General features: G+C 34.0%; 4 protein-coding genes across 5 annotated transcripts; 1 reads left to right on the forward strand and 3 right to left on the reverse strand.

Moving 5' to 3' along the window:
• Positions 1-17,292: 17,292 nt before the first annotated feature.
• On the forward strand, positions 17,293-19,625 carry LOC131609810 (small ribosomal subunit protein uS3x-like). The gene is made up of 6 exons (XM_058881616.1): positions 17,293-17,452; positions 17,539-17,686; positions 17,797-17,968; positions 18,919-18,973; positions 19,058-19,189; positions 19,283-19,625. The coding sequence occupies exons 1-6, from the start codon at positions 17,423-17,425 to the stop codon at positions 19,457-19,459; spliced, it is 714 nt and encodes a 237-aa protein (XP_058737599.1). The 5' UTR covers positions 17,293-17,422; the 3' UTR covers positions 19,460-19,625.
• Positions 19,626-23,299: 3,674 nt separating this feature from the next.
• On the reverse strand, positions 23,300-27,986 carry LOC131642480 (glycine-rich RNA-binding protein RZ1B-like). 2 transcript variants are annotated; one of them, XM_058912726.1, is made up of 4 exons: positions 27,841-27,986; positions 27,611-27,757; positions 24,254-24,750; positions 23,300-23,790 (listed from the first exon to the last, which is right to left on the reverse strand). In XM_058912726.1, exons 2-4 carry the CDS (start codon positions 27,719-27,721, stop codon positions 23,550-23,552), a joined length of 849 nt encoding a protein of 282 aa, XP_058768709.1. In that variant the 5' UTR covers positions 27,722-27,757; positions 27,841-27,986; the 3' UTR covers positions 23,300-23,549. The 2 variants fall into 2 exon arrangements, with proteins under 2 accessions (XP_058768709.1, XP_058768714.1); XM_058912731.1 differs by lacking the exon at positions 27,841-27,986 and adding an exon at positions 25,530-27,373 and having other exon boundaries at positions 27,611-27,634.
• An 8,021-nt stretch (positions 27,987-36,007) lies between these two features.
• Positions 36,008-39,941, reverse strand: LOC131642495 (protein SEEDLING PLASTID DEVELOPMENT 1). Its single transcript, XM_058912740.1, has 9 exons — positions 39,252-39,941; positions 38,636-38,850; positions 38,355-38,505; positions 38,051-38,242; positions 37,488-37,650; positions 37,128-37,399; positions 36,852-37,028; positions 36,598-36,762; positions 36,008-36,485 (listed from the first exon to the last, which is right to left on the reverse strand). The coding sequence occupies exons 1-9, from the start codon at positions 39,702-39,704 to the stop codon at positions 36,177-36,179; spliced, it is 2,097 nt and encodes a 698-aa protein (XP_058768723.1). The 5' UTR covers positions 39,705-39,941; the 3' UTR covers positions 36,008-36,176.
• Positions 39,942-47,155: 7,214 nt separating this feature from the next.
• Positions 47,156-51,079, reverse strand: LOC131642502 (GDT1-like protein 4). Its single transcript, XM_058912746.1, has 12 exons — positions 50,816-51,079; positions 50,659-50,727; positions 49,921-49,980; positions 49,759-49,806; positions 49,435-49,523; positions 49,285-49,321; positions 49,155-49,202; positions 48,584-48,652; positions 48,453-48,497; positions 48,290-48,351; positions 47,979-48,051; positions 47,156-47,662 (listed from the first exon to the last, which is right to left on the reverse strand). Exons 1-12 carry the CDS (start codon positions 50,831-50,833, stop codon positions 47,591-47,593), a joined length of 690 nt encoding a protein of 229 aa, XP_058768729.1. The 5' UTR covers positions 50,834-51,079; the 3' UTR covers positions 47,156-47,590.
• Positions 51,080-72,089: the final 21,010 nt, after the last annotated feature.

Below are 72,089 nucleotides of genomic sequence, written 5' to 3' on the forward strand. Positions count from 1 at the left end.
GAAGCAAAAGAAGCTGCTTCTACCCATTTAGTGAAGTAATCAATAGCGACCATGATAAAGCGATGTCCGTTGGAGGCAGTAGGCTTGATTTCTCCAATCATATCAATACCCCACATTGCAAAAGGCCAAGGAGCCGTCAGGACGTTTAGCGGGACTGGAGATATATGTACCTTGTCGGCATATATCTGGCATTTGTGACAGGTTCTGGAGTGATGATGGCAGTCTGTCTCCATGGTAGACCAGTAATAACCTGCTCTGAGGATCTTTTTAGCCATTCTATGTCCACTTGAATGAGTACCAAAGGCACCATCGTGTATGTCTTCCATAATCTGTTCTGCTTCCTTCTTGTTTACACAACGAAGTAAAGAAGAGTCATGGTTGCGTTTGTATAGGGTTCCATTACTTAGAAAGAATTTGGCAGCAAACCTCCTTAGACACTTTCTGTCGTTAATGGACGCCCCTTCAGGGTACTCCTAAGCTTCGAGATATCTTTTTACTTCATGGAACCATGGTTTTTCTCCCGTTCCTTCGGCATTGATCTCATTGCAATAGGATGGTTCATCTTGCCTGTAAATGGTGATCGTCGGCGCCTCATTGTCCCACCTGACTTTGAACATGGATGACATGGTAGCTAGGGCATCAGCTAGTTGATTTTCCTCGCGTGGGATGTGTTCAAAAGTGATTTCCTCGAAATAAGGAATCAAACTCAGCACATTTTCTTTATAAGGAATTAGATTCGGGTGCTTCGTGTCCCATTCCTCTTTGACTTGGTAAATTACCAAGGCCGAGTCTCCGTAGACCTCCAGGAACTTGATTCTTAGATCGATTGCAGCTTTGAGACCCAGAATACATGCTTCGTACTCGGCTATATTGTTAGTGCAGTTGAAGCATAATCTGGCAGTGAATGGTGTATAACCTCCTGCAGGGGAAATGATCACAGCTCTGATGCCATTGCCAAGTGCATTAGAAGCTCCATCAAAAACCATAGTCCATTGGGATCCTGGCTCGGGTCCTTCTTCCGGTCCTGGTTGTTTGTAGTCATTAACTAGCATAATGTCTTCATCTGGGAAGTCAAAGTTCAATGCTTGATAATCATCCACTGCTTGATGAGCCAGATGATCAGCTACAACACTTCCTTTGATTGCTTTTTGTGAAGTGTATTGAATGTCATATTCTGTTAGGATCATTTGCCATCTTACTATTCTTCTAGAGAGAGCAGGTTTTTCGAACACGTACTTGATAGGATCCATTTTGGAGATTAGGAAAGTGGTGTGATTTAGCATGTACTGTCTTAGTCGGCGAGCCGCCCATGCTAAGGCACAGCAAGTTTTTTCGAGTAGTGAGTATCTTGTTTCACAATCGGTAAAATTTTTGCTAAGATAGTAGATTGCATGCTCCTTTCGGCCGGACTCGTCATGTTGCCCCAGTACACACCCCATTGAATCTTCTAACACAGTTAGGTACATTATCAGAGGTCTTCCTTCCACAGGTGGTAGCAAGATTGGTGGTTTTTGGAGATACTCTTTGATCTTATCAAAGGCTAGTTGGCATTTGTTATTCCACCTTTCCACTTGATGTTTCTTCAACAGTTTGAAGATCGGCACACAAGTAGTAGTCATGTGGGCAATAAATTGGGCGATGTAATTCAGACGTCCCAAGAATCCTCTGACTTGTTTCTCGGTACGGGGTATAGGCATTTCTTGAATGGCTTTGACCTTGGCAGGATCAACCTCAATACCTTTGCTGCTGACGATGAAACCTAAGAGTTTGCCGGATCTTACTCCAAAGGTACACTTATTTGGATTTAGTCGCAACCTGTATTTCTTGAGTCTGTCAAACAGCTTGTGTAAATGACACAGATGTTCTTCCTCAGTGTTGGATTTTGCAATCATATCATCGACATACACCTCTATCTCCTGATGAATCATATCATGAAATAAAGCTACCATTGCGTGTTGATAGGTTGCTCCCGCGTTCTTTAAACCAAAGGGCATTACTTTGTAACAAAAGGTTCCCCAGGGTGTTGTGAAGGTTGTTTTTTCCATGTCTTCGGGTGCCATCTTGATTTGATTGTACCCTGAGAATCCATCCATAAATGAGAATACCTTGCATTGTGCGGTATTATCAACCAGTACATCGATGTATGGTAAAGGGAAATCATCTTTGGGGCTTGCCCGGTTCAGATCTCTGTAGTCTACGCACATTCTGACTTTCCCGTCTTTTTTAGATACAGGCACGATGTTAGCTATCCAAGGAGGATAATTTACAACTTTCAGGGATCCGGCATTGAATTGCTTTTCAACCTCGTCTTTGATCATTTTTGACATATCAGGCCTACTTCTCTGTAGTTTCTGTTTGACTGGAGTGCTACCTTCTTTGATTGGCAGGCGATGAACCACAATGTTCGTGTCAAGGCCTGGCATATCTTCATAGGACCAGGCGAATATCTCGACGTAGTCTTGCAACATTTGAATTAGTCTTTGCTTGACACTGTGTTCTAAATCAGCCCCTATTTTGACTTCTTTCTTTTCTTCGTTGCTGCCCAAGTTGATAACCTCAATTGGTTCCTCATAAGGCTGTATAGCCTTCTCTTCTTGTTCTAGCAGCCTTGCAAGTTCTCTTGGTACTTCACAATCTTCTTCACTTTCGTCCTCAGTTTGGTAGATTGGATTTTCAAAGTCATGACGGGCAATAGCAGAATTGTTATTGACTGGATCCAAAGTGAATGTGAATATGCATTTTATTTATGTGAGTGTGTGTGAGAAAACATAGCTATTTGAAAAGCAAAGAAAGAAATAAAAAGGATCACAAAATTTGAATATGCAAACGTCCCATGATTTTATTGAATGAACATGATCATGATATGACAAGCCCTTATAAAAGGACCAGTGTGCTTCGGGCAAGGCACACAGCTTTCAAGCTCATGGTTCGATAGTACAGGAACCATTTTTATCTTTGCACAATATACACAAAGAAAACAGGAAATTGCATTTACTCCTGATTAAAGGAGATCACATCCTCAACTTTCCAGTTGTTCAATCCATTGTTGTGAGCAGGGAGTATCCAGCTGTTCCAGTTGCAGTTGTTTTCTTCATCCTCCACAGCATTGATTTCATTAGTGGGGAAATGAGCCGGTGATCTTTCGGGATAAGTGATATACTCTGCTGGATACGAGAGCCCAGGCTGAGATATCTCTGTTGGCTGAGCGAGATGCTCGATAAGGCCGTCCCATCCAGTCGGGATGATGTTTTGGATAGAGACTTGTGTATCCTGGTGAGGGGTGTATTCTGACAGAAAGTAACCCTCGTTATTTGGTGTTTCCCTGGCTTCTTCAAGAGTAAAATTGTCGTCGTAATGTTCATCCCATCCAGTTGGGACAATGTCTTCCATGGCGATTTGTGAGCTCGGAGGAGCGGAATATTTCACCATAAAGTCATATTTGCCACTTGGCTCTCCTAGCGTGTCCCATACTTCTTTAGGTGGATTTTGATATTGCTGAGTGCTGGGACTTGTGAGACTTTTGTCATTCTCAAATTGATCACCCCATCCAGTTGGGGTAATATCTTCCATAGCAATAAAAGAACTCTGAGGTGCGGTATATTGATAATTATATCCGCCGCTTGGATCTCCCAAAGTATCCCACATTCCCATGGGAATGGGTGGAATTTCATCTGGATAGGGCTGAATGATATGGTTCAAGAACACTCCATCGTCTTCAATAGCGTTTACTCCTTGGCTGATGAAATGTGACGTTAATCCTCCAGGGCGAGGACTTTGATCTTTCTTTTGATTTCCACTATCATAGCCCAGGCCTAGCTTGTCGGACTTGTAAGGTATATCGAGAAGCTGTCCCCATACTGTGCAATCACCTTTTTCGATCACAACTTTGGCATCTTTGAGAGAAGCCATAGTTGTAGTTGGAGTAGCAGAAATATGCTTGGTGGTAGAGACATCTAGAGAGACCACCTCAAAAGATTGGCAGGGAGTTTCGATGAATTTGTCATCCAACTCAACATATTTGGAATTGCTCAGGTGACTAACCACATATTCCTCTTCGCCATAAACTGTGACAATCTTTCCTTTTACTGGATATTTCAACTTCTGATGCAGGGTAGAAGTTACAGCGTTTGCCCCATGTATCCAAGGGCGTCCAAGTAAACAGGAATATGCTGGGTGAATTTCCATTACGTAAAAGATAAAATCAAAGATCTGAGAGCCTACTCTGATTGGGAGATTCACCTTTCCGTACACTGTTCTTGTTGACCCGTCAAAGGCTTTTACCACAACATCGCTTGGTTGTAACACAATTCCTTCGAAGTCAAGCTTTTCTAGTACTGTTTTTGGTAACACGTTCAAAGAAGAACCGTTATCTACCAGCACATGAGATAGAGTGGTGCCATTATATTCAATGGAGATATGTAGGGCTTTGTTGTGATTTTTTCCAGCAGGGATTAGATCAACATCAGAGAAACCGAGGCCATTGTTCACGGTTAGATTGGCAACACAATTTTCAAATTGATCGACTGAAATCTCTTGAGGCACATGCGCAGCTTTCAGGAACTTCATCAGAGCTTTGGCATGAGCTTCTGAATACTTTAGCAGAGACAACATTGAGATTTTTGAAGCAGTGTGCCCCAGTTGCTCGACAATATTGTAATCACTCTTGCAGATGATTTTCAATATTTCCTCCATTTCTTGCTTCGATGGATCCTCAACAATGATCTCCACCGGTATTTGAACTGGTTCAACTTGTGGCTCTTTGCCTCGAGCGTTGTCATCTTGATTAGGAACTGGGATCTGGACCGGACCAGCAGCAATATTTGGAGAAATTTCTGGTGAAAAGACCCTTCCACTTCTCGTAATCTTGCTGGTACCCACAATATTATCCACAGTTGGAGCAGTAAAATTCGTGGCCTCTTCAGTCGAGGTACCCTGTTTAACTCCATGGACATAAACATTAGTGTCGTAACCCCACAGGACAGCTTTGTCTGAGGAGTATGGAAATGGAGTTGGACTAGCAATGATTACTGATGCCACTTTGAGTGTAGCAGAAATTTTGAACGGAGCCTTGGCAGAGATTTTGAATGGTAAGCTGGAGATCACTGAGACATCCTCTATTCTCATCCCGTTTGCAAAGACTTCGCATAACACGTCCATAGAAGGGAGCCTCTCAAACATAATGATACGGCGATCTATCCACTTTTGAATTCCCATTCTCAGATTTTCACAACCATTGGGCAGGTATGAGCAATAAAAGCAATCAGGGTCACAACCTGGAAAGTAACCAACTTGGATTAGCTTTCCTTTGACTTCGAGGAGCGGAGTTGACAATTCGTTCACATCATAGATGTAAACAGTGTCCAGGATAGCATTAACAGTTTTATCATGCTTCGGCATAGGTGCCGTGATGACATTTGGAGTTTCTGGAGGATCGAACTCAATTTCCCCAGCATCTATCATGTCTTGTATTTTATTTTTCAGGGCCCAACAGTGATCTGCATCATGTCCTGGACAGTTTGAGTGATACGCACATGTTGCATCGGGGCGATAACTCGGAGAGGAAGTATTGACATTCTTTGGAGGGTCTTTCAATGTGATCAGATCGGCTTTTAGCAAATGCTGCAATGCTTGAGAGATTGGCATATTGATTCTGGTGAAATTTCTTCTTGGCGCATCTGGTCGACGCGTATATTTTGGCTGTTGGTCTTTTTGAGGTACAGATGCGGAGATCAGAACTGCCCCTACAGATTGGTGCTGCTCACTTTTGCGACCTTTCTGAATTTGCATTGTATTGACCTCATTTCTCCCACTAATGGGCCTTTTTGTAGTACCAGAAGAAGAGCCTATTTGAATTTTTCCATTTTGAATGCCACTTTCGACACGTTCTCCAGTCAATATCAGGTCAGTGAAACCTGATGATGAGCTTCCTAGCAAATGACTATAGAAAGGGCCAGTTAAAGTGCCCATGAACATGTCGACCAGCTCGCGATCAGATAAGGGTGGTTGAACCCTTCCAGCCATATCTCTCCACTTTTGTGCATATCCTTTGAAACTTTCTTTTGGTGCCATGGGCATGCCCCTTAGTTGAGTACGGGTTGGTGCAAGATCAGCATTGTATTGATACTGTTTGTAAAAAGCAGCAGCTAAATCTTCCCAGGTATGAACTTTTGTACTTTCCAGCTGGTAGTACCACTCGAGTTGTGTACCCGACAGACTTTCTTGAAAGAAGTGAATCCACAATTTGTTATCTGTTGTATGAGGTTGTATCTTCCTTATATAGGACCTCAGATGTAGTTTTGGGCAAGAAACTCCATCATATTTTGCAAAGATAGGAACTTTGAACTTTGGAGGGATAACAACATCTGAGATGAGTCCCAGATCATTGAAATCTAACCCAAGTATTTTTTGTATCTCCATAGCTTTCATGCGTTCTTCCAACTGCTGGTACTTGTCGTCATCCGGTTCGTCTCCAGAATGATCATCTTCTTCATTAGAAGAGGGAGAGGGTTTGGCAGAACCCTGGTTGCTGTGATTGTCTCCTTGTTCACCATCACCGACTATTTCAGGGATTGGTGGCTTTTTGAACTTTTTGGCTGGGATTTTGATCTTTCTTTTCAGTTGGCTCAAGCCTACAGATCCTTTGGGCCTCTTTTTCTTTTTGATCATCAGGGCTTTCAGTTCTTGTTGCCCCTTTGCCAGTTCTAGGATTGCCACTTGAACTTGGGCGTTCTGTGCTTCGAGATTCTTGATGCTTGTTTCAGATTCCTGTGCTTCGAGATTCTTGATGCTTGTTTCAGATTCCATCTCTTCTAACTGAAATAAACAGCGAGGAGATGAGAAATCCGTCATGTGAACCTGTTATGCAATGTGTATGAATGAATAAAATGCATATGCAATGATGAATGAAATGTATATGCAATGTTTTCAAGGATCTTAGAGTTTAGATTTGTTAAAACAAAGAAGAAACAAACATTAGTTAAACAATTTATTTTTTCTTTTTTTCTTTTTCTTTTCTTTTTTCTTTGCCTCATTCGGGCTTACAAAACAGAAATAAATAAAGAAAATGAAATGATCCCTCAGGTCTCCCACGGACGCTTTCTCTTTGCACCCAGGAATATGTTGATCTGCTGCTCTTCTTGGAGTTGTCCGGTGAGCTCCAATAATCTTCTCTCATAGTCTTGACAGTGTGTTTTGAAGGTGTCTCTTTCCTCTTTTAGTTGTACCCAAGATTTCTGCAACTCTTCCAAGTCGGTTGGCATATCCGGATGTAGAATAATTTGAGGTCCGTCTCCTTCGACTTCTGGTTCAATAGTCACAGGTAGAATAGCGGGATATGGCATGATGAGTTTCTGAGCATGAGCCCGCACCCATCTGAGGTAAGGTTCCATAGGAATAGAATTCCATTGCCCCAAAGTTTTGCTTTCTATTTTGTAGACACTGCCCCATGCATGTATGAACCTTCGTCGATGTCTATGGGAATCATCCTCGTAATCAAACACAATGCCACGGATAATCATGTCATGAGGACCGTTTCCCCGTGCATATCCGAATTGGCGTAAAGCTAAAGAGGGATTGTAAGTGATGCCCCCTTTGATGCCAAGTAGTGGCACATTAGGGTACTCCCCACAATGATCAATGATAGTAATGTCTCTTTGAAAGAAGTTGTTCCACCGGATATCTGAATGAGACAAAGACATAATCCTGCGAGACCATTGCATTCTTTGTTCATTTCTCAACACTGATCGGGGAAGATGAAATGTAAACCACCTAGCCAGTAGTGGTATACAGCACATAAGAGTTCCTCGTTTCTTCATGGTACGAGTGTGTAGAGAATGTAGAATATCTCCCAGCAATGTTGGTACCCGGGTTACGGTTTAGGAAAAGGTTGATGATGTGTACACTTATGAACTGGTCGGGATTAGGGAATAAAACCAAACCATAGATCAAAAGAGCCACAACCTCCTCAAAAGTTGGACAACTTTTATTCTCTAGCAGTAATCGAGCCTTTTCCATTAAGAACTTAGCAAGTAAACCCTTAACTCCGCTCTTTGTTTCCCAATTGGACTCGATTTCTGGCTTTCGCAAATGTAAAGCAGCAGCAATGATTTCAGGTTTTGGAATCCTTTCTAAACCAGTGAAAGGTAATTGATCTCGAACAGGTAATCCAATTAGTTCAGAAAACTCTTCCAAAGTGGGTACTAACTGGTAATCTGGAAAGGTAAAGCAATGATGTTCGGGATCAAAGAACTGGAACAGGACCCGTATCATGTCTTCTTCAAATTTTGAGGTAACCAAATGGAGTAGGTGACCGTGCTTTTCGGTGAATTGAACATTCCTGGGGAATTCTGATACTAAGTTTTTCAGTTCAGATGGCACCGTTGAGATGTTGATTCGGATGTAATCTCTGGTGGCGGGAGCCATTACCTGCAATAACAAAACAAAGGTAAACTCTTTGATCCTTGAAATGATTAGTGAGAAAATGATATGCTTATGATGCTTATGATGTTAAACATGTCAAACATGTGGCACACACAAACAAATCAAACAATAGCCTTAGGTTTAAAGGCTTGCACGAAGCTGATAGGTGATACCCTCCCCACTGAAGTTGAGTTGGTTAAAACCTGTCCTAGAATAGTATTTGGGTTCTATGATCCTTGGAGGTAACATCTCAATACGGCGCTCAGACGGCCGATCAAAATATTCCTCGAGGATAACTAACTTCGATCAATTTCAAAGCTAGCCACTTATTAGGCCACAAGTCAAGTTCAACTAAAAGGTTCTAAGACAAATTAGTGTTTAATGATATTTCGGAAGCCTAATATACTCCTTGATCATTTTCAAGGGACATCAGTATAAACCAAAGTATCGCACTAATGGTGACTACCAGATCAACCGTATCGGTACATGCCGTACAGTTTCCTTGGTCTATTGTCACATACTTAAGGTATCTCGAGATTCGGGTTAGAATCTTTCACACAAGCAAAATACCCAAACAAACCTTTGAAAAATAGAGCAATCAAGTCAAACAATTGAAAACATCGAAGTGATCTATTCTCTAAAGGTAACCCCTTTTGAAAACATTTTGTTTTTAGAAAGTATGTCCCCAGCAAAGTCGCCAGTTCTGTCGCCCTCGGTTTTTTACCATACCTCTTGCGGAGAGATACGCGAAGTGACTCTTTTTTGTTTCTGCTTTTGTATTTGAAAATCAGAGAGTCGCCACCGACCTTTTATTTTATCCAATTAAGGAAAGGTTTATAAAAGAAACAGAAAAAAGACCTTTAAGAAATTCTGGGTAAGGGGGTAGGTTATACAAAGGGAAGGTGTTAGCACCCTTTGTATCCATGGTTATCCATGGGCTCTTTAATTTGCTTAGCTCACTTGTTTTCAATCACTTTTCTATTGCCTTGAAATGCTCGTATGTGGTTTCAAATACCTTTGTAAATTGACTTTGTAATGATCCTTGTGCGGATGTATACAAAGTGTTTTTATCTTTCAAAAGATGTTTTTGAAAAAAAGAACGTTAACTTCGTAATGATCCTTGTTTGGATATATACAAAGTATTGTCTTTTTTGAAAGTTTTATTTTGAAAAACAACGATATATAAGAGATTTGTTTGTTTTGATTTGAGCAAGCAAATTAGGAGGTCTACCCTGAGTTATAAGGTCTTTATCCTATTTCCTTTAAAAATCTATCCTTTCACCGGATATAAACAAAAGTTCGATTTCGTATTTGAAATTGATTTTGATTTTGAAAAGAGTAGAAGAGGGATTACCTTAAGAGGTGCAAGTGTGATTGTGTTTGGATTCAGATATTTTATCTTTGAAGTTAGTGATCTAACGGTTCAATTTTATCTTTAGCATACACGCAGTTTATATGTGCTGGAATTTAAAATACGGAAATATAAAATGCGGAAAGTAAATCTACGCTATTACATCGATTGTGCAGGAAATGTAAACTACGCTATTTATATGGATTTGACCACCTATACATTTATCTAGGAATTTAAATTGCAAAAAAATAAAAGAAATGTTTTTGGATTTTTGATGATTTATTTTAATTATAATTAATGCATGATTAATTAAATTAAAATGAGGAAAAAAGATGAAAATAAATTTAAACCTAAAAATTAAGTTTAAAATATGTTCAAAATGCTTGTTAATTAATTTTAAAACAAAACTAATTTTTTTGGAATTTTTGAAATTGATTTGAAATTGATTAAGTTAATTAATACATAATTATACAAATAATTACACAAATAATTAAAACTTAAAAAGAAAATTATTCTAAATATGTACAAAATTAGCCTATAATATATAAACAATATTTAATATAAAGAACAATTTTTTTTATGATTTTTGATTGGTTGAAAATAATTAAAAGATAAATATATGCATATTATCTAATTAATTATACAAAATATTTAAATTATGAAGAAAAATAAAATATTTTTATATAAAAAATAAAATATTATTTTAGAAACTTAAAAATATTTTTTATGTATTTTTTGGATTTTTAAAACTATTTTTAATTAATTTTACAAAGAAATTAAAATAGAAATAGAAAATAAAATAAGGCATGATCCTGTGTGATTGATCTGAGAGTCCATGATATGGGGAGTGTTTTGATGCGTTGGATTGAGAGTTAATGAGATCAGATGGCTCAGATATTGAGGGCACATGGAAAGATGATGGAAAGCGCACATGGGAACCCAGGATTCAAAAATACTGGCGCGCGCGTTCTGTCCAATGAGGTGAGGACACCTCATCGTCTTCAACCTCCAGCCAACACATTTAACAGCGTTTTTATGAAAAAAGCGCTGCAATAGATGAGTTCTAAACCTGTGGTGCTTGATTCAGTGAGTCTCAAGGCTAGCAATTGATCTGGTTACGTTTAGTGAGGGTCAGGGAATGTGTTTGAGTACTTAGTTTGTGTTAAAACAAGCTGGAAATTAAAATTCGAATTTTAAATTTCCTTGAAAATTTCAAGTTGATACAAGTATGTTTACAAGCATAAAATGGCTCTGAATTCGTGTGTCCTTTTTTACTGAAGTGTTATAGCTCTTATATAGGCATTGAAGTGCTTAAGAACTAAGCTAAAAAGCATTAAGTGCTTTTGTTGCATTCTTGACTTTTTCAACACATATGGCTTTGCATTTAAGCTACCATGGTTTGACTTTCCACCCTCCTTCTGCTGTACATTGGCTTGGGGCAGAGCTTTGATTGATTCCTTGATGAGTCATGCTTAGAAATTAAGCCATCCATTATCCTTCCATTTTCCATTTTCAATTTAATCTTAAATGGGATAAAATTAAACCAAGAATGAAATAAAAATGATGTGGGCTTTGTCTTGGTCGTGGGAGGCCCATTATATCATGGTAAACATGTTTGAACTATGAAAACTTGGCCCCATTTGGAAAAAATACATTTTTGATCAATGTTGATTTTATGCATTTTCCCAAAATTTAGCCAACTTCAACAAGGTGTAAATCCCTCAATTTTTGTCATATGAAAGAGATCTTGCACTTTTTTGGAAACCTCAAAGAGTCTTATAACCAATGTCTTTGGTCTCATGTCAAAATGATTTTTGATGCTCCTTGTGTGTCCTTTTGAAAAAAGTGTCTTTTTGTTGACTTTGAAAATGACCTGTAATGTCTTGGTTCATATTTTTCAAATGGTGAACCTAATGACCATGGGACCAATTTCATTTGAAAGATAATTGAATTTCCTTCAAAATGAGCTTTGGTTTTAATTTTTTGGATGAAGGATGACAGAGTTATGTCCAGTCAAAGTTCAGTTGACTTTTTAGGAGAAAACCCTAATTTTGAATCTTAGGGTTTTGTTGATTTTTGATCTTTCCTTGATGAATTATGATCATCCAATGATCAAATAATGAATCCTTTGACAAAATATGGATGTTGACAAAAAATTTCATTTTTGACTGTCTGTTGACTTTTTGGTCAAACGGGTCGTCTGTTGACTGTTTGAGCTGCTGACGGTGCGTCTGAGTGAATTGAAGTTTGAAAATTTGTATGATGGTACTTTGAGATATATGGAGGTCCAGGAAATCCATTTGAAGTCTCAAAAAATTGTTTCTCCTGAAAAACCAATAAACCCTAATTAGGGACTGTTTGTGTAGGAGACAGTTAAGCGTACTTGATTTTTGTGCAGTGCTGAGTCTCTGCTAATCATGTGATATTTAGAAGACTTCTAGAACAAAAATCTTGGAATTTTTGAAATGCAAAAAGTTTGATTTGATTGATGGTACAAAACACGGAGAATTGCACTGTCAGCGGTTTGACTGCCAACTGACTGTTCAGGCATGTAACAGTTAGAGTGAAAATTCAACAGTCAAAGTTAATTTTCTTTTTGTTGTTTTTGTTTTATGTGAAAGATGAAAGTTTATTTACATGACTTGTTAAAAAACACAGACATAATAAATAACTAATATATACTGTATGCGAGCAAAATTACCGATAATAACCCTGAAAATCGTTTAATGCACAGAAAAATAAATATTTGACTGGCAGAAAACACACAAAATATTATTTGGATAATTAAGCAACAGTATGACAAATAGTACAACATTTAATACTGACGGTACAAATATTACATACTTATAATGAACAGTACGACGAGTAAACGGTACATTTAAGAAAATAAGAGATACAGCAAACTTTAAGAATGACGATATATAACCCATGCTACAAATAATAACATGTAGATGATTGGGAGTGTAAGCATCCCAGGTCCACATTTTTCAGGGCTATGTAGACAGAAGAAAGACATGATTACCACCACGACGGTGATGATCATTAGAAAACACGTTTCTATCCGCTTCGCCATTTCTGCCGAGGGATGCAGAGAGAATGAATATGAAGTAGAAATTTGAGAGATGAGTTAGAATATTATGTGAGATTTTATGAAAAAAATGAGAGGTATTTATAGAATGGAAAGAAGGATAGAGACGTTGAGGAATGGAGTGATTCCGTACAAAAGGAAAATTTGAGTGGAAGTAAGATTTGAAAGAAAGTGTATGATAGTGTTGGAAAAAAGAGAGATGTATAGAATAAAGTTAGGATTTGATTTTTGAAAAAGAGATTTGAAAAGAGATTTTGAAAATAATGGAATATAGTACAAAAGTTAGTGGGAAACAAAAAATTAGTAATAATTTACTTGTTTACCAGTACAGTCTGAATCCCGGACTCTGCGCCTGCAAAAGATTTAGTTCTGTACCAATTGCGTCAGTACTATTTATCTGTAAACAAATATCAAATAAATAGCGTGTGTGAAGTAATAAACAGTACTTGGCGTTTGCGTAAGAATAAATTCAATAGCGAGCCAAAATACAGTATAAGAAAAATTCTAAAAACTGAGTATTTCATATGTCAGGATATTTATAAAATAAAAATCCATGATTATATGAAAATCCTAATTTTTAGATTGGAGTTTTCTTGAAAAAAGATGCGGGCAAATTTTGGGGTATAACAAAGTGGTATCATAATTTTTCGATTTAAAAGCCACTCGTGTTTGCTTTTCCACAACCATGAGTCCTCCCTTCGGGAGACTACACTTGTTACCAATATTTGATACATCCTTTAGATTTAGCATATAAATGTTATCAATCCCAAAACCCTTAAACATCCTTTCCCTGTCACTTTTATATTCAATTGTGTAATTAAGAGTGTCAAATGTTATAAAATATCCCTTATCACACAACCGATTAATGCTAAAAAGATTTTGTTTAAGCTATTTCATAGACAAAACACCATTTATGATGATTGTGAAGGAATTTCTCAAAACACCTTATCTTAATATTTTATCATTGTTGTTGTATTCATACATAATAAATCCACACTCTTTCTTGACAAAGTCAATGAACAACGACGTGTCTCCTGTAATATACCTTGAACAAACACTATCTAGGAACCACATCTTATTTGCACATGTAAAACTTTTCTACAAGACAATTAATGGGGAAATTTAGGTCACCAACTAATGTTGGGTCCTTAGCGGTTAGTGTTAGGACTCCCAGGTTTCCATGCCACGAGATCATTTGGCACTTTTACATCTCAAATGTGACATTTAGGCCTAATGTATCCTTTTTCACCATAATACTCATACATAACTCTAGGATAAATGTTATTTTTGTTCTTAGTAACATGAGCATTTATTTTGATTTTCAAAACTTTCCTCACCGTCCGTCACTTGAACTAATACAAGTAATAAAAGATATTTTAGTAAGTTGTGTTATTTGTACCTTTAAATTTTCTATTTTAAATTTTAAAATAAGGAAAGTAATACAATCAACTAATTTTACTCTTTCTTCTAAACTACCAAAAGTACACAAATTCTCATTTACTAGAGATGCATTTTCCTCTTTCAAAGAGTCTAGAGTGCTATTAAGGCATACAACTTCTCTCTTAAATTTTGAAATCATTTTCTTTCGTAATGATATTTTCTTAAAAGAGTTTAAAGCATCAACATATATTTCTTTAAATGCTTTAGACAATTGTTTATATGAAGGCTTAAAATCACAATCTAGACCCGAATCGTTTACCTAAATGTCCTTTTTCCTTGTGACATGACATTAAGCATAGATGAACAATTTTGTTATCATTTGAACTCGAGATTGATGAGGAGGAGTCTTAATCCTCTTATTCTTCCCAAGCTATATAAGTTGTATGACTTTTGATTCTTATTCCCTTCATCTTGTAGAACACTTGCTTATTCATTTACTTTATTAAACTTGGATAACTGATTTTATAATGATTGAGTTTTCCACAATCGTAACAAATTAAGTGCTTGTTATCCTTCATTTTATCTCCTATCTTTTTTTATGGATGAGAACTCCTAAAGTTGATCAAATTTTTGTTTCAATGCTTGAGACAAATTCTTTTAATGTACTTATTGCAACGTTTAACGAACAAATCCATTTCCTATTTTAAAGGATTCATCATTAACTCTCTCATCATTTTCCTTTATATTGGCATTGGAAGTGGAGGCCTTCGAGGAGATAGTTCTGTTTTCTTCTCTTTATTTTTTGCTTCACTTGCTTTTAATCTTTTTAATTCATGTCTGTGCTCGGTAAATTTTCCAAACAACGTTGTTATATCAAAAGTAATAAAATCACGTGACTCTTTTATGTGTGTTACTTTTTGCTACCATTCTCTTCATACAAACCTAAAAAACTTGTCAGCTTTATCAGAAGTGGTTTTTCCCAAATTTTATAGTTTGTTGACTATATGAGAAGACCTCATCTTCATGGAGGCCACAATTTCACCGAGTTTTATGCAAAAGAGTTCTTATTCTTCCGTCAAGGTATTGATCTTAAATTGTTTAACGTCTTCAGTTCCCACATACAGAACTTGAGCGTCCCACATTTCCTTATTGACATTACAATGTGATAGTGAAAATATACATATACACTTAATGAAGACATGAATATGTTTCTTGCTTTCAAATCATAAAACGCCTTTATAATCTCACATTCATCCTATTCTTCTGGTTGTTTCTTAACGAATACTCCATCAACGGTATTTTAAGGAACAGAAGGTCCTTATTTGATGGCTACCCATAATTGTAAATTCATAGACATAAGGTGTATGTACATGCAATCCTTCCAATATGTCCAATTTTCACCTATGAAAATTAAGGCTTTATTGTATGCTTCATTCGAATAAATTTGCACCATATTCAAAAACTTTTGAGATTGTTAAACCTTATCTAAAGGACTGCCTCTTGATGCCAATTGGTAGTTTGAATAGCCAACTGCAAATTATTTTCTTCCGTTGTAGAAAAAATAGATTAAAGCGAGTTTAGTGAAAATTTGATTCTAAAATATTTTAGCAATTGAAAGATAACTGTAGTAATACGTGCACACACACATGAGATATAGAATAAGGTGATAAATAATATGATAGATAATCCTTACTAATTCTAACAATATATTTAACACTTAATGATTAATCAATTTGAAATAATCTTCAATTATTCTCTTTATAGAATGATGAACAATGAGATTATTTGGAAAACAAATTCCAATTAATCATACGCTTATATAATTTAATTCGATAAGATCAATAAACCTATGAAGCATGAAAATATATATTAACACATGATTTATATTAATTCAGTGTTGTCGTCCGCATAGGCACCCAATATGGTCTTAATTGGTAAACCATCAAATATTTTTTCCTCCACTATATTCTTTGATTTAGGTTTTGGTTACAACAATTCAACGAAACACAAGATAAAGTATAATAATCCAGTATATCTTCTGCCTTGCTTCTTGATTAACCTTGTCTGCAACTAACTCTTCAACTACTGAGATACTCACTCGACCACCATCTCCAACCTTTGACAGAATTCAAGCTTGAATGCTCGCTATTATTCACTCAATCCCGAGCTTCAAACCTTAGGAAAATACAATGATATTAATGACCTTGCTCACGTGTGTGGCCGCAAGAGGGTTTGTATGCTAGTTGTGTAAAATTAGGGATTGATATTCCTAAATCTAAGTTGGTAAATTAATAGCCAATACTATAAGCCGAATCATGATAAGAAAACAATATTCCATCAACTTCATAAAGAGTTCGTGGGAGTAGGGATAACAATTTCCTTCTTAATCAAGGGAATGATTTCCTCAACAACCTTGATCAGAATGGCCTCTTTCAAGGATACTTCACCGACACATATTAAGGCAATTGACTTATGATAGACATTTGCTTGGGTCGGGTGACCTGAGCTCCAATTAGACGACTATGACTCACCTTATCGTGCTCGTATGTGCCTTCTTATAGCCCTTTCATAACACCTTTGGGCTTATTAAGTTATTAGTCACTCCCTTTTAAGGTCAAATCAAAATCTCCCTAGTACAGAACCAAATTGAAAAGAATGTCATAGTTTAATGCACACTTAATTTAACAATAAGTTACTAAACATATGCCCTGTTACCAATTTTTAACAAAATAAATGTGTTAATTGTGGATGCAATTATTTTGAGTCGTACGAAAATGATGAAGTGCAACTAAAAATATATGAGTAACATTTTTAAATGTTTAAAATGTAAGAAAAATAATGTAGAAATCATCCTAAGGACTAAATTATTAAAAAAACTTAAAAGATCAATATGTTATAAAAAAAATAATTTAAAAAACTACTGGTATAATTTTGGCTAATAGAATTTAAATAAAATAATTTATATTTAAATATATTTATTTATAAATGAGTTAATAAATTTTATTGTAAAAATGATAGATAAAACCCTAAAGTAATGTTACCCGTTGGATTGATTATCCCTTATCCTTATATAAATTGAATCTTTCATCTTCAACACTCTCTCTACTCTCTGCTCCAAATCTAGGGTTTGCTGTTTCCAGATCTCGCGCCACCGTCGTCCTCAACAACAATCCAATCCCGCAAACATGGCGACCCAGATGAGCAAGAAGAGAAAGGTAACCGCCTCGATTCTCATTCCAATGATGTAAATTTTGTTTATTATTGTTAAGATTCATGGGTTTTTTGTTTTTGTATGTTGTAGTTTGTTGCCGATGGTGTTTTCTTTGCTGAATTGAACGAGGTTCTGACCCGTGAACTCGCTGAAGATGGTTACTCTGGTGTCGAGGTTAGGGTTACACCGATGAGGACTGAAATCATCATCAGGGCTACTCGTACCCAAGCTGTTCTTGGTGTGTTTTGCATTCATGTTTGGAAATTTGATTGCTTTGTGGAATTTGAATTGATGTGAATTGTTGTTTATTTTGGGTTTTGTTGTTGTTTTTGTTGTTGGGATTTCTAGGTGAGAAGGGAAGGAGGATCAGAGAACTTACCTCTGTGGTTCAGAAGAGGTTTAAGTTTCCAGAGAACAGTGTTGAGCTTTATGCCGAAAAGGTTAATAACAGAGGACTTTGCGCTATTGCTCAAGCTGAATCGCTTCGTTACAAGCTTCTTGGTGGTCTTGCTGTGCGCAGGTATAGTTTTTAGAATTATGTAAATGAATCTTGCAATGCTTCATGTTGCACCTAACTAATGTTTTATTTTGCTGATTTATTTTTACACTTGTATTCGTATCGATGCTTGACATATATTATTTGCTTCCGTAAATTACATACTAAGGGAATTTTATATCATTACATAACAGTATATCAGTCCATGTATGAATATGCATTGTAATTTGTGATAAATAGATTTATTGCCTTCTTTTTTCTACTTCCTGTAAATTAGCATGCCCTTGATCCTTCCTACTTATTATCGGGCACATTATCCAATGAACATTTGGCACTTATTTTACTACTCCACTGGTTTTCATGAAATTGTTTGGATAAAGATAAAGATATCCATTATGGCATTGTTTGATCCATGTAGCTGATCCCAGTTGAATTGGTTAGGCTTGGTTGTTTTTTCCTAGCTTTCTGGCGGTCGTAGTTTTATAACTTTGTATCATATTTGTTAATGTTTTTTCTTTTGATTTGAATTTTGGAAGAGTGGTTGATTTAATTTTATCATTGGTTGATTGACTTAACCTAAACTAGCTTTATATCCTGTGTGGTGTCCTAACTTGGTGCACTGTCTAATATCCCTGGTTTAAAAGGAAAATAATATGGTTATGTAGCAAGTGTTTCAGGTTTAATGTGTGCGCTAGCTCTGAAATCAAATTCCTCTGCTTATTCCTTTATTGTTTGTCTACTCATTGTAATACACCCTGTTGTCAAAAAGTTGTAATATACCCAAGAATCTGATCCAGTTGTGTACCTTAAAACCTTTAAAGTTTTAAATAGCTAGCTTCTTTACCATCATATAGATTTCTTTCTTGGATGACAGAATTTTGGCGCTTCTATTTTTGTTTAAACCTTCCCATTTTATTTCCTTGGATACAATTCTGTGTTTGTGACTGATCTGTATCTCAAACAATTTGTTGCAGGGCATGCTATGGTGTTTTGAGATTTGTTATGGAAAGTGGTGCCAAGGGATGTGAGGTTTGTTCTGCCAAACAGCTTGAATCCATTTGTTATATTGCTTTTTGTACAAATTTGGTTGTAATTGCTGTTTGATTTGATTAGGTCATTGTCAGTGGAAAATTGAGGGCTCAAAGAGCTAAATCCATGAAGTTCAAGGATGGATACATGATTTCCTCTGGTCAACCCGTCAAAGATTACATTGATTCTGCAGTTAGACACGTGCTCCTCAGACAGGTTTGCTTATGCTCTTCATAGTTAGTTACTTGCTAAAATTAATCTGTCCCCAGAGTTCTCTAGTTTATTCATTTTTCTCTGCTGTCTTTGTAGGGTGTTCTTGGAATCAAAGTTAAGATTATGCTTGATTGGGATCCTAAGGGGAAGCAGGGTCCCAAGACTCCCCTCCCTGATATTGTCACTATCCACACTCCAAAGGAGGAAGAGGAATACAGACCAGCCCCTGCCGCCGTTTTGCCCACTGCTGATATTGAAGTTCCAGTTGCTTAAAGATATTTTTGATGTTTTTGGAGTATATTTTGCTGTAGAAGAGGTTTTATGCAATGTTTACTTTCAGACACAGTTCAAAATTTTGTAGTTTTTTGAGTTAAGAGAGTTGCTATACTTGGTTACTAGTGTTTAAGCATCAATTATTACTATTTATTTTCATATTAAATTCCCTCGTTAGCACTATAACTATGCATACTATCTTGTGTTTCTTTATCATCTCTTGAATGGTTGAACCTATACTCTACATTCATTAAAAAAAAGCCTTTTTTGTTTTTATAAACAGATTTCAATTTAACTGACTTCCGTTTTATTTACTTCCATTAATAGAACTCTATGTTTTCTTTTTTTACTATCTCCTTAATGGTTGAAATATGATCGCTATCTGGAATACCTTTTTAGTAAATATTGTTTCTTTATCATTTAAAAATGTTAAAACTGTTATCTTGTTCTAGTTAATGAAAATATTAAATTTTTGGCTTGCAACTTTGATCCCTTATTTGTCTTTTATTTGATTTTGGTCCCTTATTTTTAAAATCACTATTTTGATCTCCTTTTGAGCTATAGAGAGATGAAAATTGCTGATCAAAATAAACAAAAAAGACAAAATGAAAATTGCTGATCAAAATAAACAAAAAAGACAAAATAGAAAGACTAATGTTGCAATTAAGTCTAAATTTTTTTTAAGGGTTTATATGTATGGTATAAGTACATATTTCTATAATGTTATCATTATTTTATGCTTTTATTAACCGAACTCTGCTCTTCGTCTTGTTCTTCTTATTTTTTTTTATGTGAAACATAAGCTTCATTACCGTCACAAGAGACATAACTATAAATAAATGTATGAATACGTATTTTTATACCGTCAATAGGGGACTAAATACACTCGAGTCAATTTTGTTTGCCTATTTACTTGATAAAAATTGGATTAGTTCAAATTTTGTATTGAGTCTGATATAATCTTTTTAATAAATTTGACTATGTTTGGTTTTTGACTTAGAAATTAGAATAGTTTAAAACTTGATCAGTTTACAAAATTGGATCAGTGTAGGGGTTGTAATGAAATCTATTAAGACAATGTTCATCCTATATTTATGCAGGTTATGTAAGGAATCTTACATATTACATCTCAGCATCTTAAATACACAAATTATGCAGAAGTAGAAAGAACAAAAAATAAAAAAGATGCATCTTAAATACACAATCCATGCTAACTTTAACTTATGCCTCAAATTTTTGTCTAGTTTGCTTTTGATAATGTATCTCCGTAAACATTATAAGGATGTATTTCTGGATCATGCAGAAGCATAAAAAATAGAAAATCAAAAAGATGCATAAAGAAATAGAAAATAAAAAAAATGCAGCTTGACAAAATAATATTAGATATAAAAAATAAAATATGACATAGGTAATTAATATAAACTAAACACTACATTTTAATATTCAGGTGGACGTTCCAACATCTTCGACCGGTCTCGAAATTGTAGCATCCACCTCGATTGAAATTTTAATTTTAAAACAGAAAAAAATTTCACACAGTCCTTAAATCTGCACTCGTCTTCAACTCAAATTTGTTGAACTCAATCTTCTATTCGTTGTTATTCGTTGTCAATCGACGGTGAACGGTATTCAAACTTCACCAATTTTCGTTTGTCAGAATATGATACAGGATTCTACAAGGAGAGTGTACTCATTGATCTTAACTCCTTTAATGTTCAATTGATGTTCATTAAAAAAAATCCTAGTGTATGCAATTTTATTGAAAGAACTTCGAACATTTTCAAATAGTGATATAATGAACTTGTCAAAAGCAGGGCCGACCCAATTAAATCGGAGTTCTATTTTAATTTATAAAATAGGCCTAAAAATATATGAATTTATACCATATTTTAAAAAAAATCGATATATAATTATAGATTTTGAAAACAAATTATGATTATACATTTATTTAAAATATAAGTGTAAAATAGATTTTAAAAACAAATTCTAAGAAAGAGGCAAAAATTATATTAAAGTGATAATTAAAAAAATTATTGGACCCATCAAGATTTGAGGTCCAGTGTGGTAGCACAAGCTCCACCTGCACTGGACCGGCCCTGGTCAGAAAGGTGCAATGCGATCATCAGACGAAAACCTCCACCAAAACAACTAGATCCAGGGAGTTCTAATATAGCTTCCATTATAGGGCAACTTAGCATTCTTGAATCATTATGAGATTTGGGGGAAAGAATTAGTTTGATGCCACTCTCTATGATGAGAAGACTAGGAGGAAAGGAAAGATAGACAACATGACATTGATATTAGCAAATGAATCCTCTATAATTCCTCATGGAATAATGGGAAGATGTACTAGTGAAATTTGGAACATTTGTATATCATGTTAGCTTTGTGATTGTTGACATTGAAGAAGCTTATCATCTTGGGGAGACCATTCTTACGTACAACCGGGGGGAAATGCCGATTTGAAAACTGGTAAGCTTAGAATCAAATTTTGAAAAATAGAAGATGATAATTAAGGTGTATTATTATGACTCGCCACTTTGGGAGTATAATCCGGAAGATAACCAGGATGCAACAAGTGCAATAAGACGAAGAGGAGATGCATTTGCCAAAGAAGACAAAAATAATACATAAATAGGTTGAAAATCTTTAACCTTTGATTGAAGAAAAGAATGATAGAGTAATCCATGTAGAGGCTAGGGAAAGAGTATATACTCAGATTTTAAACGACATGGTAATCAAGAATAAATAAACAAAAGATATAGCTAAATCAAACCTTTCCACATTGGTTAAATAAATAAGATTGATTGCATAAATAACATGAAGTACCCCCCTAACTTGGGAGGTTAGACGTTAAGCGGACGCTAATTGGGAGACAACCCATTGAAATCAGACTATATAGTTTTACTCTAATGGATGCTAATTAGAGTTCTATTTTTTTTCACTTATATCTGATCTAGAAATAACAATAGTAAATTCTAACTTGTCATATTCACCTCTAACACAATGTCAACAACTCATCACGTGAAGTAAAGTTCCTTTCGGCCGTTAACTGTAGGCGGTAATCAATATTATACACACATATAGGTACAATGTCAATTTTCACATCGAAGACTTTCACATGGACAACTTGAAGTACAATGTCAATTTTCACAACAACAACATGGACGCATAAGGGAATTCATCAACTAGAGGGATGTTTGCCTCTGAAACAATGCATATCAATTTAGTTTAACAATTAAAACACTAGATTTAAATTCTAGAATCTGGATGTAAGTGCATTATGGAGTTTGTCACTTGTTCGAATTGTACAATCCAAACTCGCATAAGATGTTTGTTCAGATTTAATAATCTGAAATGAACCAACATAGTCTAAATGACGCAAATGGAATCATTTGAAATAAAATTTCATATTTTTGAGAGGGATTTGGTAGAATTAAAAAAAGGGGAAATAAGGTGACAAACAAGCTTTAAGCCATAAAAAAACTCCCTAAACTCAACATGGACGACATTGGATTGGAGGTTCTAATATTGTAATCGAAACCTCTAATTAACTAACCTGGATTATCTCTAATAAGTCCACCACAAGCTCAAGAACAACAAAGTGCAACTTTTTTTTTTCACTAATGTTAATAATAATTTATTAAATATGTAATTTTCTTTATTTTTTCTACTTTTGTTAATAAAAATTTACTAAATATATTTATCTAGATATAATAATTTTCTTTAATTTTTTCACTTATGTTTCTACAGAATGTGGGTAACCGGACTCACCGTCCTTTTTCCTTGTTTCAGTAATATCTAAGGTGCTGAGACAGTACCAGCTGCAACACCAGCAAGTTTAAAATGCCAAAAAAAGTAACCACCGTGTTCAATTGCATTTAAAAAGAGAGTGGTGTCTTTGCGTCGAACAAATGAGGGGAAGTAACTCCGTTACAATTCACATAATCTGAATAAAGAAACAAACTATCAAACTACTATCCAGCAGCTGTCTGAAACTAGGAGTTCCTACATAATCAAGAACTATGTCCCTAATTCTGCCTCCTCATTTGGATATCTAACTGAAAAGATCAACGTGAACTATTAAAAATCAGTAACGGTCAAATGATGATGGCCGAGCAGCCCTGCTGGGGCGGTCATAAGGAGCAGGCCTGCCCCTATAACTTCTTCCTTCATCACGAGCTGGTATTCCATTTCCATTTCTATCAGCACCTCCGCGAGCGCCGCCATAGCGGTCATAGCCTCTTTCTTTCCCATAACCATTTTGCGGGTAGTCTGAGCCACTGCCATATCGATCACTTGCAAATCGATCTCCTCCACTTGTTGCATACCTGTACAATTTTCAGCAAATCAATGAAGTATAACAAACACATAGAACAAAAGGAATGACAAAAGGAGATCGGAGATGTAACAGATCATTTTCATTCATGATGAATGAATAAATATTGCTAAAATGGGAAATGAGACCAATGTACAATCAAATCTTTATTCAACCACAGTCTTCCTAATTGCCCACATTACCAATTAAGCAAAATAAGAAAAGTAACATCATAAGTGGCAAGTCCAATAACTTTAATAACTTTGCACTCACAATTTAAATTTTTACATAAACACTTGTTCATTTGTTATCATCTTGTCACAAAGTAAACAAGTTTTAAGACAATAAATATAATTATTTATTTGTGTAAAACTTACTTATACTCTAAATGTAATTATTAAATTGAATTATTGTTTTAAATCCATGGTAAAGTCACCAAGAGTAGTATTAATTCAGTAACAATTAACTGTTTATACCTGTCACTAGCATAGCGATCACGGCCACTATATTTGTAGTCTCGGTTGTCTAAACGGTCCCTATCCCCATAACGTCCTCCATCATAACGGTCATCGATGTACCGCTCACGCTCACCAAGGCGATCCCCGTGTCCACCAGTACCTCCAAATCTAGGACGTGAAGAAAATGAACCACTGCCCCGACCACGACCACCGTCTCCTCCTGCCAAAGGACAATCTCGGGCCCAGTGCCCTGGACGCCCACATTTGAAACAGTCATCCTGTCCTACCCTATCTCCAGCCCCATAGCTTCCCCTGCCACCTGAAGAGTAGCCACCTCTGTACCCTTGGTCTGCATCATCACCCCCAGCCCTAGGCTGTGCCTTGTTGACTGAGATGATTCGATCACCAATTTCCCGTCCATTCATTTCTTTAATTGCATCCTCCATTCCCCGACGGTCAGAAAATGTAATAAACCCAAATCCACGAGGACGTCCTGTATCCCTTTCCATCATGATCTACAGGAAAAACACTTGAAACATCATACAAAATAATGGCAATATGTACAATTAATGTCAATTTAATTTGCATTTATGATGATGAAAAAAATATCAATGCCACTTTTGATGCAAATGGCTATTATGGCTATTACTCGAGTAATTAGAAAAAATGTCAAATGTGACAGCTATTTGCATAAAAAATAAACTATTTACAAAATCAGTAAAATAGAATCACATCATACAAACAAGGTGAGGATACAGAAGTGAAAAAACAAGACAACATATAAGTAGAAGGTAAGACAGAGTAGTTCATGTCACGAGCAACAAAAAAAACCTTCATCTTCAAAAATTGATTTATTTATCAGTTCTTTTCAGAAGCTCTCTGCATTCAAATACCATCTCTAATCCCCCCATCCCCATTAATTATAGATATAATTTAAGTAACCTTGGAGAATCAATTCCTAAACATATTTACATACTTCTCAGACACTGACAGGTTTAACTTTAAGTCAGCATTGCTTAAATTAGCCGCTAAACGAGCAGTCACACACCGCCCACACAATAACAGAAACACAAGAAAATAGTAAAGCAATTGCTGCAAAGCTAAAAATTTCTATCAAGAATGATGCTAATATAAACAAGCATCCAAAATACTGGGACATTCGATTTATAAATAAAAAAAAACAAATTTGTGATCACAGAAAGTTGTGCATTAAATAAGGAGTTCCAGTATTTTATTTATGTGACACATGCAAACTGCGTTCAACTATAGAGAAAATTATAACCAGACAACTTACTTGTGTTCTGATGACAAAGCACCAGAATGGTTTTCATACAGATAAGTCATTCAGAGAAATCCCAAGCCCACATTTCACAACAAATATCTCTTAAAAAAATCATTTCCACAATCTGAGCAAGAATATCAACTTGTTCCATTCTGGTTCATGATTTAACTTTAAACAATCTAATCCCCCAACATAAGCTTAGCATCTGACTTACTTGATTAAAAATCACCATAATTTGTTGGATGACATTATTTTTCTCAATCAGAAGAATTAACACAAAACCAATAAGCAGTCACAAATGAACAGTATATGAAGAAAATCCCAAATGTTTCCGCTGTCACCAGACCAGAGTTGCAGCTCCTATTTTATGACGAGTATCACAGAGGATTGCTCTTCAAAACAAACTATCTGCCAGGGATTTTTTCTACATTCGTCGTAGATATCATGCTTTCACTTAAGCCCACCAAGACCTTTTGTGATTATTCTCCTCCCCAGATGCAAATTATAATCAATCTTATGCGGCAATATGATGAGTCAAATGCGAACAAATGCATAGTATTGATTAAACTGCAATTATATGCCTAACTTAATATGCACTTCTGCCGCCCCTTAGCTCACTTATTGAACACACCCGCATTTTGGCAGAAAACAATACTCATGCAGATATGGATTCTTTATTTAAAACTACAATGATAAAAGCAAAACCAAAGGAAACCTTTCCAATCAGTCAAATCTATTCCGATGTAGAAAGTAACGACTAAATCAAAAAAGAAAGAAATCATTCAGCCTTCAATGTTAGCTAGAATGCTAGAACAACTGGTGAGATACAGTTTCTCAGTATGAAGAGAGGAATTCACTATCCAAACAGCAACTGTCTTTGATCCCAAGGCTCTGGACTTGAAAATTTTGAGCTCAGAAGCACCAAGTACTCACAGGTCCTCTTGGTGTTATATGGTCTATGGGTTGCAGAAAGTTCAAAAAAGTATATGTAACAAAAGAAATGAAATCAAGCAGACACAAAATGACCAAACAACTAGGCTTTGCATTACACTGAGAAAGTATCCTACACTGACAAAGGTGCAGCAAGATTTAAATACTGCACCGAGGCAAATAAGTAAGACTTCTTCAACTCATTTAACAAAGTACTTTTACTGATCTACTGAGTATCACAACTACAGCCCGCGAACACCGCCCCATGTATACTTTGCATGATGTATCGGAACCTTTCCATATTTCAGGACCACGAGAAATGCCACCTTACCGAATTTGTTGTCATTTCATAAGATGGAAACTCTATTACCCATGCCTCTACAACTAAAGAAATGGGCATACACTATAAGGGAAATTTTCTGTTTTTTACTTTTGAAACGACAGAATGTGAGACAGCAGCCTTTAATAGCTTGTTTTAATTCCCTAGAGTTATATCAAAACAGGGAATGTCCAGCATAAGAAGTTTTTCACACCCGACTAGTAGTCATCAGTATCACCATCGCATATAGGTTTACTAGTAGAAGAGGAAGGAAGCGAAAGAACAGACAAGACACAGATTCTTTGATTTCAACAAACAGATACAGCAAAGCATACTCCGATACCATATCAACTCTGTCCAGTTTTCAGCCCAATCTTACTGCCATATATTCCTTCCAAATAATAAAAAATTTATCACTAATGAACCTTATGCGCGGAGCAGATTTTTCACTCGGAAAGTTAGCAGACAGGCCAGTCTGACATTCCCTTGGCTACTCTTATTGCACTTGATTCAACAAATGTAACCCATACTAATTTCCAGCTTGAGCTCTACCTTTACCACAACAAGCTACTATTTTATCAGCGAATCCGACAACGAAGAAGTAACTCTGCTAAAACATCAGTTAAACAACCCATATACCAAATCTCAAACATCAAAACCTCAGAACCAGCATTCCAGAAAGACAAAAAAAAAAAACAGGTGAAAAAATTAGTGAAGAATTCAACCATAAAAAAATCCCCTGTGACAACATTTCCTACAGCTGCAACAATTGATTTTTCAAAAACAATTCGCAAATTCATCCGAGAAAACAAATTAGGGATATGGAATTGGTGAAAAAAGGTACCTGGCATTCAAGAATCTTGCCGTAACGATCAAAAGCATGTTCCAGCTGACGTTCGGTAACGTCCCAACCCAATCCACCAACAAAGATTCGATTATCTTCTTTTCCAGACATCACTGACTCTCAATTATCGCAAGAACACGTTGAATCCTGAATTCAGAGAATTATGAATCAATGAATCGAAAATGTAGAGAGAGAGAAATGTTATAGAAGATGAAAATTGAGATGCTTACGAATGAGTGATTTTTGGAAAATTAGGGTTTTGAAGGAAACCCTTGAGGTTGAAGGTTGGAGGAGTGTGAAGATTCCAAAACCAACGCTCGTATTAGTATTTTGGAGAGTTGTTGGATGTGTCACCCTTTAAGGTAGGTGAGGTGTGTAAAATATATCTCGTGACGTGATATAAATTTTACTAAATTTATTTTTATTTAATTATTGAGTTTATTTAAAAAGTTTTATAGTAGTATGAACAAGTGACGAATTTATTATTATTAAAATACACGCTTCTTCTCAAATTATATACGCAACTACCTTTTTAATTTTTCTTTTAAATTAAAAGTACTTTTTAATTATTTTTTTAAATCAAATAAGAGTTATATTAACTAAAAAAATCAACAAAATACATGACGATCTCACAAATCCAGCCCTCAATCACGACAAACAAGAAAGCAAAGACACCATATAACATCAATTTTGATGTATGTTGTCTAAGCTTTTTAGAATTTCGTCCTCTATACACTATATTCTCTATAATTTTATCTTAAGTATTGCTATGGACATCATTTCTAAAAGCGACTTCATTTCTGTAGAGCTAAACAGTTTCAGTGATAGCAAGTTTCATGAGGCTAGCTTTCCAACCTTTTCTTGTAGTATACTCCATAATCCATCTAATTTCCTCAGGCCAACATTTGGGTTAATGAGGCACATCCAACCAGTCGAGGATATTTTTCCAAATGTCATTAGTCATCTTGCACTCAAAAAATAAGTGTTTATAGATTCGTCAGCAGACTTACATAAATTGCAAACACTATCTTATATCATCCCAAAGCGCTTAAGTCTATCCTTTGTCGCCAACTTGCCATGGCAAACAAGCCAAAAGGTATGCAAAGCTCTTTGCCCCGCATTATTACCTTTAAACAATAATCTCCAAGGCACGCGACTATTATCATCTATCAAAGCATCATACAAAACCTTCATAGAGAATTTTTTACTATTTAGCAAAGCATCCCAAGTTTGTTGGACTTGACTTATCTACTCTATAAGATTTAAGATATATTTTATAACCCAAGAGCAATTAGTGTCAGCTACAATATTCATCATGTTCTTGCCTTTCAAATAATGCACATGCAACCATTTAACCCAAAGATTGTTTAACTTTTTACAACGGTTCCAAAGGCACTTTATCATGGTCACCTTGTTTCAAATAGCCAAATTGAAGATGTTAAGACCTCCTTGTCTTTAAGGACTACACACTTTCTTCCAAGCCACTAGGCTTTTTCTACTCAATTCATGATTGCGAGTCCAAATAAATGTTCTACACATATCATCAATCTTCTTAAGAACAAATTATGGTATAAGCAGACACTGCATCCAATACTAAGTAATGGCGAATGTGATACTCTTCACAAGATGGATTTTGCCATCATAGCTCAAAAGCCTAAAAGTCCAGTGTCGAATCCTACCCATAATCCTGTCAATAAGAGGAAGATAATGATTAATATTGAGTTTCTTAATTGTTAAAGAAACCCCTAGGTATCTAACAGGTAAATGCCCCCTCTTCAAAAGCAGTAGTCTCTTTTAGCTCCATCTTATAAATACCTCCAAAGTAAATTTTACATTTATTGGGATTCACAATCAAACTTATGGAAACATAAAACTTCTTAACTATATCTAACATCATCTCAACAGATTTAATGTCTCCTCTACAAAAAAGCAGAACATATTCAGCAAAGGTGAGGTTAGTGAGGGCCAATTGTTGACACTTGGCATGATGATTAAAGTTGTGATTTTTCTCTATTTTGACAAGCAGTTTGTTCAAATATTCCATCATAATAACAAAGAGCAATAGGAATATTGGATCTCTTTGCCTAATGCCTCTTTTAGCCTACATAGTATCTAAAATCCCACAACTAACAGCAAACACATACGAAATAGGTGTTACAACAATCGTAATCCAGCTAGTAAACATTTTAGGCATCCAAATCTCATGCAGGACACTCTCCATGGCATGTCAATAAATCATATCATAGGCTTTCTGCATATCTAATTGAATCATGCACCTAGGGGTGCCTCCCTTCTTGGAATACCCTTTGAGAAGTTCATAAGCAAACATGATATGGTTATGAATAACTTGCCATGGCACAAAAGATTGTTGACACAAGCTAATGGTACTTTGAAGAACCTTACCCAATTTATCTATCATTATATTTGAAATAATTTTGTAAAATATGGTGCACCCTGCTATAGGTTTGTAGTCTTTAACAAACTTTGCATCCTCAGTCTTAGGAATCATAGTAACCACGATTTTATTGAAAGCCTTGTAGTTCCTGTCCCGTTCAAAGAATTCAAATATGGATGCAATAACATCCGCCTTAATAATGTGCCAACTAGAGCCTTAATAACTTAGCACCATATCCATAAACTCTTGGAGCTTTCAAATCACCAATGGCATGTAAAGCTAACTTAATCTCCTTAACTGTAACTTGGCTCACAAGATACTCCCTCTAATCCATGCTAATCTGATTACCATTTCTCAAAGCTTCAATATCAATATGAGCCAATCTATGGTTAGCTTTCCCCATAAGATTCCCATAAAAATCAATAATCTCCTGCTCAATATTTTTCTAAGTAAGGATGGTGCCATCAACTTTTTGGATAACCCTCATGCTTTTAGCATTATGCTTAGTCTTGAGGTATGCATGAAAAAAAGCATTATTCTCATCCCCCATTCTAAGCCAATCAATCTTAGTTCTTTGTAAAATCATTTTTTCCTTCGTAGCATTCCACTTAATAATCTCTTTAGTCAGGTTTCTTACCTCCTCAATGTTCTGCCCAAACATCCTGTTATTCATAAGCTCATTGTGAGCCCTATTGAGATTATGTCTAGCCATCACTATCTTATGTTGCACATCAGAAACATATATGTTGTTAAACAAGCTAATTATAATTAATAGTCATTATAATTCACAAATAACTAACACTTTGTGAATTGCAGTAAGCGAAAAGTTGTAACATTCAACAAAAAATGTTGCTGAAACGGTGAGTTTCATCGAGGATCACAACCTTGTGAAACAATATTAATTGGCCTATAAATTCATAATTTCATATTCATAAAAAACACAATAAAAAAGTACATCCTCTTCACTACAAATTTTAGATTTCATCTTCTCTACATTCAAGTTTTCACCAGTCTTACGCAAACTCGAAATATGTTGAATTATTCTAGGTATTCCCGCGCGTTGATTCTAAGATAACTTGAGAGTGCATGAAATACTCTAAGGAAAATGATTCATTCATGATTATAGTCTCGATACAATAATTTATTTTAACAATCTTATAGTATTTCTGACAATCGAGGCTTTAGTTTTAAATAAAATACTATTTTTATCATCAAAGATACACATGATAAAAGAAGAAGAAAGAAAGAAAGAAAGAAGAGAAGAATTTAAATTAAGAAATCAATAATCAAACAAGAATCGGCAACAAGGAATCAAGTATATTTTATTGATTCTCATAGAAATTAGAGTACAGTAAAAATTATAATATAAAAAAAATTTAGCAGCTAGTATCAGAGTGTGGTCACCGATATTATGATTTTTCATTAATGATTAATTAATAGCGGTGAAACGCTTGGGTCTTGAGAGTGTGCTCCTCTTAATGTCTCAGGTTCGAAACCCGCTAGGTACAAATTGCTTATTAAAAAAAAAATTAATGATTAATTAATTCGAATAATAATTTAAATTGGTTAATGCGGTCATGTAATGTGATTTCATATAAATGTTGAAAACTAAACGTAAAAAATTAGCACCATTGCTAAAATATAAAAAGTGCACTGTGTATGTTCTAATATGTATGTATGGTAATATATTTTTGTTCTATCATATGTTTATATTAGGGGTGGCAAAACGGGCCAGGGCCTGCCGGGCCGCTCGCGCACCCGCCAAAACAAGGCGGGTTGGGTTTGGATTTTAGGCTCGCCGCTCGCCAAAACCCGCCGCCCACCATACCCGCCCCGCCAAAGCCCACTCCTCTTCCAAAATTCACTCTTTTTTAGTTAATTCTAGTAATTGCAATTCTTGATGGTTTATTTTATATATTTATTTATAAATATATGTAATATTTTTTAAGTAAATTTGTTAAAAAATTACTTTTATAAAAAATTGTTTTAAAAAATAAGTGAAAAATTTAATTAAAACGTAAAAAAAGCCTATTAATCTATTAAAAAAAATATAAATAAAAATAGGCGGGTAAGCCCGCCGCCCGCCAACCCGCCATCTTGGCGGGGCGGGCATAACTTTTATGTCCATTTTATTTGGCGGGCATGCCTGCCCCGCTCATTTTTTAGCGGGCATAAGGCGGGGCGGGCGACCCGTTTTGCCACCTCTAATTTATATCATGATTTGCGGAGTTACGGCGTTATTAGTAATACGGAAAAAATGAAAATATATATAAACGTTAATGTTAATTGGCATTATATGTATGGTTTGATTATATAATCATGAATATAATTCATAGAGATAATTCATATTATTTTTCAATAGAAAATTATAATTGATATGTGTGCTATTAGGGGTGGCCACATAGAAAATTATAATAATTTTTTTTGGCTTATATGTCTTTTTTCTATTGGTGTTAGTCTTTAACGTTAAAATTATATTAAAAAATGTTTGTGTGGTTAACGATACTGACGGGGCGAACTTTTTATTTTCTTTTTATTTTTTAATATTTAATAATTCCACGTAAACTTGTATTTTTTTTTTTTGGTCACTATAAGTGTTATATGATAACATTTGAAAAAGTGTGGATGGATTTCGAACCCTCTTCCTCTAGCTCATTGCTTTCTTGCATTTCAACTAAACCACATGCGTTATTTGTTTCTTATGTATGATGCACGGGTATATATCAGCAAATATTATAGTTTAGTGATAGTAAATTGTCTTTTATATACTAACTTTAAGTTTTGTTTAAAATATTAAATATAGTTAAATATTTTAACTATTTAATATTTCAATTATCAAAATATTTTGTGTTGAAATTTTTTAAAATACTTCAACTATTAATATTTGAAATATTAATAGTTGATAAATTTAATAGTTAAAATATTAATAATTAATATATTAAATAGTTTATATATATTAATAATCAAAGTAAGAACTGAAGATTCTCTCACGAAAAATGTATGAAACATGAAAAGGACATGACCATAAATAGTACTAGGCAAAAGATGTGGGCGAAGAACCATTAAAAAGTATGTTTAACACCAGTCTAATCACTAAGGATAAAGGTTTAAAGCATTGCTATCCAAAGTTTCGATTATGCTTTGTGTTGTCCTTACTAAGGTTAAGTTCAAATCAAAAGATACTTAACTTTATTCACATTCTTTGTTTACCTTTTAATCGTTCAGATCTTAAAAAAGAATTATGAGCTGAGAGATATTGGTTTTGCTCTAAAGCTACTAATATGGGTATTTTCAGCTTCTTGCTTCTTATTTGTAAGTTAGTTTATTTTATGATTTTGCTGTTGTTATCATTAATTTCTGAATCACTTTAATACTCTATTGTACCCCTATTTGATTATAGTGGAGTTATTTCTCTGGTCTAGATGACCCTTGATTTTTTACTCTCACATTGAGAGTTTTCCATGTCCAAATATTGGTGTTCTCTAGTGCCTTTATTTGTTCTATTTATTGTCATATATTTGTTATTGATCCTCATAGTTTTTTTCGAGTTTGGGGGATGTTGTATATGTTGCTTATTAGTTTATTATTGTGTGTTAATTTCCCATCAATCATCGACTTTCAAAAATCTCTCTTGAACCACTTCCCATTCGGTCAAGATAGATATATTCGATTTATCGTCTTTTATAACACCATCATCATCAAACCGGACCCCTTTTTCAATGGTGTAAACCTCATCCATTTGTATTGGGCTATCAAATTTTGCCTTCTTTGAAATTAAACAAGCACATGGAAGATTGTACGTCTTTCTAAATGTACAACGTTACTTTGAGTTAACAATAAGTACAGTGAGAAAGATGTTGGACAAATTTATGGAATCAGGATGACTCTAAAATATATCTCGAATAATTTTTCCATCCCCGCACACTCTGTACCCAGATACATAATGGTTATCATCCAAAAGTTTCAACAATTGTTGTATTCCAGTTCTATCCCCTCTTATCTCCTTATTATATTGGGCACGAACATTGTAAACTTGCTTGATATTTGAGATATTTTAAGGTCTTTCCCATTTCAAAGTTTCAAGGTTCAATGTCATGTTAGAAGTGATTTCCTTATCTTCATCCTTAAGAAGACATGCAATGGGATGACTGAGTAACTTGTGACACATGTCATGATTATGTATACCACAAATTACATTAAATCTCCATGTATTATTCGCCACAAGATACCTGCGCAACTTAATAGAACACTTACATTTCCTCGTTTCGAAGTTATCTCATTTTAACTTGTACTTGCCACTGCTTTCGGATCTTAGAGTTATAAATGCAAGTCTTTTATCTAAACCATTATCCAACCTTCAATTACAACGTCGAACCCCAATTTGACAGTCTTCATGTGCATTCATTAAAGCATATGATCACGAACAATAAACTCTTGTTCATTTGTAAATTGTTTGCCAATATCTACCTTGACATCAACCGGTTTGACATCTGTAGACACAATAGGTTTGAGGACAACATTAGGGTGCACCATATCTAAGGTCAATCATAACAACAATTATTCAAAACCTGGCCAAACTTAACTCTAAACTATTCTAAAAATAGAGTTTCGGATGACTTTCATCACAAATCCAAAAATTTCATTTTCGGACACTACATTCATTTTTTAGACTCAAAACCAAATTAACGTGAGTAATGAGAAAGAAAATACATTTAAACTACCTTAAATTCCAACTTTTTTCCCCCTTTTGATGTGAAAAAAGACACAAATTTTGTTTTGAACTAGAAAAGTTGATTGAGTGTGGAGGGAGATTTTGATATGGTTTGAAGAAGAAATGGTGTTTTTGATAATGAGTGAAGCAAACATGCAAGCTAGTGTTTTATTAAAATTTTTGAGTCCGTAATGTAAAATGATGGAGAAATAGAAGGGGGTGTAAACTATCAAATTCAAGATGTGTGATTGAAATGGAGAAAGGCATAAGGTGTTTTATGTGATGCAAAAGTATCGCTCAAGCTGAAGGGAAAGTTTTGTCGAACTGCAGTAAAACCTATGATTTTGTATGGGATAGAATGTTAGGCGATTAAGAAACAACACGAGAATAAGTAAGTGTAACAAAGATGCAGATGTTGCGGTGGGTGTGTGGTAAGACTCGAGAGGATAAAATTAAAAATGAAAATATTAAAGAGAGTGTTAGAATAGTGCCTATAGTAGAGAAGATGATGGAAAATAGACTTAGGTGGTTTCAACGTAGAGAGAAGACATGTAGATTATGTAGTAAGGAAGTAAATCAGATGGAGAGAAGACAAACAATTCGAGGAAGAGGAAGACCTAACAAGACTATAAGAGAAGTTATTAAGAAAGATCTCGAAATTAATGATTTTGATAACATCATGGTCATTGATAGAAAATTATGACGAAAGTTGATTCATGTAGCCGACCCCATCTAGTAGGATAAAGCTTAGTGTTGTTTGTATTTCTAAAAATACACTTCCAGAATAGTCATTGAGTTGAAAAATATATGTAATATGGTATTTTACTAAATGTCACTGAATTGTTAAATGAACAAAATCATTGAAAAGATTTGTTCGAAGATAACTGAGACTAATTTTTGAAAAAAAATAAGGGTGTGACTCTAGTAAAATATTTTTTTGGTGTGAGATGAATACTTCCAAAAATATACTTCTAAATTTAGGAGAATATTTTCAGATTTCCATTACAAAGCCTAAATGCTACCCATTGCCTTTCATATCCATATCTAAAGCTAGCCCATTTATGTGCTGCACTATTCCAAAATTTCATTTTCCATTTGATTAATAGTGAAATGAAATCATTTTGCTTCCTATAAAAGTTAGTAATTCTTTTTGTCTTCCTAAAGGAGTGTTTGTAAGCCATATTTAATTAAACTTCTACTATTGAAGTGGCACTCCGTGGACCTATTAAAAGAAATATTACTTTTAATTTTATATTGATAATTTTTAATGCTTATCACAGAGCTTGTATGATTCAACATGAATTCAGAAGTGAAATCATTATATTTTCTGTGGATGAACAAAATACTAAAAATTATTTACAGTTTGACACCACTTGTATTGCATGACTGTACATGTTATTACATACATACATGTACAAACCAATGGAGGGAAACATGTTAGAATGGGAGAAACCTTTGAATCATTCTGGTAAAATAGGAAGCCTAGAGACACTGCTACCATTGCTACCACCAACAACACCAGCAGAAGCTTCTGAGGTAGAACTTTTTTTCTTGCGAGAAACAGAACCGGTTTTCGAGGATTTTTTGGCACTAACCCTCAAGGGAAGAATCTGCAACCTCGTGTTTTGATCAGTACCTGACTTTTCAGCAGCTAACTGATAACTTTGCACTAGTTCAAGCTGCCTGTCGATAATTTCAGAACGTCTCGGAAGAAGTTCCACGGCCTCTCCACCAGGAATCACTATGTACTCTATTGCTAGCCGAACCTCCTGCAATATGAGTGCAAGAAATTTTAAAACATAATAATAACATTGGCAACATGTTTTTCTCGGATTCAAACACAGTTTAACACAAAAGCGGTTTATCAGAAAAAGGCGGTACCTCCAAGGCATCAATCTCTTCCAGAGATGGTTTTCGTTTTGGTTCTTCATCCTCAATTTCAATATCCGGAGATTCATCATTTGATGGCTTCTTTGTCATGGGTCCAAGGGATTCTAGCCCGAGGATCATTTTTATGGCCTTTAACATCCGTGCCATGGTATTGGACTGCAAGTGAGGAACAAAATTTCGTATAAGGCAAAAGGAGACTGCGTCAAAGCAGCGACTTAAAGGGAGTAGCTATAGCAAAAGGGCACCTTGAGAACAAATACAGGTAACTGGTGGAATTTTGCTGCACCACGGATCCATGGATTCTGTCGTAACTCAGAACTGGATGCGAGAATTGCATCAGCACTTCCAATGTCATCGGTTATCTCTAGTAAATCTTCAAACCCCATCACTTTTGTTACTTGGTGTAGATCAGCTTCAAGCATCTAAATTCATCGAACAAGAAAAATAGCGCAAGGTTAGAAATAAAATAAGAAGCATTATATGAAATTTGCTAATGGAAAATGAGACAGATCCATTATTACATTGCAAGTGTACACTTGCATTGGCGAACTCCTCTTGATCACAGATCGATTATTACGCCATTTATTGAATCGAGTTGGAGAGTAGTATTTATCATCCTCACCATACTCTCTGTCAAAACTCATGGTATTATTGTTAGTTAAGTTTAAATTTAGATTTAAATCAGGTGTTTCTTCATGACTTTTTTCAGGTATTTTTTCAAGTATTGGAGCATGCTTCGCCGAATCATTGGCAAAATCATCCCAATGACGGAATTCAAATACCGGAGGTTTTCCTGCAACAAAGTTTTTGAATCAAATTACAATCCAAATAACTAAATAAGATATGAAGTAAGACATTCCATTATAGAAAATGAGGAATACCGGCTAAAATGGCATCCACGGTTGCATCTAATCTACGATGAATACGGCACTCAGTTTTCGATATCATCTCAACTGCGCACGTAAATGTAGGAGGTCCTTTCCTTTCAAGAACCGTCTTCTGCACTTTCCTTTTCCTGGCTTCCTCGTCCCCAAGGGTTACACTCTATTCAAATAAATGATCGATAAACATCATTATATGGACAAACCCCCTATACATATTTAATTTAGATTGCTACAAAAAATTTAGATTGACTAGATTTTTGAAAGAAGGCAGGGACGGAACGGATGGATCTATTTAGAATCTGTTTGGATTGACTTACTTGAGTTTATCTACTGACATAAATTTTGTGACACAGTTTGGGCAACCTTTCCAAATCAGATTATCTTTTAGGGCCCCGTTTTGTTATAAAAATAATTTATGCAAGGTTGTTCATAAACACTTATTTTGATAACCTTTTATGCTATAAGCTGCAAATAAGATGTTTATCCAAACAGACCTTTAATCAACCATTATTCATTATAAACTTGAAAGAGAATAAAAAAAGTAGCTTCGGAGTTTGGACCTCTATGCCACCGACAAGGATCTGAAGATAAGGATTTTTCATTATGCTGTCAATGGTTGTTCCATGTGCTGTTCCTACCAATTGAACTCCTCTTTGAGCAATGGTACTTGCTGCTAATGCTTCAAGTTCTGTTCCAATTTCATCAATTATAATGGTTTGAGGCATATGATTCTCAACCGCTTCAATCATAACCTGCACAAATAGACAAAACGGCATCATCAAATATTAGATTGCAAATTTACAACAACATTTTACATAAATATGAAGTACTCGATTATGCCAAATGACTAAGTTTAGTACTAACACTATGCTGCATATTCACATTTGGAACTTGCATCCTCCTTGCCCTTCCTATGCCTGCATGAGGAACATCTCCATCACCTCCAATTTCATTCGATGTATCAACTATTACAACGCGCTTCTTGAACTCATCTGCCAGCATCCTAGCAGTCTCTCTGCACAAGCAAAGCTTTTTCAGATATTATTGCGAGGTAAGAAAACGAAAAAACAAACACATTTCAGTGGCATTTGTATAGTAAACCATTTCAACATACAGAAAGAAAAAAAATACGAAAAAAACTTGACCTGATTAAGGTAGTTTTACCAACACCAGGAGGTCCAATAACCAATATAGAACCTCCTCCCTCAACCAGATCACGTATAATTTCAGCACTGCCACTCACCGCTCGACCAACACGACAAGTAAGTCCAATGATCTGCATTTGACGGTTCCGAATCGCACTTATTCGATGCAAAGAGCTATCAATTCCCGATCGGTTGTCATCAGAAAACTCACCAACCTATAACATTAAACAAAACAAAAACCAATAGATTTACATATTTATCAGTCAATTCCCTAGCATAGCACAAACTATCAATGACACACTATCATGGATTAATTTATTACAATCTAAATTTAATAAAGCCTTTGGACCCCACATAAAAAATCCACAGAGTTTAATAATCACAATATAAAACAATTTCTCAATAAACAAATCAATTACAGCTATCAAACTAGGTTTAATTATGGTTAAGTCAACTCAACTGGTAATTGTGCAGAGATATCTAACTGCCTAACTGTCTAACTGTCAGCGGATGCTGGTTCAAACTCACGACATCTCATTTATTCATTTTTATTAGGTAATTTAGTATAAGTGCTTATACTATAAAGCACTTAATTAAATTGATTATAGGGATGTACCTTGGAAATGGCGTGTTGTAAATCATTCTGGTTAATAGGTTGTTGAGAAATAACCCAATCACCAGAAGGAAACCTAGCAAGAGGCTTTCTCCCTAAATCCATAACAACCTCAATCAAACCTCCAATCTCCCTATGCTTATACAATTCCCTCCTCATCTCAAGAGGAAGAAGCTCCAGAAACATATCAAGCTCAATGGTGGTTCCGGTTTGCGAAACCACCGGCGCTGATCCATTCCCGATTGGGAATCGATCAGACGGACGCCGAATTTGGGGAGAAGATGGATATGGTTTAAAGGATCGAATCGGTTTGGGTCCTCTTGAACGGTGAATGAGAGGAGTCGGAAATAGAAAGTGTTTGTTGCTGTTGTTGTTTTTGGTGGTGGTGGAGGTGTTTCTTTGCCATGAGGTGGTGTGAAGATCAATTAAGACAACATGTGAATTTATTGCTCTCATTTTCTTTTTCTTTCTATGTGTGTTAATGTTTTTTTGTTAGTGTTTTTGAGGTTTGTTGTTGTTATAGTGATTTGAAAAATGGAAGAATAGAAATAGAAATAGAAATGAGAAGAGGGAAGATTCTTTGGTATCTTTGAGTGTATGTGAAGAAAAAGGAAGGAAGGTAGAGATATGTGAATGCCGTTAAGCGGTTGAGGTTGGTATTATTGGAAGAATCAAAGTATCAAAAAACACACAACAAAGAATGAGCTCTACTCACCACACAAATGCATGTTTTGGCCACTCATTTTCCGTCACGCAAAAATCTTCCTACCACGGACTTTTCTTATTTTCTTCTTTTTTTTTTTGTTTATTTATTTATTTATTATTATTATTATTATTTTCTGATTTTGACTTTGGTTTACTTACCACTTAAAATGCTTTTTATTTTATTTTGTTGAGAGTGAAATTTTGCTACCACAATTCTATCTGATTCAAAAAATTAATCTCAGGCACGTAAAATATATCTAATTTTTTTATTAAAAAAATACATTTTTTACAATTAAATTTAGATTATGTTTAGTTTTGTAATGATTACTTAATAGCATTATTACTAGGTACATTATTTGAGGTTTTTGTCAAGAATGGGTACACCATTAAGATGATTTGAGATTTTTTTTATCTGAATATTTTTGTGATGCATTAAAAATGAGGAAAATTACCTTTGTAAATTGCAATCATTTTGAATTGTGTCTTTTTAATACATTGGTGCCAAATAAAACTAAGCTTCTTCTGTTTGTGTTTGTTAGAATAACTGCTTTTCAGATTTAAGCTTCATAACTTAGTTTTAGTTTTAGGTGTCTATGTTTGTAATATTGAACTCAACATGAAAGATTGGAATAAAAGTTGCAGATTTTGTTATTAATGTGAAAAGGCTTATGATCAATTCACATATAAAGTTTTGCAAACAAACCATCTAGCTAATCTCAATTGTTTGTAAAACTTATTGAAAAGCTAAAAATAGAAAGTTTTACCTAACTTTCAAAAATAGTTATATAAAAGGAAAGTTAGTTGGTTTTTAGAGGATTTGCAGTTATGCTTGCTTCTTAACCAAACTTTTCAAGTATATCAGTCTTTCAATGAGTCTTCTATAAGAAGAAATGTCTGCCTTTATGAAACAACAATGTCTTTCTTTGAGTGTGCCACCTCCAGATCAATAAAGTATTTCGAGATTCGTAAGTTTATAATTTTAAAATTGTTGTCTGAAATACATTTGATTTGGTCCAACTCATATAGGGATATTCCTAGCATTATAATGTCACCAACATGTACTATTACGACAGTGATGTGATTGTCCCTTTTGAGAGTAAACATGGAGTAAGAAGTGAGCTTATCATATCACTTCGCGCGGGCCTGCATCAAGCAACATAAGCTATTAATCGATTTACACGTCTGATATAGTTTGTCACATGTGATTCCTTAAAGCAAAATCATGTATACATTCTCTACTAAATCTCTATGCAAGAATGCATTGTTCGCATCCAATTATTGAAAAATCCAATTCCTGATGGAAGTTATTGCAAGCAAAACTCCAATTGTTGATAACTTTGGAGAATTTCTTTACCCACCTCCTAACCTTCTTGGTCACCTCGGGTGAATTTACCAAAATACCCCCTGTTTCGGAAATACATCTCCGAAAAAGTGCTTTTATTGGAAAAAAAAGGTGTTTTCGGAAATGTATTTCCGAAAACGTGTTTTTTTAATGAAAAACACTGATTCCGGAAATGTATTTCCGAAATAAAGTTGTTTTCCAGAAAATTGGTGTATTCGGAAGTTCATCTCCGAATTCACCCCCCTTTGAAGAATTCGGAAATGAACTTCCGAAATAAGGTCTGGGACAGAATGTACATGGGCACAGTCAATGAGGCGTGCTTTAGTTAAGTTTAACCCGATTGATTCTCATATGAGTGGGAATTTGAAAAGTCCTGATCCTGATGATAAAAGAATGAGGTTAGAAAGACGATGGAGGAGACGCTGCAACAGGTTAGAAAGTCCTGATCCTCTAGAAATTCGTACCACATTGTAACTTACCAACGTAATAAACAACAACAAAAACTATACACTTAAAGTTCAAAAAACTTATGAGCAAACTATACTTACATCATAGTGGTGTAGATCCTTACCAGCCACTCGCAACTCATTATGATTAGCACAAACTTGAATTTTCCTTCCCAATTGACCGTAACCAGGTCGGTTAGGGAACCTAACCGCCTTCTGAGACGACGGAGCCGACTCTAGAGTAGCCTTCTGTTTAACTTCGGCAGTCAGGCTCTCAATGGAAATCGGAGCCGAACTCGAGGAAGCATCCGGCGCAGCAACAGATGGAGTAACAACTGGCGCTGCAACAGATGGATGCATCCGGAGGAGGTGGATGTCCGGAGGAGGAAGAACCGGCGGTACGTCCACCGCGAGAGCCACGGCCACCACTACCACGACCTGATCCTGCAGCATTGACGGATGATTGTTGAGAATGTGCAGGAGATGGTTGACTCCGGCAATTTTCGGGATGGTTTCCTCGACCGCGGCGAGACATTGTGATGAAAGCGGTTACAAGAGAGAGAAAATGTGTGAGTAGAGGAAAAGAGTAAAGATCGAAAATGATTTTGGATGTGATTGAAAGAAAAATGGGTGAGAAAGCAGGCTTTTAAGTAGGAAAGTGTTACCACATTTCTTAGAAGGTAACCGTCTGAGAGTGGTGGGGGAGAAAGAAAAGGCACTTCGAAATTTCAAATCAGGTTGATTACAACTCGTTCTACATTTACTATCATTTAAGAGACTTCCCAATTTACTATCATTGCGATTACAATTTTTTTCCTGTAATGGTAAATAATTAAGAGACTTCCCAATTTACTATCAATGCGATTACAATTTTTGTCCTGTAATGGTGAATAATTAAGAGACGAAAAATGGTTTGATTTTGATGGAAGTTTTGGAGAGGGTTTGGGTTTGTTTTGGGTTTGATTTTGATGGTATATGAACACTTTTCCGAAATATTACCTGATTGTAGAAAATAACTGAATTTTCATGCATTTCGGAAATGCATCTCCGAAAACACCAATTTTTGGTGTTTTCGGAAATGCATTTCCGAAGTCTAAAAAAATCTTTAAAAAAATTACTTCGGAGATGAATCTCCGAAGCAGGGGTAAGTTGGGGATTTCGCTGGGGGTGACCCCCATAGGGAGGTGGGTAAAGAAAAAACCTAACTTTGCCACTAGTGAGAAAGTGTAAAAAAACTTCCTCCCTGAATTTGACCATAACCATTTGCAACCAATCTTATCTTGTACCTCTTTATAGAGATATCATCCTTATGCTTGATTTTATAGACCATATTCTCCCAATAATTTTAACATTAGGTGGTAGATCAACAAACCTTCAAATATATTGTTGGCTAATTCCTCTAATTCAGAGTTCATAGTTCTTTGCCGATGTTCATCTTCGTAAGCTTCTTCATAGGTCCTAAGCTCAGAATCTCGGGTGACATATGCTAAAGGATTTGTGAATAGGAGCCAAAGACTCAAAAGAATGAAAAGAGAAAATTGGATAGAGAATACCGGAACTTGTTAATTTCATTGAAAATTTTAAAACATTACACACATAATCTTCCAAATGAGTTGGATCATGCTTATTCCGAATAAGTCAAGATAAAATTGTTATATAAATTTATAAGGTAAAAATTCACTTGATTTGAAGATTAAATATAAGTGGTTTGATTTTAATTCAGAGTTCATAGTTCTTTGCCAATGTTCATCTTTGTAAGCTTCTTCATAGGTCCTAAGCTCAGAATCTCGGGTGACATATGCTAAAGGATTTGTGAATAGGAGCCAAAGACTCAAAAGAATGAAAAGAGAAAATTGGATAGAGAATACCGAAACTTGTTAATTTCATTGAAAATTTTAAAACATTACACACATAATCTTCCAAATGAGTTGGATCATGCTTATTCCGAATAAGTCAAGATAAAATTGTTATATAAATTTATAAGGTAAAAATTCACTTGATTTGAAGATTAAATATAAGTGGTTTGATTTTAATTTAAAAAATATGAACCAATTTAATTTAATTATATTTTTTATTAATATTAGAAAAGCACGATAAAATAATAAATTTAATGCAAATAAAATAATAAAAAAACTAAACAGCTAATTAAAAAAATTAAAAATTAAACTACTAAAGAAAAAAACAACAAATCAATATTAATGTAATATATAATATTAATATAATAAATAAAAAAATTAAACGTGGTCACCAAACTCCCCCAACAATCTATAATATAAGAATTAATGGTTGTGGAAAAGTCAAAAATACTCTTATTTGATTTTTTGACACCACATTAAAATTGTGATTATTTGGTCTTTGTACAATAAAGTTCTTAATTTTATTATTAAAATAATACAACCCTTATATTTTATCAAACTTAACAAATCTCTCTCTATTCTCTATTTTTGTTCTCTTTCATCACTTTCTCACTTTTTTCTTCCAAAAAAAATTCTCTATTTTTGTTCTCTTTCATCACTTTCTCACTTTTTTCTTCCAAAAAAAATTCTCTATTTTTGTTCTCTTTCATCACTTTCTCACTTTTTTGTTCCAATATATATATATATATATATATATATATATATATATATATATATATATATATATATATATATATATATATATATATATATATATATATATATATATATATATATATATATATTTATATACGAAAAATGGTATTTATGATCGAAATATTTTTTAGTCAAAATGGTATACGGAAAAAATTTATTCAAAAAAATCTATTATTGATCTAAATATTTTTATATACAAAAATTTAATATTGATCTAAATATTTTTGTAAAATGATATCTAAATAAAAATAATAGTTGTATACGGAAAAAATCTATTATTTACCAAAAATTGTATTTATGATCCAAATATTTTATATTCAAAAATATTATACAGGGAAAAATCTACTATTCATTTAAATATTTTTGTAAATGATACCTAAACAAAAATGAAGTCTGTATACGGAAAAAAAATTTATCATTGATCTAAATATTTTTATATACGAGAAATGATATTTATGATCAAATATTTTTGATCCAAAAATAGTATACGGGAAAAATCTATTATTGATATAATATTTTTATATACGAAAATTTAATATTGATTCAAATATTTTTGTAAATGATACCTAAATAAAAATAATATTTGTATACGGAAAAAAATCTATTATTTACGAAAAATGTTATATTTGATCAAAATATTTTTTATTCAAAAATGATATACGGGGAAAAATCTACTATTGATATAAATATTTTTATATACGAAATTTATTATTTGTCCAAATATTATTGTAAATGATACCTAAACAAAAATGAAGTCTGTATACGGGAAAAAAATCTATTATTGATCTAAATATTTTTTATATATAAAAATTTAATATTGATCCAAATATTTTTGTAAATGATACCTAATCAAAAATAATATTTGTATAGGGAAAAAATCTATTATTTACGAAAAATGGTATTTATGATCCAAATATTTTTATTCAAAAATCATATACGGGGAAAAAATCTACTATTGATCTAAATATTTTTATAATTTATTATTGATCCAAATATTTTTGTAAATGGTACCTAAACAAAAATGAAGTATGTATACGGGAAAAAAATATAGTATTGATCTAAATATTTTTATATACGACAAATGGTATTTATGATCAAATATTTTTAATCCAAAAATGATATACGGGAAAAAAAATTAGTATTGATCTAAATATTTTTATATACGAAAATTTTATATTGATTCAAATACTTTTGTAAATGATACCTAAACAAAAATAATATTTGTATATGGGAAAAAAATCTATTATTTACGTAAAATGATATTTATGACCCATATATTTTTTATTAAAAAATGGTATACGGTAAAAAAATTATTATTGATCTTTATATTTTCATAAACGAAATTTATTGTTGATTCAAATATTTTTGTAAGAGATACCTAAACAAAAATGAAGTCTGTATATGAAAAAAACTGTTATTAATCTAAATATTTTTATATACGAATAATGGTATTTATGATCAAATATTTTTGACCCAAAAATGATATACAGAAAAAAAAAATTATTATTGATCTAAATATTTTTATATACGAAATAATCAATTATTTATCTAAATATATTTTTCTTTGTGAACAATTTATTTAAAATTGTATCCAAATGCGTGTAACCGAATAGAACCCGTGCATGCATATGCATAGATTACTAGTTTAATTAGTAATATTAATCGCTGAGTCCACACACAAAAATTGATTCAATTTTTTTTTATTAAATTAATCCAAAATTCAATGTGATTCGAATAGTTATCTGCAAGACAGCAAGAGGGATGTCAAATGCGAACATTTTCAAGCTTAAAATTGAGAAGGAACTAGCTTTGCTTCTGGTGACCAACTTCTGATATATTATGCATTGGCAAAAACATCCTGCTTGCTATATTAAAGTTAAAATTTCACATTATATCGAGTCATCATGTCAACCTGCATCCTATTTCCTCCACAATTAAAATTACTTTCTTTATTACTATTGGGTCTAGTATCCAACACTACTACTTAATTAAACATTTATTAATAAGGAAGCTATGGTAACCCCAGAATCTCACATAAATATTTTTTCTTAGCCAAACCAATGAAACTTCTCAAAACTGAGTATTTCATTTCTCACCAATAATTTTATCCCCAAGTTCAAAATCATTTATAAAGAGGTTAAATTAGTAGAAGTAATGAAAAAGTTGAAATGCAAAAACCAATATTGTTTTTTTGAGAAAAAATTAAATAGATGTATACGTAAGTTAACCTCATGGCCCGGCAGTATTGTTGTGTGCGAGCAACCATAATTAAAAATAGGAAAATGACACACAACTTGCCCATTCAAATTCAAGACAGGACCTTTTATTATGGGTAGATCGACCAACTAGGGTGCGATGTTTTACTAGTTGGATTTTTAAAATCAAAGCAAATTTATGAAAGGGATTCCTTAGGCAACTTAAGGGTAGTTGAAATTGTAAACACTTGGATTTTGAGCAAGTCAAATTCAAATCATCAAGGTCCAACAAAGACTGGCTAAGTAAAGGATGAAACCATTCTAAACTAAACATCCATCTCTAATAAATAAAACATAGCACTTTATAATATTCATTTGGAAAGACAGACAGCCCTTTATAATATTCATTTGGAAAGACATAGATAGCATTTTGTAATTATTAGTAGAAAAGGGAAAAGACATGAGAAAAGTTTTCTCAAATCAAATAGATCCTTAAGTTGTGCTTCAACCAGTATTGTTCATTGTAGATGGCGGTTTGTCAAAAAACCTTGAAAATTAGACACTTTTTTCCTCCAAAATGATCATTTTATTCCACCAGCAATAAGCATTGAAAACAAACACATGCATTAATAGATTAAGAAAAGAAGATAAAGAGGTTAAGTGTAGGCACATGGAAATGGATCCTTTAATGGTAATTTTCACATTACAAATTTCACACAAGTGTCATGTGAAGACTCTTCACAGACATTTACAAATTTCGTGAAATTCTCCCGTGAGAGAATCTGTTCCTGCAAGTCCGTGTTGAAAAGGAATAATCCAATCAAGTTCCTATACTAAATTTGGGTCTGGTTCTACAGGGGTATCTTTATTTGGAACCATAAAATCTTTTAAAAGGTAACAACTAAAAAGAATGAAAGCTTTGACCCAAGGTGGAAAGGCGAGCTCTTTTGGAAGCCAATCTCAACCACTATAACAAGCATACTTGCGAAACATATCTTGTAAGAAAAGCATCTAGACTAATCACTAACCAATAGCATAGACTTCATGATTCGACTGGTGAAAGGAATGATTGGATGCCAAAAACAATGAAAAGAATTCCACCCGAGAGTCCAACCTGTCATATATTGAGTACAACATTTAGATGATATACACACTTAGCTTAATAGCTTATCGGTAATATAGTAGATCAAAATTGCACACTGTAATCCAGAAAGTTTTGCATCTTCAGAATTCCATCAAGTTTTACTTCACTTCTTTTTCATTTATTTCCAGGTAGTCTAAAACTAATTTCAAAATTACTTGAAGCTGATGCATGAGGACATTTTGGGAAAGGCGAACTATTGAATTTTAAAAAAAAGGTAAAAAAGAAAAAGGAGACAAAACATGGACACATGTGAGTGATGTAATTATAAAGAAATAAAAATTATTACCACTTTTTCAGATATCTGAGAAGCTAAACTCTTCCCTCCAATAACAGCAGCAGTAGTACACAATGCTTGTCCCCTGTAAAAAAGCAGCTAATAATTAAAGTCCTCTCCTAAGAAATTTGTAGGACCTTAGGCATGGGACACGTCTTACATATTCATGCATCCAAACAAACACTACACATTTGCAAGGTGCACAAACATGTATGCAGAATTTCAGTAGACAAAATTAATGAAGAAAAATATTCATTGTGGTGTGCAGACAAAAAGAAATCAGTTGATTCTACAATGCAGACAAAAGGATAGTCAAAACTTACAGAATCCCTCCAAGAACCACCCCAAATGGGTTTTCGTCTGCAGCTAAACCTATGGTAGCCAGCTGAACAAAAAACATTATGCTTAATAAAGACACGACTGATGAAACATTAGCTCCAATAATGGCTTTAACGAGAAAAAAACTGTTTTTCTAACTATGCTCACCTGGCTCTTGTCACCCCATTCACCAAAAAAAGTGATAGAAAATGCCTGGAGTATGGATATGAAAAGGAATCAAATTTGACATAGTTCAATATTCAGTTAAATATTCTATGGAGATACTACTAATTTATTACCTGTAACAAGATGGGAGAGAAAAATTGTGATAAAAATGACCGTTTATGCTTTTTTGTGGCATCATCATCCTGGAAATTAAGACAAATGTGTATACGGACTTAGAAAATGAACACATGACGTGTGGAGACTCTGCTTTATACATTTTAATCAAATATATATTCAAAATAAGTACAGGATTCTTATTCAAGCTCCTGAATCAGAAGTCAGGCAATTGAAGATTTTGATATTATAGATTTCTCTACAAGATTTTAGGTGCCTTATTCAAATTCAAAGCATGACCAAGTTTACAGCAATTTATTTGTAGCGTAGATATTAAGAACCTCAATCTTTGGTCTGTTGTAGTAGTTCTAAGAACTTTCCAAGAATCTCTTTATTAACCCTTTTGTAATCAATATCATACAAAGTAAACAAAATATTTTCTGTTGAAATGTTTAAGTAGTACATTTTATGACCGTGCATGGTCTTAAGGGACTAACATAAACTTTCTACGTATGCTCAGATCAAAAGAGTGGGACATGGAGACACACACAAAGAATGCAACACAAATTTAATTAAACAGATATTATTTACCTTTTTGTTATCTTTTGTAGCTCCATTTTTAGCCTTCCAATCTTTGTCCTAATAATCACAATACTAGGGTGTTGTCAAGAAGATAAAAATTGACTTAACATAAGAAATCAAATAAAGGTGAAAAACCAACCAATTGAGCTTCAACTTCAGCCAATTCCTCTGACTCCCTGTCCATCAAATGAATTCATTACGATTGAGTATAAAAAACCCTACTCAGATAATAACAGACGTTCAATAGAAATGTATAATCAAGTAGATTTCAGGGATAATAAATCCTCACCCTCCTTCAAATATAGCCTCTTTCAAGGACCAAAGTCCAAATCCCAAAAACAAGAATGTTGTAATATGATGAGTCCAATTACGAGAGATCTGCATAATAGCATGAAAATCACTAAGGGAGGATATCAAAGAAAAAATTAAAAAAAATAACGCAGCCAAACAAGAGTTGGATAACACCTATGATATGCATTCATGCTGAATATCTTATCTCAATATACACAAAATCATTTCCAATACCATGATAATATAGCATCTTTTAAGGATCTAGTAATAAACAAACAAGAATAATAATTCTGAAGTTGAACCGGCAATAAAGAATGCTCACCAGATTTGGAGCAGCCCAACCAACAAGAACAGAGAGAATTGTCATCACCTATAATTGGAAATTTTACAACAAACTATGAGAATCAAATGGAAAACGAATAAAATCAATCAATTAATACGCAAAATATAAGTACTTTAAAGAAAAGGTGAAAACAGTTCTTACTATCAAAGCCGCGAGGCAACCTGATAAGACAAGGCGTCGTGGGTGTCGCATAGCCAGTATCTTCACAAAAAAAAACATCAATAAATCAAACAGTCAAGACAACAAAGACAAATATCACTAACCTTCCCTGGAAGAGCCAAAAGCAATTCTAAAAGTGAAGAATTGGTGAAGAATTGATTTTGGAATGATTTTGAGGTGCTTGGTTCTTCTAAACTAAAATTCATTCTGCCTCCAGAATTGATTTTACTTGAAGCTAGACTATATAAATTTTGATTTTAAACGTGATTTTTATATTGAAATTGACTATTCAACTCATTTCTGCATAAATTTATCCAAACATAAATCACTTTACACTCAGTCAACTCGGATTTAACCGGAATCAATTTTACAAAATCAATTCATTCAAAATCAATTTAGTTGACCTCAGAACCAAACACACGCACCACACACACTACAAACGTTACATTTCAAATTCAAACTCAGTTCATCAAACAACACTTGGGACACAGTAGAGTCATTAACTTTGTATAAACAACTGAAAAAGAATCATAATTAAATAATCTTTCTCATATTCATAATTAAATAACTTGAACCTATTAAAAAAAATAGTTATCCAATTTATTGGTTAAAATTGCAAGCAGTAGGTGATATCTGAGGTAGTTTGAGCTGAGAAAATAATTGTAAAAAGTAATGATAAAAAAAAATGGAAAATGGAAGCGAATTATTGAATAAACTGACCGCAGCTGCAAAGAAAGTCTTGTCACCGATCTCGGAGAGAACGGTCATGGCAAGTGACTTTGTAAAACCCTAAAACCCGAAAGAAAAACAAGAATGAAATTAGCGTTGACGAAGAAAATTGAATTGAAAATGAAAGGGGAAATTGTTGAAAGAATACCTGAACAATTGAGCTCATAGTTGCAGAACGAAGAGATCAGAGAGAGAGAGAGAAAGTGTGAGTGTGTGATTTTCTCTTCTCTCTGAGAGTGTGAATTGTTGTTACCAGTTTGTTTGAGTTGATATGATTATGAATGAATTGGGAGACAGATACACGGTGCGCGCGTGGTTCTTTTTTATTTTATTTTTGTTTTTATTTTACCGTGATTAAAAATAAAAAATTATTTGTTCGGATCAGAATTCAGAGTATAGGATTCAAAACAATTTTTTTTTTTAAATGATAATCTCGAATCGAATAACCTCATTGGTTTGATTCTGTATTATTTACCTTAAATTATTCTATTTTTAAAACATTATTATAATTGTCATGTATAAAAATTCAATTTGACACCACCACATCACATTTTTTTGTTTGCCATGCTAAACCACCTACTAGTCTCTGTCAAAAATTTATTGGATTTACCTAATCGCTTTCCTCATGATAAATTTTCTTTTTGCCTTTTTCTTGTTTTCTTGATTTTCTTTGATAAAAAATCAAAGATAATTAATTTAATTATTTTGTTTTCATAATAATAGAAAACACATCAATGGTTGTAAAAAAATACATAAATAGTTAATAATTTTTTTAATAATTTTATTCTGTTTTTTTAATGCATTTACAAAAATTGTAAAAAAAAAACACTTATTAAAAATAGAGAGAGAAATATTAAATATTTAGAGTTAAAAGGTAGTGCACTGACAGTGTAAAATAGTTTTACACTGTCATCCAATAGGGAGTCATGAATGTGCCATGTCATTAAAGTTTTTTTTAAATAAAAAAATATTTTAATTAAATGCATGGTGGTGATTGGTTGACAGTGTAAAAATATTTTACACTGTCCGTGCATGACCCATTTTCTCAAATATTTATAACTGTTTAATAATAAATCTTGAGTTATGACTCTTCGTACATAAAATTATTAATCAAACTGTAATAATATTTGGAAATCATTAGTGGACTAAATAATGACATAAAGTATCATATAATGTTAAAATATAGTTTGCATTTTTTTAATAGTTCTTTCTTTTTTCTGATTCGCAAACACACTTAGTTAAAAATAAAAGTTTTTTTTGTTTAACATGCTAAAAAAACTGTTTTCTAAATAACCATATTATAGTTGTGAAATATCCAAAACCACCTGCTAACCTCTGTCAAAAATCTATTGGGCGTACATCGCTTTCCTAAAGATTATTTTTCTTTTCGTCATTTTCTTGTTGTCTTATTTTTTCTTTAATAAAAAATGAAAAGGTCAAACACCAATTAGTTTATTAATTCTGGTTAATTTAATTTTTATGTGATTAACATGTTTTATAAGAATCTCTTTTGATAGAAAAGCATTGGCCTTTGAATGTTTATAAAGTGAATACCAAAAATTTATGTTTTTTTATATATATGTTTTTTTTACATAAATAAATAAATCTTAAAACAATAATAATAAGGTGAAGATTAGAGATGCTCTAGGATATAATTATCACGTACAAAAGAAGAAGAATAATTACTGTTTTGGGTATTGATTTATCAATTTTTTGTGGCACTAAAAATGGAATTTTATCAGATAATATACTCAGACTGATACTATCTTTAATTTATTCCTTTTGGGTGGATGAGAGAGGAGTAGTAATTTTGAAGCTATCAGATTGAACAAATAAACACTGATTTTAGAGTTTAGGAAAGCTGACAAATCAAGCAACTTCCTATTAGAAAGAAAACGGCTTAATATGCATTTTAACATTTGTCTCAACATTAGTCAATTAGCAGAACAAGGGTGTGTGAAATTAATCAGAAAGGAAATGAATCTCTAATGGATTTTATATAATTTTCTTTTGAATCTAAAGGATATATTCTATGTTCGCAAATCTTTTCGCAAGCGACAAAAACCTATATTGTTAGATTGAATTATATTATTAGAGTTCAAATTATAGATCTTTCGGTTGTGTATTTTTTTAGTAGTTATCATCACTTCGTCTATTGATAAAATAAAAAGCACTGCTATTTGTTACGAAACATACAAGAGAAGAAACGCAAGAATGGCACTTTAGGCTTTTTCTCAAATCATATGCATGCCTGATTGTCTTTCTGAAAATTTTATTCCGGTTGAAAAGCATCCTGATGTGTGAGACCCTAGAAGTGGTATTTTATAAGATGTATGTATTCTATTCGCTTTCTTGAGTTCTACAAGTTTGATGTAAGCCATACCATACTGAGTGTTTAACTAATTTTTTAATCTTAATCATCAATAACACATGTGCAAAAATGAAAATTTCAAGTGACGTAAAGTTTAAGCCAAAAAATATTATAATTCTAGTTGACAAAAAGATTGGGTATCTGGATTCTTTGTTATGATTTTGGGTTCTTCTTAACCCTAAGATTATGGGTTCTCTGATATGATTTTTGGGTGTTGGGTTCTTCTTAACCCTAAGATTATTGGTTCTCTGATATGATTTTTGGGTGTTGGGTTCGCATTGGATCTATTTGTTTCTACGACAATTTATGGTTCGTGGGTTAGTGCTTGGATAATGTTATGGATCAGCCAAAGGCTTTAATGACCAATGTTCAATCCATCTCAAATCCACTATATTAGATCCAAATATATATAAATAGTTCACATGCAAAGGGCAAGGTACAATCTATGATCTCCACTTTCATTATACTCATCTTGAATCTTGAATTGACTTGGGCGTTGGAGTGCTAACCATGCAAGCTCATCCCACGCCATCGTAAAGGAAATCAAAGCCACCGTACAATATCACCAGTTCTTCAACTGTCTTCATTTCTAGTTCCTTCGTGGAGGTAGATCATCCATTTCTGGTTCTCAAGCGGAACAGTGACGCCATTTGTAGGAATCGACTTCTGATCCTTGCATTTTCCACAAAAATTATGTTCGCTTCATAAACACTATCAAGAAAAATCGAAGTTCTAAGTGTATTTTTACAGTTTCAAATCTAGTCCTCTGATTTACCAATTTGTAACCTCATCGGGTTACTAAATCGGAAACACATTCAACTTTCAATTCCAACGGTTTCCACGAATCTAGATTCGCCTTTTAGTTTCATTGTTCATATTTCCCTCAGATCTCATAATCAAGAGCGCTTAGAAGCGAAAATAGAGATCTGTTGCACTCTATTGGGTTAACCATAATTTCTTCTTCAATCCTTTGCCATCATAATCTCTGGTTTCCTCAAGATATGGATGGCAACGGGTCGGGTTGAGTGCGGGTTTCACACTACCCAAACCCGCACCCGAAATCAGCACCTGAACCCAAACCCAAACCCAAATGTTGTTCGGGTGGCAAAATAACACTCACGCCCACACCCGTTGGGTTCGGGTTTTTTCACCCAAATCCGAACCCGTAACAAAATACATAAAATACATTTTCCCTACAATTTTCTTACAACTTTCCACAATATTATATATATATATAAGCGGGTGTGATTTCGGGTTTCGGGTGCGGGTTTCACACTACCCAAACCCGCACCCGAAATATCGGGTGGCACCCAAACCCAGTCAACTCGAGTTCGTGTCGGGGTGGGCCCGCGAATGCGGGTCTACTTGCCATCCCTACCTCAAGAGCTTCGCAGAGTGGTAAACGGAAGAATCTCATATCCATATCTAACGTCAGAGTCTGAAGGTGATTTCCATGAAATGAGGGCAGGAATTCCACTGTTCATTTCCCGACCTAACATCGCCCTAGAGTATCCCTCTTAACCAAGATCTCGTAACCTCTATCGTAACCCATTAAAGGAATCATAACTCCCATAAAGAAAGAAAATCAGTGTGTATGTGTAATCGTCATGGACAACTTGAGTAAGTGAATCCTACCAAGATGGAGGTAGGCACCTGCCGATTTGGAGGGTAATTTCTGCCAAGCTGGAGGACAATTCCTGTCGAGCTGGAAGATATGTTTTACCCGGTGAAGAGGGTAGTCTTTCAGGTTAAGGATCCTCTTAATAAATCTGAGCTCACTGTCTAGCATATCTTTGACCAACTTCGTGTCTTTGTGTCGACCTCCCTAATCAGCCTAAAATATTCAAAATATGTACAAATATGAATACGGGTTTAATGATATCCATGTCCGCGGATATCTGTATCCATTAATAAATTATAAGAATTACTTAGATAATGTTAGTTTATTATACTTTGTCTTTTCATCTTCTAAAAAACTAGAAGTACCACCCTTATTGGACATCACATACATCACTTCAACAATTCCACCATCCAACCAACAAGTATCACCCTTTTCATGTCCAACCAGTGCCTTCCTTTCCACTCATACATCGTCCACTCTTCCACAATAACTCACAATCACAATATCTTGCACTTTTTTTGTTAAAAATGAAATGAGGGAAATTAATGTGATGAAGTTTTGTTATTAAAATAAGAGAGATTTGTATAAATGTTATATGATAAATTCTCGTGTCTTTAAAAGAAGTTGAAAATATATATTTTTCGAAAAATAATTTTAGAAAAAAATGTTATCCATGGATATCTGTAAATAACCGCAAATACCTTAAAACTCACGGATTATCCGTTTAGCAGATATATGCACGAATATGAGACGAATATGAATATCATTTATCCAACGGGATGGACACAAATATCATATTATTTGTCCCCATGGATGTCCATTTACATCCCTAATCAAAACCTCATTTATTTTAAAATGGATTTAATTTCCGCAATTCACTGTCACTTCATTCTTTTTATAACGTATTATACTTCTCCTTTACACCATCGTTGTTGGGAAAATAACAAACATAAAGAAAAAAGAGGAACAAAATAACAACACAAGAACATAACGTAGAAACTCCAAAATCGGAGAAAAACCACGGTTGTTGTCAATAGACAACCAGAGAATAACACTATGTGAAAATTGTTACAACACATAATATACCCTCAACTAATTCAGGCCCTCAGTACACTCACACCCTCCAAAACAAATATTTAACTACATCTCACAACACTCTAATACAAGAGCATAAGAGAACAAATAAAGTCAAATACAAGCTTAAAGTGTTTTTGACTTGTGCATCTTATAAATAAAACTTGAATATGGACTCCCTCTTTCTTCACAAAAATAAGCGATATGGAACTTCTTCAACATATATATTTTCAACCAAACCCAACAATCACCTCACTTGTACTTTATATGTCCATATACATATTCATTATCCATAGAATTTAATACAAGTGAATAGTATTTTATAGTGGAGCATTTTAGTACAGTGATATTTATTTTTAAAAAACAAAATAAAGTGAATATTTTTATATAATCTCCTTAGTGACTCATGTGACAATATAACTTATGCGTAGTTATTATTACTATATTGTATTCTGAGTTTTAGGGTTGTTTTGATAATTGTTTCAGAAACTAAGGACAGAGTAAAGTAAAGTAAAGTAAAGTAAAGTGAATATAAACATTAATCGAGAGATGTTAGGTGTGTGTGAGTGTGTTATAGATTGTAACTACTATATTCATATGTAGATTAATGATCAGTTATATAAATTTAAGTCATCAATTTGCATAATCACCCATTACTCAACAATGTTATCCATGTCTAAAATAACACCATGATATCAATTATATTGTTTATTCGATGGTCTTTCTGTCTAATAAACAATATGATAACATTACAATTCAACACTATATATGAACATCATATGTAAATATATCTCTAGAGTTTATCTAAAACTAATGAGTACTTCTCAGTGGCGGTTTAAGTTCACAAACCATGCTATAAACTATTAATTGATATTTATGCTTAAATGTATCTCTTTGGTCTAAACTCAAGTATGCTTCTCAACATCATATATTTTCATAAACATGATACATATGTAACATGCATTAGACAAAATCATAAAGATCAAATGTTATTGAACAACTAAAACTGACATAACATTATCATCACACATAGTACATATAAGTTATAATAGAATGTGAACCTAACCCCAACAAAAGACAACTTAACTATACATCATAGAAATAAAGAATGAGTAGAAATATAACAACGTCAGAAAATATCTCAATCTTCAACTAAATCCTCTTCGACAAACCTTCAGGGTGTAAAATCTCTCAGCTCTCTTTCATTGGTGTATCTAAGATAAACTAAGAAACATTAATATTTACAATATAATTGATCCTTTATTTGGTAGCCCATGTTGGTTTATATAGTTTTCCAATATATCTTTATTTGTTAGGCTGAGGATGGCTCGCTCAACGAATTAAGTTTTCTTTGTCCCAAAATAACCTATTGAATTTCCTATGAACTTCCTTAAATTATCTAGGAGAAATATGGCTTATTCACAAAATTTGTCCTACTTTGCAAGCCTAAGTTTCTATCTTGGATTCGATGGTCAAAATAAATTCATCAAAAAAATTAGCATGACTTTAATCTTTATTGCTTTGATTTCTTACTTCTTTTTGCTTGGCTTGTGATCCTTTCATCTTGGATTTTCATTCATAAAACCAATTACATTCAAATGACATTGAATCAAGATAAATTTCTAATTACAAGACAATGTTCAATATAAGTATAGATAAGGGTGGTATATGTTATTTCGTGCTAAACCATCATAGGGAGAAAGAAATAAGAAAGGCTTGACCAATACAAAATTTAATTGTTATAAGTCAAATTTTGATTTTGTCTCATACATCATCCTAGTTTCAACACAAACAAAAATGATCTAGAAATTGATTTTTGAAAATCTGAATACACTACTAAAGGTGAATCAAGTTCTAGTTTTTCACAAATTGCATTCAAATTTGTTTGATTAAAAGAATAATTTTTGTGTGATTGAATAGTAATAAAAAACATACCTAAATTTATCGTTGTTCTTCGACTCAACAACACATGCATCATATTAAAATCACATCAATCAACTTTCTAGCAATTACTAGAAGATACCACCATACTCCCTAAAATGACCTTCCTTGTTTTTAAATTTACAAAGCAAAAAGGTTAAAAAGGTCTATTGATAATCAATCTATTTTTCCAACCTTTACACCAAATCTCATGTTGCCACCTATAATGAACCAATGGACAATCAAATGTTTCTCACAACATATCTTTTCTTTTCAGCAAACCCATCGTTGGTGTACGTTCACACACTTCAAACAATTTTGTCTCTCTCTCCGAAAGCTCACTCTCTCTCAAAACACCCAAATATCTCTCTCTCATTTCCTTTGAAACCATGTATTGTTCTTCTTCTTTTTCCTCCCTTCGTTTGCTGCCAAGTTATTTATAATGAGTTTTTCGTTTTCTTTTATCTCATGTTAACAAAGTGAAAACTCATTTTAATGGAGCTTGAAATATGACCATTTGTTGTAAGTTCCTTTTCTTGAACTGGGAGAACTAGCAGTGTTAAGGAGGCAAAAGATGTTGGAAAGCAAGGTTAGATCTATTATACTTTTCTCCATTAACAATGTTTGTTCTTTATTTTTTTTCTCATCAAACTTCATGATTTGAAAAGCAAGATTATTCCTTTGTGTATTGATTTTCTATACATTTTGTTATGGTTTAATTTCTGCTAAAACTGTAAAAGAATTCTTAAAACTTGATTTTCTTATGGTTTGTTCATCGTTTGCGTTTTAAAGCAAGATTATTCTTTTGTTCTTAATTTTGTTATAGTGTTTTTGATACATTGCGTGAATATGTGAAATTGTTTTTCCCTTGGGTATTCTTTTGAGTGTTACATAAATGTAGTTCTGACATTTACCGTGTCGATTGATCTTAACTGAGTTTTCTTATGTTTCACGTTTCTAACTATGTTAAATGTATCTAACTATGTTTCATGTTTCTTATGTTTTATCCATTGGTCTTAAATGTGAAATTCTATTCTTATGTTTTATTATCTTTTAAATTAACTGAGTTTTCTAAACTTTTGAACTTGATTTGATCCTTTTAAATATTCCCATGTTTTTCCTTTTCTTTTTGTGAATCTTTAAATGTTAATTTAACAAATGCTTTGAGAATCTTACAACATGAGTTTCAAAGCCTGATTTTGTTTTACGGACTTCTCTGCAGCATATATCACATGCAGCGGTCTTGGAATTGGACACTTTCATTCCAACTGACCTTCAAGATCAACTGATGGTAAACATATTTTCCATTCGCCTATATCACTTTCATTTGCATTAACCTCCTTATTTCTAATTTTACTTGATTGTTATCACTTTTATATGTAGATGACACAATCTGTTGAACAACCAAACTCTGCTCAACCATTCACATCTGCCAACCATACTTAGAGTCCATCAGTCAACTCCAGCAACACCCCTACTAAAAGGGTTTCTATTTCAACATGTCTTGATGAGCTTTTTCAAAATGACGACCTAACTCTAATGCAATTTGCCACTAAGGTTAAGCACATTAAGAAGAAGTGATTATATGGTTATATCTTTGCAAGCTTTACTTTTTGATGAATCTTATTGTTTTGTCGACACCATTTATGTAAGGATTTGATCTAACTTATAAGTCATATGACTATTTTAGTGTGTTGTTATGCATGTTGATTTTTTTTTTTTTGGAATATAGTTTGAACTAATCAACTCTTGAATCATGAGTATTGTAATGAATCTTGCAATATTAATTATTATGTTCAGTGACTAAGTATTTTATCACATGCCAAATTTATATATTGTCCAATCCAAAGTATTAAAGCTAATAAAACATACATCTAACTAATATGAAATTATTTTGCTGTAAAAAATGGTCCAAATCTCTCTTAGCTAAAGTGTCCAAGCATATAGAAAATAATTTTTTAGCAACCATGAATGGAACATTTTCAAGCCTAATTGTTGTACCCCAAAATTTGCCTGCATTTTTTTCAAAGAGAAGGTAACGGACTTCTGTCTAAAATTTGGAGGTTCATATAATCTTGGATTTTATTTCATAAATATCCTGATTTTATGAATACTCAGTTTTTTAGAATATTCTTATACGGTATTTTGGTTCGCTGTTGAATTTATTCTTACACAAACGCCAAGTACTGTTTATCACTTCACACACGCTGTTTATTTGAGATTTATTTGCAGATAAATAGTACTGACGCAATTGGTATAGGATTAAAATTTGCAGGCACAGAGTCCGGGAATTCAGACTGTACTGGTCACAATTAAATTATTATTGTTTTTTGTTTCCCACTAATTTTTGCACTATATTATTGTTTTCAAATCTCTTTCTTTCAAATCAAATCCTAACTTTATTCCATACATCTTTCTTTTCAAACCCTACCATATACTTTCTTTCAAAACCTACTATCATTCAAACTTTCCTTTTTTGTACGGTATCACTTCATTCCCCAACGTCTCCATCCTTCTTTTCTCTCTATAAATACCCCTCATTTTTTCCATAAAACCTCACATCAAATTTCACTCATCCCCCAAATTTCTATCATACTATCTCATAATTGTTTTCTCTTCTTCCCCGACAAAAAATGGCAAAGTGGGTGGATACGTTTTTTTCTTATGGTCATCACTGTTTTTACGGTGATCATGTTTTTCTTCTGTCTGCATAGTCCTGAGAAATGCGGACCTGGGATGCTTACACTTCCGTGCATCTATTTTCTGTTGTTTATAGCATGGGTCTTTAATCGTCATATTTAGAATTTGTCGTATCTTTCGCTTTCAAATAACGTACCGTTCATTATATTTGTCGTACTGTTCGCTATATTTTTATGTAATATTTGTACTGTCAGTATTAAATATCATACTATCTGTTATACCATCGTTTAATTATCAAGATAATATTATGTGTGTTTATTGCTAGTTAAATATTTATTTTTGTGCATTAAATCTTTTTTTCAATTTTATTATCGGTAATTTCGTTCGCGTACAGTATATTTTAATTATTTATTATGTTTCTGTTTTTCTAACAAATCATGTAAATAATTTTTCACCATTAACACAACAAAAACAAAAAGAAAAAAAATTAACTTTAACTGTTAAGTTTTCACTTCAACTGTTACGTTAATGCCCAGACAGCCAGTTAACAATCAAACCCGCTGACAACACGATTCTCCGTGTTTTGTATCATCATTTAAATCAATCTTTCACATTTCAAAATTCCAAGATTTTTGTACTAGAAGTCTTCTGATAATCACATGATCAGCAGAGACTCAACACTGCACAAACATCAGGTACGCTTAACTGTCTCCTACACAAATAGTCCCTAACTAGGGTTTTTGTTTTTTTACAAGGAGAACAAGTTTTTTGAGACCTCAATTGGATTTCATGGATCTCCATATGTCTCAAAGTACCACCAGACAAATTTTCAAACTTCGATTCGCTCGGACGCACAGTCAGCAGCTCAAACAGTCAACAGACGACCAGTTTGACCGAAAAGTCAACAGACAGTCATAAATGCAATTTTTGTCAACATCCATATTTTGTCAAAAGATTCATCATTTGATCAATGGTTGATCATAATTCATCAAGAAAAGTTCAGAAATCAACAAAACCCTAAGTGTCAAAATTAGGGTTTTCTCCTAAAAAGTTAACTGAACTTTGACCGGCCATAACTCTTTCCTCGTTCATCCAAAAAATCCCAACCAAAGCTTATTTTGAAGGAAATTCAATTATCTTTCAAATGAAATTGGTCCCATGGTCATTGGATTTACCATTTGGAAAATATGAGCTCAAACATTACAGGTCATTTTCAAAGTCAACAAAAAGTGGTTTTTTGTCAAAGCCCATAACATCAAGATAACTTCTCCACATGCAAAAAAGCTTCCAAAGTAGCTTGTAGAGGACATCTTGAGGTTTCTAAAAAGTACAAGAACTCCTTCATATGATCAAAATTGAGGGATTTATGCCTTGTTGAAGTTGGCTATTTTTTGGGAAAATGCATGAAACTAGCATTGATCAAAAGTGTTTTTTTCCAAAAGAGGCCAAGCATTCATGATCCAAACATGTTTCTAATGATGTTAAAGGGCTCCCACAACCAACATTAGGCCCATGACATTTTTGTTTCTTTTTTAATTTAATTTTATTACATTTAAAGTTAAATTAAAAAAGAAATGGTTCAAGACAATTATCCAAAGCTTTTGTCCTTAGCATGAGCCAGCAAAATTGATCCAAACTCCGCAGCATAGAGATGTACAATAGGCCTATAGCAAGAGTGGTGAAGAAAATTGAAGCCATGGCCAAGAAATTCAAAGCTTTTATATTAAAAAATTTAAAAGTTAAAAAACAATCAATGCTTGTTAGCTTAAGATTTCAGCACCTCTATTGCTTATAAATAGCTTAGGACACTTCAGTAACAAGACACACACGAATTCAGAACCAAACTGTCATACCCCAAAATTTGCCCGTCACATTTTCATACTCAAGCTCATTTGAATATCAGAAGCTCAAGACTTGACTGACCGTACACTCTCCTAAACAACAACCCTCAAACTAGGGTTTTGATTTCTTTAGAGAAAAAAATTAAGTTCTGACAACCCAAGTGGACCTCATAACCTCTCATATGATTCAAAGAACCTCTATGCCAAATTTCAAGCCCTGATTCAAAGGATAGCTCAGTCAATGGCCCAAACGATCAATAATCGACTGGTTGATCTAAAAATCAAACAATGGTCAAACCACAGTCAAAACTCCTGATCTTTTGTCAACATCCTCATATTCCACCATCTGATCAAAAATTGATCATGGTTCATCAAGATAAAATCTCCAAATGAAAAATATGTTCCAAAAAGAGGATATATTGGGCTTTCCAAAAAAAGTCCTAGAGCACCTCCATATGATCAAAATTGAAAGAGATAGGAGGTGTACAAGTTGGCTAAATTTCAAAAGAATACATGAAGGAATTATTGATCAATCTTGGAAATTTTCCAAAAGGACTTATGATCCAAACTTGTTCTAATATTACCCATGGCTTCAAGATCTATTCCCACATTTTTATCATTATTATTTTATATTTATTTGAATTTTAGGCTATTAAAAGGCAAATAAATTGAATAAAAATATGAAACAAAAGGGACAAAATGTATGGTTCTATTTTTAATCATCCATGACCCCTAAGCCCAATTACACTCCTTTCTTCTAAGTTATTTAATTTATTTTTGAATTAATTCATTTAAATTCAATTTTAAATTAAAATAAAATACTAAGACAAGGTACAAGGCATGCGCTTGATGTCCAAGTTTCTTAAGAACCAATATAGTTACAGCAAGCTGGAAAAAACGTGCAATATTGGCATGAGATTGAGCAACTTTGGAAAGATTGCATTTGATTTCTAATCAAATATTTTTCAATCATTGCAATATATTTCAACACAATGGTTAACCTAATTGGACTCTTCTATATAAACACAGAACTTGCAGATCATTAGGGGTTTTTTTCGGACAAGGATTGGCAGCTAGTAGAACTCGGTAAAAGCAAAAAAATTTCCAAGAAAAGCATAAAGTCGTTTTGGGATTACAGGAGGTTTCAAGGATTTTGGAGGATCGAAAGAGCATCCTGGAAGCATTCTGAAACTCCCCCAATCACTCATGGATGTAGCAGCGCCAAGAATCCCTCCGTGCACGTACTCGGTTTGTGTTTTTTTTGCAAAATCCCGATTTCAATTTATTACTAGTTGTAAATGTATTTTGTTTGGTTAATCATGTTTATAATCATCTTTGTAAGCGTTTGGGATACTTTGATTTGAGTTTCGATGCAGGGTTTGTATTATACCATGGCTAGGGTTCCAAGGTTTTGATTTGGGGCTTCTTGAAATAAGCGAAATTAAGCCATACTAAGGATGCCATCGCGTTTAGAATGCGTTTTCCAATCGAACCGTTTGCTTATTTGATATTTATATACCGTATTGTGTGAGATCATAATTCGCAGGGATTAGCTATGGAAGAAGTCGCAGCAGAATGGGGGCCTGTTCGTAGCAATTCTGGGTTCGCAGAAGGAAGAAGAAGACTCCCTGGCGCGATAGCAGAATTTGAATAATTTATGTTTGTTTATTACGTTTGAGTTTTGTGTTATTTGCAGCAACTAGCTCATGGCCGAGTGGTAAGGGGAAGCGAAGTTGTCTTGAGGCGTGAGGTTGGGCGTTCGAATCCCGCTCATAACATTGTTTTATCTATTTTCTTTGAAACTCTCTATCTGCAGATTCAGCGTGCCCCGGCAAACAAAAGGCCATCATGTGTCCTCAAGATCCCACCACACACGATCATAGCTAAGTTTTCCAAAAACTTTTATTTTTAATTATATAAACTCTATTTTATTTATATATTAGTATATAATATATATATATATATATATTATTTGAATTATTATTTATATATATTATTTTCTATTATTCTTATTTATTTATTTATAATTACCTTTTTATCTAAATTATTTTACTTATATATTTATTTATTTAATTTATTTAAATTATATTTATTTATTTAATTTATTTAAATTATATTTATTTACTTATGTATTTTCAAAAATTCACATATATTTCATTTGAACTCTAACAAATTCATAAAAAATACTTTTATGTTAGATTTTATTTTCTCGTTCTCGATTTAATTAATTAGGTCGCGAGACCAATAATTAATTAAATCGTTTACGTTATTTTATTTAATTCGTACCCTAATTAGGGTTTACGAAGATCATTCCATACACTGAGATATTTGTTTTTGTGCCTTTTTTTAGGGTTGCTCTTCAAATACGCTCCGACTACGCGCCTGATCAAGATCCGAAGCTAAGTATTCAACTTAATTTTAAGTCTATTTTGTTTCCTTTTAATTAGGGTTTACCCTTTGAACTCCGCATACACTCACGTCTATTTGCTGGCTTTGCCTTTGCCATTTTTCAGGGTCAACCCCGAGGCTCCCTCCGACTGTCAACCATATCAGATCAAATTCGAAGCTAAGTACTTATATGTTGTTTATTTTGAATTTCTTTATCCTTTTATTTTAGGATTAGCAATGTTTGCCATTAAACCGATAATGCACTCACTCTATTTTGCCTTCTTATTTTTCCCGCCTTTTCAGGGTTTGCCCATTGCCAAAGCGTCGAATAGTCGGTAACCCTAAACCCTAAACTCTAACATCTTCTGTTTTTATTTATTATTTATCATCCCGCTGGTTTCAATTCCCCTCTCCTCCGCTGGTTGCAATTTTCCTTCCCCATTATCACTGTATAATATTAATTGTTGTGGTTAGTAATTTAGGGAGTGTAACCTTAAACTGAATTAGAGCCATTTAATTACAAGATAATATAACTGAATATAATCACGTGATTGTTGCACCCACGCACACTTTTCTGGTAACCTCTTCTGTTGCCTGTTGCCTTGTTGCCTGTTGCCTTGTGTTTTTGCAGAATAGCCATGTCCCTCGAATACGAGGATACCTCAGCCATGCTGCCACAATACAAATAAAGGTCATAAGTCCCTAATGATGCTGCCTTCGATACACTAATATGACCTCGATCCTCGGAAGTTTCCTACGAAAAAGGCTGAGGTATCCTCTGGTTGCCTACGAAAAGGCTATTCTGGTCCTTCCCTTAGACTACCTGCCTCTCTATGGCATGGGATAGTTTTATGGCGAACGACAATGCGATGACCCTTCAACCTCCAAATGAAAGGCTTCCTGCCCTCTTATGGCAAGGATAGACCCTTCCACCCTGAAAGGCTGAAAGAACCTCTTTTTCAAACTATAAGGTAATTGCCCCTAATTGCTTTGCCTTGCTCTAAAAACTTTTTTTTTATATTCTTTCTCATAAACCTTCAAAAAGCTACGCTTATTTACAAGCTAAAGTCTTATTTCATTTCTACACTTTTTTCCTTCAAAAGAGCAAAGCAATTAAGAGCCCATGGAAAACCATGGATGCAAAGGGTGCCTTACACCTTCCCTTTGCATAAATTACCCCCCGTACTCAGTTTCTTTTTTAAAAAAGGTTTTTCCTGTTCTTTTAGCCTTTCTAATAAATTTGGATAATCATACATGCATATTTGGATAATCACGGTTTGTTCAAACAAAAACCTATAAAAATATAATCATACATGCATATTCAATAAGATGTAATCCCATATTTAAGTTTAGTTTGATGTTCTGATCATTTCTGGAAGTTTAATTGAGGTTTGGATGCTTGTACACGAAGTTGCCTTTCTAGGGTTCTTGAGCTCCATTTTAGGATTATTCGATTTAGGCAAAATTAGGAGAAACTAAGGGCATATTTGAACTCAGGGGACAATTTTAAGTTGAACTATGGCCTCCTAATTAGTTTATATTGCTTGTGTAAAGTTTTGATTGTTTGCAGGTCTACAGCTACGCAAAAAACCGTAGCTAAAAGCTTTAGCCACAGTTGCAGAAGCTTTAGCAACGGAAGGGAGGAAGAAGACGAAGCGTGGCAGGCTCTGATTGGCCAGAAAACGCGCGTCAGCAAGTTTAAATTCCTTGGATCCAGTGTTTGCGCGCTCATCATAAGCCATGCTTCCTTGCTTCAGCAGCCATATGATCAATCCTGCCAGCTCATCCAACGCATCTGAGCACGCATCCATACCATAGACCCTCCCATCAACCACACCAGATCGTATATTTAATATATTTTCTATTTTATTTGATTTTCCTTGTAAAATTAATTTAAAAAAGTTTTAAAAATCAAAAAATTATATTAAAAATATTTTTAGGGTGATAAAATGTTTAATTAATTTTTGACACAAAAACATTTTATTTTTCTTCATAATTAAAATATTTTTTTTAATTAATGAGATAATATTGTTATATTTATCTTTTAATTAATTTTTAACCTATCAAAAAATCAGAAAAAATATTTTCTTTTATTTAAATTAGATTTATATATTATAAACTAATCATACATGCATATTCAATAAGATGTAATCCCATAATTAAGTTTAGTTTGATGTTCTGATCATTTATGGAAGTTTAATTGAGGTTTGGATGCTTGTACACGAAGTTGCCATTCTAGGGTTCTTGAGCTCCATTTTAGGATTATTCGATTTAGGCAAAATTAGGAGAAACTAAGGGCATATTTGAACTCAGGGGACAATTTTAAGCTGAACTATGGCCTCCTAATTAGTTTATATTGCTTGTGTAAAGTTTTGATTGTTTGCAGGTCTACAGCTACGCAAAAAACCGTAGCTAAAAGCTTTAGCCACTGTTGCAGAAGCTTTAGCAACGGAAGGGAGGAAGAAGACGAAGCGTGGCAGGCTCTGATTGGCCAGAAAACGCGCGTCAGCAAGTTTAAATTCCTTGGATCCAGTGTTTGCGCGCTCATCATAAGCCATGCTTCCTTGCTTCAGCAGCCACATGATCAATCCTGCCAGCTCATCCAACGCATCTGAGCACGCATCCATACCATAGACCCTCCCATCAACCACACCAGATCGTATATTTAATATATTTTCTATTTTATTTGATTTTCCTTGTAAAATTAATTTAAAATAGTTTTAAAAATCAAAAAATTATATTAAAAATATTTTTAGGGTGATAAAATGTTTAATTAATTTTTGACACAAAAATATTTTATTTTTCTTCATAATTAAAATATTTTTTTTAATTAATTAGATAATATTGTTATATTTATCTTTTAATTAATTTTTAACCTATCAAAAAATCAGAAAAAATATTTTCTTTTATTTAAATTAGATTTATATATTATAAACTAATTTCCCAGATATTTAGAATATTTTTCTCTTTAAGTTTAATTTATGTGTATAATTATTTGTATAATTATATGTTAATTAGCTTAATAATCTCCAAAACAATTTCAAAAATCACAAAAAAAATTAATTTTATTTTAAAATTAATTAACAAACAACTTGGACATATTTTAGACTTAATTTTTTAGGTTTAAATTTTATTTCTAAATTTTTGACTTTTTAATTAAATTAATTATGCATTAATTTTAATTTAAATTAACCATCCAAAAATCCAAAAATATTTTCCCTTTATCTTATTGCAATTTAAATTCATAGATAAGTGTATAGGTTGTCAAATTCATGTAAATAGCGTAGTTTACATTTCTCGCACAATCGATGTAATAGCGTAGATTTACTTTCCGCATTTTACATTTCCGCACTTTAATTTCTGTACATATAAAACTGCGTGTATGGCAAGAATAATAACTGAAGCGCTAGATCACTAATTTCAAAGATAACATATCTGAAAATAAATCACAATCACACTTACCTCTTAGGGTAATCCCTCTGTTACTCTTTTCAAAATCAAAACTTACTGTTTCAAATACAATTCAAATTTCTTCTGTACCCAGTCAAGGAAAGTTTTCTAAAGAAATAGAACCTTATAAACTTAGGGTATACCTCCTAATTGCTTGCTCAATCAAAAATAACAAAAGCTTTTCCACATCATTGTTTTTCAAAACAAACTTTCAAAAGACTACACTTTGTATATATCCAAACAAGGATCATTACGAAGTTAAAAATCTTTTTCAAACCATCAAAATATCTTTCGAAAGATAAACACTTTGTATACATCCACACAAGGTTCATTACAAAGTTAACTCTCTACAAAATATTTAAAACCACATACAAGCATTTCAAAGCAAGACAAACGATTCAAACAAGTGAGCTAAGCAATTAAGAGCCCATGGATAACCATGGATACAAAGGGGTGCTAACACCTTCCCTTTGTATAACCTACCCCTGAACCCAAAATCTCTTTAAGGTCTTTTTCTGTTTCTTTTATAAACCTTTCCTTAATTGGATAAAATAAAAGTCGGTGGCGACTCTCTGATTTTCACAATTCAAAAATAAAAAGAAAGTCAGTTCGCATCCCACAAAAAACTAAGGACGACAGAACTGGCGACTCTGCTGGGGATTTCAAAAACAAAATGTTTTTAAAGGGGTTACCTTAGAGTTTAGATCACTTCGATGTTTTCAATTGCTTGTCTTGTTTGCTCTATTTTTCAAAGGTTTGTTTGGGTATTTACTTGTGTGAAAGATTCTATCCCGAATCTCGAGATACCTTAAATATGTGACAATAGACCAAGGAAACTGTACGGCATGTACCGATACGGTTGATCTGGTAGTCACCGTTAGTGCGACACTTTGGTCTGTACTGATATCCCTTGAAAACGATCAAGGAGTATGTTAGGCTTCCGAAATGTCATCAAGCACTAATTTGCCTTAGAACCTTTAGTTGAACTTGACTTGTGGCCTATTAAGTGACTGGCTTTGAAATTGATCGAAGTTAGTTATCCTCGAGGAATGTTTTGATCGGCCGTCCGAGTGCCGTATTGAGATGTTGTCTCCAAGGATCATAGAACCCGAATATCATTTTAAGACAGGTTTAAACCAACTAAACTTCAGTGGGGAGTGTATCACCTATGAACCTCGTGCAAGCCTTTAAACCTAAGGCTATTGTGTGATTTGTGTGTGTTTGCCACATGTTTGACATCATAACATCATAACATCATAAGCATATCATTTCTCACTAATCATTTCAAGGATCGAAGAGTTTATTTTTGTTCTATTGTTGCAGGTAATGGCTCCCGCTACCAGAAATTATATCCGGATCAACATCTCAACAGTACTGTCTGAACTAAAGGACTTAATATCAGAATTTCCCAGAAATGCTCAATTCACCGAGAGGCACGGTCACCTACTCCATTTGGTTACCTCAAAATTTGAAGAAGACATGATACGGGTTCTGTTCCAATTCTTTGATCCCGAACATCATTGTTTTACATTTCCCGATTACCAGCTAGTACCCACCTTGGAGGAATTCTCTGAACTAATTGGGTTACCTGTTCGAGATCAATTACCTTTCACTGGTTTAGAAAAGGTCCCAAAGCCTGAAATCATTGCCGCTGCCTTACATTTACGATAGTCAAAAATCGAGTCTAATTGGGAAACAAAGAGTGGAGATGAGGGTTTGCTTGCTAAATTCTTGATGGGAAAGGCTCAATCACTATTAAAGGATAAGAGTTACCAAGCTTTTGAAGAACTTGTGGCTCTTTTGATTTATGGGTTGGTTTTATTCCCTAATCCCGACCAATTCATAAGTATGCACGCTATCAACATTTTCTTAACCCGCAATCCGGTACCTACTTTGCTGGGAGACATTCTACATTCTCTACACACTCGTACCATGAAAAAGCGAGGAACTCTTATGTGTTGTGTACCACTACTGGCTAGATGGTTTACATTACACCTTCCCCGATCAGTGTTGAGAAACGAGCAAAGGATGCAATGGTCTCGCAGAATTATGTCTTTATCTCATTCAGATATCCGGTGGAACAACTTTTTTCAAAAAAACATCACTCTCATTGACCATTGTGGGAAGTACCCTAATGTGCCACTCCTTGGCATTAGGGGAGGCATAACCTACAATCCCTCTTTAGCTTTGCGCCAATTCGGATATGCACGAAGTAATGGTCCTCACGACATGATCATCCGCAGCATTGTGTTCGACTACGAAGATGATTTCCAACGATATCGACGAAGGTTTATACATGCTTGGGGCAGTGTCTAGAAAGTAGAAAGCAAGACTATAGGACAATGGAATTCTATTCCCATATAGCCTTACCTCAAATTGGTGCGAGCTCGTGCTCAGAAGTTCATCATGCCATATCCCGCTATCCTACCTGTGACCATTGAGCCAGAAGTCGAAGGGGAGGAACCTCGAGTTAATTTACATCCGGACATGCCGACTGACCTAGAAGAGCTGCAGAAATCGTGGGTTCAACTAAAAGGAGAAAGGGACACCTTCAAAGCACACTGTCGAGACTATGAGAGGAAAGTGTTGGAGCTCACCAGACAACTCCATGAAGAACAGCAGATCAACATGTTCCTGGGTGCAAAGAGAAAGCGTCCATGGGAGGCTTGAAGAATCTTTTATTTTCTTTATTTTTGCTTTATCTTATAAGCCCGAAAGAGGCAAATAAAAAGAGAGAACAAAAAAGACAAAAGAAAAAAAGAAATAAAATGTTTGACTATTAAGCGTTTGCTTCTCTTTTGTTTAAACAAATCTAAATTCTAAGATCCTTGAAAACATTGCATATACATCTTATTCATAAACATTGCATAACAGGTTCACATAACAGGTTTCTCATCTCCTTGCTGTTTATTTCAGTTAGAAGGGATGGATTCTGAAACAAGCATCAAGAATCTCGAGGCACAAAATGCCCAAGTTCAGATAGCAATTTTGGAGCTAGCAAAGGGGCAACAGGAACTGAAAGCCCTGATGACCAAGAAGAAAAAGAAGTCCAAGGGATCTGTAGGTTTAAGCCACCTCGTGAGGAAAGTCACAGTCCCAGCCAGAATTCCCAGAAAAGCGCCAATCCCTGAAGTAGACAGTGAAGGTGATCAAGATGACAACCACAGAAACCAGGGTTCTGCCAAACTCTCTCTCTCTCTGCTGATGAAGAAGATTATCACTCCGAAGACGAACAGGGTGATAACAAATACCTGCAGTTGGAAGAACGCATGAAAGCTATGGAGATACAGAAAATACCTGGTTTAGACTTCAATGATCTTGGACTCGTCTCAAATGTTGTTATCCCTCCAAAGTTTAAAGTTCCTGTCTTTGCAAAGTATGATGGAGTCTCTTGCCCAAAGCTGCATCTAAGGTCCTATGTGAGGAAGATACTACCTCATACGGCAGATAACAAATTGTGGATTCATTTCTTCCAAGAAAGTCTGTCGGGTACTCAACTCGAGTGGTACTACCAACTGGAAAGTGCAAAAGTTCACACTTGGGAAGATCTGGCTGTTGCATTCTACAAGCAGTATCAATACAACGCTAACCTTGCACCAACCCGTACTCAACTACGAGGCATGACCAAGGCACCAAAAGAAAGTTTCAAAGAGTATGCACAAAAGTGGAGAGATCTAGCTGGAAGGGTTCAACCTCCCTTATCTGATCGCGAGCTGGTCGACATGTTCATGGGCAATTTAACTGGCCCTTTTTACAGTCATTTGCTGGGAAGCTCATCGTCAGGTTTCACTGACCTGATATTAACTGGAGAGCGTGTCGAAAGCGGCATACAAAGTGGAAAAATTCAAGTAGGCTCCTCCTCTGGTACTACAAAGAGGCCCATCAGTGGGAGAATTGAAGTCAATACAGTGCACAGTCAGAAAAGTCGCAAAAGTGAGCATCACCAATCTGTAGGGGCTGTTCTGATCTCTGCATCTGCACCTCAAAAAGATCAACCGCCGAAGTATACGCGTCGACCTGACGCACCAAGAAGAAACTTCACCAAAATCAACATGCCGATCTCTCAAGCATTGCAGCACTTGTTAAAAGCAAATCTAATTACATTGAAAGATCCTCC

This window comes from Vicia villosa, linkage group LG1, assembly GCF_029867415.1.
Source record: "Vicia villosa cultivar HV-30 ecotype Madison, WI linkage group LG1, Vvil1.0, whole genome shotgun sequence".
In the NCBI taxonomy this organism is placed as follows: domain Eukaryota; kingdom Viridiplantae; phylum Streptophyta; class Magnoliopsida; order Fabales; family Fabaceae; genus Vicia; species Vicia villosa.

Coding starts and splice junctions, on each gene's coding strand:
- LOC131609810 (XM_058881616.1), top strand. CDS start 17,423: ATGGCGACCCAGATGAGCAAGAAGAGAAAG. Junction 17,453..17,538: donor AGATGAGCAAGAAGAGAAAG/GTAACCGCCTCG, acceptor TGTATGTTGTAG/TTTGTTGCCGATGGTGTTTT. Junction 18,974..19,057: donor GTGGTGCCAAGGGATGTGAG/GTTTGTTCTGCC, acceptor TGATTTGATTAG/GTCATTGTCAGTGGAAAATT.
- LOC131642495 (XM_058912740.1), bottom strand. CDS start 39,704: ATGAGAGCAATAAATTCACATGTTGTCTTAATTGATCTTCACACCACC. Junction 37,029..37,127: donor TGCAAGTGTACACTTGCAAT/GTAATAATGGAT, acceptor CGATGAATTTAG/ATGCTTGAAGCTGATCTACA. Junction 36,763..36,851: donor TACCTGTATTTGTTCTCAAG/GTGCCCTTTTGC, acceptor CCTCACTTGCAG/TCCAATACCATGGCACGGAT.
- LOC131642480 (XM_058912726.1), bottom strand. CDS start 27,721: ATGTCTGGAAAAGAAGATAATCGAATCTTTGTTGGTGGATTGGGTTGG. Junction 24,751..27,610: donor GCAAGATTCTTGAATGCCAG/GTACCTTTTTTC, acceptor TTTTTCCTGTAG/ATCATGATGGAAAGGGATAC. Junction 23,791..24,253: donor GATCGCTATGCTAGTGACAG/GTATAAACAGTT, acceptor AAAATTGTACAG/GTATGCAACAAGTGGAGGAG.
- LOC131642502 (XM_058912746.1), bottom strand. Junction 49,322..49,434: donor GAGGCTATATTTGAAGGAGG/GTGAGGATTTAT, acceptor TTTGATGGACAG/GGAGTCAGAGGAATTGGCTG. Junction 48,498..48,583: donor TCTCTCCCATCTTGTTACAG/GTAATAAATTAG, acceptor TCCATACTCCAG/GCATTTTCTATCACTTTTTT.